The 72,089-nt window shown below is 44.4% G+C and overlaps 1 long non-coding RNA gene across 1 annotated transcript; it reads right to left on the bottom strand.

The window, feature by feature from the left end:
• Nucleotides 1–16,520: 16,520 nt before the first annotated feature.
• Nucleotides 16,521–49,032, bottom strand: LOC118592759. The gene is made up of 4 exons (XR_004946152.1): nucleotides 47,821–49,032; nucleotides 18,109–18,184; nucleotides 17,151–17,409; nucleotides 16,521–16,659 (listed from the first exon to the last, which is right to left on the bottom strand). It is a non-coding gene; the product is annotated as an uncharacterized LOC118592759 (long non-coding RNA).
• Between the last annotated feature and the right edge of the window lie 23,057 nt (nucleotides 49,033–72,089).

The raw sequence follows: 72,089 nt of genomic DNA, 5'->3' as shown, positions 1-72,089 counted from the left end.
GGTTCTCAGAGGCCATTTTATCTTTAATTGTTGTGCTCAGAGCAACCTGGGGCTGCTGCTGCTGGAGTCGTACTTCTGATCAAAAGCCCACATAAATTCCTTTTATTCAAAAAAGCATATGTATGTGCGTGGGCATGTGGATATGTCTGTGGGATGTCCATGTTTATGTATATGTGTTATTTGCACATGTATGTTTTTATGCATGTGTGTTCGTGAATGCATGTTTATGTATGTGTGTGTGTGTGCATGCATGTGTTTGAACTTGTGGGGTTGTGGTTGGTTCCAAGAACCCACAGATACAGATTGACCGTGTATGTATGCATGCATGTCTTTGAAAGTAGAAATAGACACAGAACATACATAGATAACGTGTGTCATGTGTAATTTTGCATTTCTATTAAATGAGAAGACCTGGAGGAGCCAACAGATGGCAGCGAAGACTGTCTCCTTGCTCCTTCAGAGGGTGTGTTGCTTTTTTTTTTTTTGAGCTGAGGCTCGAACCCAGGGCCTTGCGCTTGCTAGGCGAGCACTCTACCACTGAGCTAAATCCCCAACCCTTTTTCTGTGACAAAGCACACCGTGAAAACGTTTATCTGGCTCACAGTTTGAGGGGACGGTTCATCATGATGGCTCATCACGGCAGCAAAATGTGAGGCAGCGGGTCACAAGGCGCCCACAGTCAGGAAGCAGAGAGATGGAGGCCGGTGCTCAGTTCGCTTTCTCCTTTCAGTCACTCCAGGCTCTGAGGCTCCAGGGTTCTGCCCGCACTTAGGGCGGGTCTTCCCATCCCAGCTAACATCATCTAGAAACTCCTCACAGACATGCTGACAGGTTTCCCGCCAACGGGAGCCTAGATCCAGTCAAGTTGGCAATGTTGTCTGTCACCTGCCAAGCCCCACTCCCAGATCCTTCCAAGCCCTACCCTCATGCCCTGCCAAGCCCCACCCCCATGTCCTGCCAAGCCACACCCCACGTCCTGCCAAGCCCCACCCCACGTCCTGCCAAGCCACACCCCCAGATCCTGCCAAGCCCCACCCTCAGATCCTCAGATCCTCAAGGGCATGACTTTGCAGGCACCTTGCTGAATGCCTTGCGAGCATCATCCCGAACCCCTACAGCCTCCTCCAGGGACTCAGCCCTCTGTGGCTCAGAAAAAGACAGTAAGACAAGCTGCAGTCAGTAGTAGGGGGAGTGATGCTATGTGCAGGGCTGTGCTCCGTCCCGGTTTTCCTCTCGATGCCGCGGGACTTCACAGTGTGTCTGCAAAGGGAGCTCTTGCCCGTGTGTGTGTATGTGTGTGTGTGTGTGTGTGTGTGTGTGTGTGTGTGTGTGTGTGTGTGTGTGTGTGTGTGTGTGTGTGGTGTGCACATGCGTGAGTGTGGGAGCTGAAAGTCAACCTCGGCTGCTTCTCCTCAAGCACCGTTCACCTTGCTCTTTTGTGAGAGGGTCGCTCATTGTCTGGAGCTCCCCAAATAAGCTAAACTGTATCTGCCTGTTTCCATTTCCCCAGTGCTAGGATTATAAGCACAGGACATCATACCTGACATTTTAAGCCCAGGTCCTGGTATGGAATTTGGATTCTCACGCTTGCAAGGCGGGTACTTTACCAACTGAGTCATCTCCCCGGCCGTGTTCTTCACTTGTCCAGTAAAGTCTGGCTGTGTGAGCCTAGGCTCACCATGAATTGCTGACCCTTCCTCTTTAGCAGGTGCATCTCAGTGTAGGAGGTTCTCCAAGTGCCTTTGCTTCCCTGGGTGAGCCGCAGACACTAGCCCTGGGCTCCTGATCCACCCATTGCCACAGCTAGATGGCGCTGCATCCATAGTTTTACATATTCTGTCATGGGTTTTCAGAGCCCAGCTCACAAAACACATAAAAAGGAAGTTTCTTCATAGGATTACTTGGTGTGAAAAGGTAGCCTCCAGGATTCAGGGCTTCTAGGAGCCCTTGGTGGATGGCACAATTTAAACATCCCTATGTTTTCTTAATTCCCTGTAAGAGATTAGGTTGCAAGTAGAAAATTGGTGAAATTCCACAAAGAGCACAGCTGATAAGTCAGCGTTTTTTTCTTTCCCATTCTCTGCTTCTCCCTGTCTTTCAGTCCTGAAATGCAACCTTTCCACCTGGGCAAATGGAAATCGTATTTTTTTTTTTTAAGCTGGTGAGTGACATCGCCAAAAGAGTGTGGATTAGGTTGATAACCAAATATCGAAGAGGAAGTGAGCAAGTCAAGACACTTCGCATGGTTTCTTCTTAAATACAGAGGTTTGACTCAGAAAGAGCACCCACAGTTTGTGAAACAGTGAATCAGATCTGTTAAAATGATTTTATAAGTAGAAGTGGGGGCTGGAAAGATGGCTCAGTGGGCAAAGGTGCTTACCGCTAAGCCAGAGGACCTAAGTTCGAATCCCAGGGGCCTGCATGGTGGAAAGAGAGAGCTGATTTGTGTTCTGACCTCCTTATGAGAGCCAAGGCATGTGTGCATCCTCCCAATAAATGTAATAAGCAATTTTTTTTTTAGAAGAATGCACTGAATGTATTGAAATAGACAATGGGTGGATTGCAAGTTTGGTAAAAAGAGCCAAGGTAGGTTTTGGTAACACCTAGGCAGATGACATTTGGGGGAATTTAGGTGTGGGGAGAGCTGTGATCGCTCTGCACAGTGGTGATGAAGAGAGAGCATGGACAATGGTACTTCCTCTTCAGAGCTTTGGGTCTCATGGCAGACACTAACTTGTGGGAGAAAACCATCTCTTCTTCAGAGCACCTGTTCAGCTCTGAAGTAGGAGCACTGCTCATCTTGAGGACACTGAGTTTCAGGTTTCGTTTTCGTCCTCCATCCTAACCTCTCATTCCATCAGCTTAATGCCTGGAATGGAGGATCACTAACGTAAAAGGAATTGCTAGCTGTCCACTGACTCAGTGAAAAAGGGTTTTTCTAGGGCTGGAAAGATGGCTCCGTGGTTAAGAGTGAGAACTGCTCTTCGAAGGATCCCAGCTGAGCTCCCAACACCCACATCAGATGACTCACAACTACCTGCAACCCCAGAAGCAGGGAATCTGATGCCCTCTTCTGGACTTCACAGGTACCTGCATTCACATATGCATACACACACACATATGCATACATATACACATAATTAAAGTAAACCTTTAAAATGAGGATTTTTTTTCTTCAGAAAGAAGATGCAGCACCATTTCCCCTCACCACTTTCTCCTCCTTTACATGCTTTCAATTTAGTGTCTTCACACTATCTGGAACCAGGAATCCAGTCATACTTGTCACTGGAAGTAGAAGGTGAGAGAGGGGCCAACAGAGAATCATGGGATTTTTTCAATGGGTTACAAAACCATGGTGCACCATCTCATTTGGGCTATTTTTGAAAGAGAAATCACAGTATGATCATCGAGTGGTTCATGCACAAGCAGAAAGTCTCGAGAAGTCAAGAAGAGAATACACAAAGATGAGTCTGTGGTGGTCACTTTGTTCCAAAGCAGCACCGGAAAGGACAGAAGTTGTTTTGGCTCGTAGTTAGAAGGGATACAGTCTGCTAGAACAAGGGCTGCATGGTAGCAGGAACACAGGGCAGGTGGTCGTCTTGCTTCCATAGTCTGGACGTGAGGGAGATGGGCACTGGCACTCAGCTTTCTTTCTGTTTTAAATTCAGCCCAGGCTCTCAGCCCATGGAATGGTGCCACCCACATTTAACACGCACCTTCCCATCTCAGCTGGTTGAATCTAAAGATCCCTTCAGAGACAGTCCAAGGAGCCTGTGCCTTCACTGGTTCTCCATCTTCCCAATATTAATATTACTAATTAACAGTCAATATAAACCATCACACATTCTGTAGGGCAGATATGAGCAATACCTCCATTTAAATTTCTCCCCACAGCCATAGAGAATTCCATACTTCAGTACCAGATCGAATGTGTTTTTAAGGAATTTACATCCATTACTTTACAAAACTAGTTTATCCAGCATTTGTGAGCCAGGAGCTGTTTGAGACTACTTTCTTTTACTAAAGAGCAATAACTATCTGGATAGCTGGATACCACCTCCTTTATTATTATATATTTATTTCCAGTGCACTTGAGTGTGTAGTGTTTGTGTGTGTGTATGTGTGTGTGTGTGTGTGTGTGTGTGTGTGTGTGTGTGTGTGTGTGTGTGGTTTGTGCATTCAGGGTGCATGCGGAGGTCAGAGGTCAACCTGAGCCTTCCATCTTGTTGGAGACAGGGTCTTTTTGTTGTCCACTGCTGCTGCATGTGCTAGTCTTGTTGGCCTGAAGGTGTCCAGAGCATCTACCCTCTCTGTCTCTCAGATCCATGCAGGCATGCTGGGATTACATAGATCCTCAACGCCATTTGGCTGATCAAAACTCAGGTCCTCATACTTCTGCAATCAAACAGTTCCCACTGAGCCATCTCCATAGCCTTTCCCCCCTTTTTAGCTATTGAAAAAATTAGCAAAACCAGTGCTGATGAAAGCAGGGATGAAATTTAAAATGAGGTTTAGGTGGATGCTTATGAAAATCTCCAGCCCCAGCATTCCCTAACAAGTCTGCCCGTTTCTGTATGATGTCTTCTACAGTACCTGGGGGCTGCACACAGGTTGCCAGTGGCCTCCTGGGTGCTGTCTGGGGTCTCTCTCTCAGAGCTGTTGGTGTACACTGGAATAGTTGAAGGTGGCAGTGGCGGAGGCACCATTGGCTGCAGCTTTGAAAGTAGCTGCTGCTGGATTTGAAGCATCCTAATTCATTCCAGTTTTAATCATGCAGTTTCTCCAGGGTTTCTAATGGAAAGGGCACTGGTTTGGGAAAAGAAAAGTCAATTGCCAGCTGTTCATGTCTGTGTAGATTTCTTTCTCCTTCTTGGAGTTCTGTGCCCATGTTTGCGGGAAGTGCTGAGGAGGGATTTGGCTCCTGACTTCTGAGCCACTCAGTGAAGGGTTATCAAGCATGTGCTATAGCCCAAGGTCAGCACCCACATGCTCACAAGGGTATGCAGTCTAGCAGCGGGACATGGGGGATAGAAATCGATGATTCTGGTGAAGGTTCCTGAAACCAGAGGTTAGATATCTGGAAGCCACCACCCAGAATACCCATGAATCATCCAGCACTGGCCCCAAGAAGGAGGACAAGGAGATAGAAACATGGCTTGGTGGCTAACAGTCCTTGCTACTTTTGCAGAGTAGTGGTGTTATTTCCCAGCACCCACATAGGGGAAGCTTACAACCATCTGTAACTCCATTGGCAGGGGATCCAATACCCTCTTCTGGACTCTGGGGGTACCTGCACACACACTGTGCATATGCAGACAAACAGGCACACACATACACATAAAATACAAGTAACTCTAAAAGAAATAACAAAAAGACACAGGATGATGTTGCGGCCCCAAACAGAATCAAGGGAGAGAGTCCCTGTGTCCTTTGAAACCTGCTGGACCTCTCCCTCCCTGTGGATTCCTGTTTTTGTCATCCTGCCTGTCTACCACGGGTTTCACACACAGGTGAGCAAAGGCCTGACCAAGGCTTCTGTGCTGGTTAGTATTCATCACTAACCTGAAAAGGTCTGGACTCTCCCTGTGAGGCCAGCTTCTAGGCATACCTGTGAGGGAATTTCTTGATTACACTGTAGGAAGATCCTCTCCTGCATGCGGACAGCACCCCGTCCATAAAGGAGGTTCCTGGGAGAAGTTTTGCTTCTGCATGCCTACCCTCATGTTTGTTTGTAAGTTCAGGTGCCCTGATTGCTTGTTCAAAGCCTGTTGTTACTGGTACTGTGGCTGCTGCTCCTCCTTCCTTCATTGACAGCTTCCTTAGCCTCCAGATGGCATGAAAGGCAGCAGCTCTTCAGGAATGCTCCGGGCCTCCAGTGACAAACGGGGAAGCCTTGACACCCAGTTACATGGATTGAGCAACCTTGGTAGGACCTGGGACTGGAGCCCATCCTTGCTTATAAAGTTCTGACATTTGTGAAATGTCAGCCCACACTGTTGGCAATAGTTTTTCCAGTGTACATTATGGAGACAAATTAGACAACAGAGGTCCCCCAGAGAATACTCAGCTTGCACAGTATTTATGCTCAACGCCTGGATATAGATTAGGGCCCTGTTGGCCCCACAGTGCCAAGCCTCCCTGTCTCCTGCCGGTTCTCCCCTTAAAACATCCCCTGCACTTGGTATTGATACAACTGCCCCGGCCTGATAACCACCACTGTTGATCCCTTTCTTCCTCTTGGCTCCCTTCAGCCCACAGGCCTCCATCCTTTCTCCAAACACCCCAGCCCCATTTGCTCCATGTGACCTCAACTCTCTGCAGAACCCTGAGTCTGCACGTGTGTGGCAGATTTTAATCTTTGACAGAATATTAAAGATTATTAAGGTGATAAAATGAATACCAACCAGGGGCTTCAGGAAATTAAATTTTGAGGCACGGGTGGCAGATTTCTCCAGAGAATAAGTTTGTGATGGAGGATACTTTTAGTATCTTCTTTGGATGACTGGGTCTTGACATTTTACTTAATTAAAAATTATTTGTTGTGTGACTAACTTCCGTTTCAAATTAAACCATCAGACTTTCTAATTTTTTGGTCTGTTAGTTACTTTGAATCCCTCCTTTCTAACTTGTCCTTATTTCCCTTTCTGGGATATTGTTGGTAGGTCGGAGGTCTTTGGTCAATGCCTTCTGTGAAAATTAGGGGCTGAGGGGCCAGTTTGGGGAGTACAATTCTGCTTATTTATTGCTCATACATCCCCAAGTGTAAGAAATACACCCCTTTGCAGGAGACTGAAGGGAATGAGCGTACCCTCTTAGTTCCAACCCTGCTTCTGTGAGCTCCCAGCTCGGTTACTTTGTGTAAGCATGGCTCTTCTCTTTTACTTACATTTTTTCATGTATGAAAGAGGGAATTTGGACAAGGGAGATAGCTCTGTTGGTGAAGTACTTGCCTTGCAATCACGGAGCAACTCCCAGAACCCATGTTTAAAAACTGAGCATGGTAATGAACTCTTATAATCCTAGTGCTGGGCAGGCTGATACAGATGGATCCTCAGGGCTCTCTGGCCCACCAATCTAGCCTCCTGGAGTGTTTTAGGTCAGTGACTCTGTTTTATTTACTTTTTAAATGGAAGATACTTAAGGAATAACACCCATAATTGTCTTCTGGTCTCCATGTAAAGTGCATATCCTTTGATACATAAAAGGGGATGATGACATTTTTCATACTGTATTCATTCAAGGTTATCAGGAGGAGTTGGGCCCAAGTCAGCACTGTATCAGGGTATCTCTTACAGAGCCTGCCTCAGTGGAGATGTTGACAGGTCTGCCAGCAGTCACTGCTCTCTTCTCTTACATTCAGGTCCATTGTACCATGGCAGTCTCTTCTGTGGGAGCTTCAGATACCCCATGGAGCCCAGGGCAAGTCATCCAGGCTGGAGAACCCTCCAGATCTCAGAGTAAACATGTGTGGGGCACAGATGTATACAGTTAACGGCTATACCATGTCTCTCACCCTCTTAAACTGGGTGAACTTAACCCTCAGTATTTAGCCGCTGCATTCCGAGTCCTTCTGTGGCTTTGACTGCTCTAAAAACACAGTAGGCAGGCTGTGAGCCAGATCTCGGGCAGTGTCTGCCAGGATTGTCTGAAAGCCAAATACATGTCTGTGAGCCAAGAGTGGTTGTTGGCCTAGAGAGACCGCAGGGCCTCCTAACCAATGGGGAGGGGAATCACCACCCATCGTGTTTAATAGAAGAGAACAAAAAGAGACATTGAAGCCAGCATAATTCACAGGGAGTTTCAGTGAAGTCTGGCAGATAAAGGTTCTGGAATCTTAGGTCAGGTTGCTGCCTCCGAGCACAGGGGTGACACTCCCAGGGATGCAGTGACCTCATTTTGCTTTGCACAGACATGGATAGGAATCACAGGACTCTCATCTGACCAGGTCTGAAAGGCAACCTCTGTTTACAGACAGCTGTCTGCCAGGAACAGCCAGCACGATGTCGGATGGTAAGAGCTCCCAGACAAGGGCAGGGGGAGCCGCTCCAACAGAGCCCTCCTCTGTCATAGTTGGAACCAGTCTGCCATGTTCCAAGGATCCAGGGGTCCTGTTACAAACTTCTTGTTGTCCTTTCCCTGCCTCAAGGCAAAATGATGTCATTGTGACCACTGTGGCACACATTCTCACCTGCATGCTTCAGTACTTGTGTTTGGTTTGGAATCCTGTCATCACATACAATCAATGTCTAGTTCATGCTGGAACTAAGTTCTTTAGTTTTACTATAAAATATTTTTAAATGATTTTTCAATTTAGTATTTGAACATTCCACACACAAATGCAATAGACTGTATTGAGATTTTTTTTATTCTTTGACAATTTCATATGTGTATATAATGGGTTTTGGTTCTTCCCTTCGCCCTTCCAGCCCTCTCTCTCATCCGTCTCTCTCTCCCACTGAAACGCTTCTTCCCAATAAGCCTTACCCCTACTTTGATGTCTTTTTATTTATTTATTTTTATGACTCACCATGTTTAAACAGGGTTGCGTACATGAGCACAGATGAGGGTTATTTACTGAAGCATGAACAATGCCAACAAAGGAATGACTTCCCCTCTTCCCAGCAATCATAATGGCCCATGGTCTCTCAGAGAGGGGTGACATCTCCTGTGTTCCCTGTTGTGCATGAGGAAGCTCCCATGGACCTCATCTTGTGTAGGTCACCACAGCTGCAGTGAGTTCATGACTGAGCCGAGTTCTTGACGTGCAATGTTGTTGGTGACTTACATTGGTTGGAGATGTAATATATGGTCAGCTGGACAACAGAGGGTGGGATATTCCCATGGATCCTGAGTGAAAACAAGATGGCTGATATTTTACCAAGTGTTCCTACTGACACTCATCACTACAAAAGCAGCTGTTAGGGGCGCTGCCAGAATCCCTGCACATTTCCCATGTCTTCTCACAAGGATTGTTTGTAAAATTATGCTGGGAGAATGTTCTAGAACAGTGGTTCTCAACCTGTGGGTTGAGACCATCGGAAAACACGTATTTCCCATGGTCTTAGGGACTCATCCACAAATTTATTTTTGCTGCTACTTCACAACTGTAATTTTGCTACTGAGTGGTGTCTCGGTTCCTAAGACCATCAGAAATATGTTGAGAACCGCTGATCTAGAGTGTTCCTAACCACTCTAATTCTTCTGTATGAGAAAGTGTGTCAGTCTGAGCAGAAAAATCATTTCATTTCCCCACATGACTTAGGATATTTATTCGTTATACGCCACCTTTGGATTACAGTTGACCCTTTTTCCATCTAGAAATAAACTCAGGCAGAAGCCTTCAGTCTGAAAGATGTTTTATCCAGTATTATTTCTCAGGTTCAGTTTTTTTGTGTAGATGCAGAGTGAGGGAGGGAGTGCTGAACCAGTGTTCTTTGAAATATCATTAAATCGAACTTACTATGAGGGGTTGAACGATAGGACATAGATATGGTCTTCTTATTAAAAATTGGAGAGGGTGAGTTCAGGGTGCAGCTCATTGATAGGGCAGTTTTCTATCATTAATAAAGCCCTGGGTGCCATCCCCAGCACCGGTTAAATTGAGCATAGTAGTGCAGGCCTGAAGTCCTAGGACTCAGTGGAGGGAGGAGGTCAAGGCTACTCTTGTCGGCAGAGAGAATTTGAGGACAGTTTGGGATATGGGAGATCCTGCGTATTAACTGTTTTTATATTGTTCTGGTAAAACACCATGACCAAAGAAGCTTTTAGAAGAAAGGATTTATTTGGGGATAAAAGCCCATCACCATCATGGTGGTGAAGGGTGGCAGCAGACACGCCAGGCAGCATGAACAGCCAATAGCTCACGTCTCAAACCACACACAGAAAGAGAAAGAGTGCATTGAGAATACTGTGAGCCTCCTGAAACAGCAAAGCCTGCCCCTGGTGATGCATGTCCTCCGGTAAGACCACACTTCCTAATCCTCCCCCCAAAATTCCATTTACTGGGGGTGAAATAGTCAAACATCTGAGCATATGGGGGACATTCCCATTCCACCTACCACATCCTGTCTCAAAAAAATAGACATAGGGTAGAAAATTCTTAAATACGGTAAAAACTTTATATATGTACATATATACCACACACATATTATATAACATATATATCACATACATATTATATATGTATTAGTGTCACACTCCAGAACCTCAGGGAGCAATTGCTGCCCGATTCTCCTCACCACTACAGAGTTTATGTACATATAAATCATTGAAATACAAGCTTCATACCTGGCATTTTATTTTTCTCTGCTCTGCATCTTCTGCTTCCACAACAGCGTAAGGCATGCAGAAGGAGCACAATAAAGATTCCTGAATGAGTGCATAGGTACATGCATGCACACAATCCTGTACTATATGTGCCGCTCCATGTCTTCATTCATATGATACATTTTAGAGCTATGTCTAGGGATATGCCCACTTCTACCAGCAACTGATTGCAAGTCTGCTGTAGGCATGCATACCATCCATCCATTCCTTCCAATACAGTGATGGCTGACATTTAGTTAGACCTGTCTGTCATTGGAAAGAAGTTGCATGCCATTAAGGTGAATTTCTGGCTAGGTCAGGAAATTATCTGTGAGATGCATCCTGGGCATCACTTAGTCAAACACGTGTACACGATAGAACTACTTTCTGTGCAGCTGGTCACAACAAACTCTAAGGCCAGTCTTTAACTTCTGCTGGTAATGAAAACCCTTTCTCAGCTATTCGTTTGGACTGACACCCCTTCCCATCTTCGTTGAAAGAATTCCATCTGGGGCTGGAGAGATAGATGGCTCAGTGGTTAAGAGTATGTATCACTCTTGCAGAAGATCCCAGAAGCCACTTGCCTGTACCTCCAGATCCAAGGAGTTGACTCCTTCTTCTGGCTTCTTTGGACACACACACACACACACACACACACACACACACACACACACACACACTTTTAATAAAGTAAAAACAAAACACCGGAAAATTGGGTTGGTATTGAATCTGGCTGGGCCACAGCAGCATGGGGACTGTTAGCTCAGCTGGGGAATTGGAGTCAAGTACACAGTTGACAACTGGTCTAGAACCTAGTGGATGTAGATTTGAGAGAGAGAGAGAGAGAGAGAGAGAGAGAGAGAGAGAGAGAGAGGGAAGGCAAGTCCTACTTAGGTGGTTATTTAAGCTGAAGTGATGGGATGAAAATGGTTAGGAATTATGGTAAGTCTGCACTCCACAGGTGTTTCTGAGGGCTAAACGTAGTGGCTTGGGTGCAGGTCTCTTCTATAATTCAGGAGACGCAAAGGCATACTCAAGGTTGTCCAACATGGCAGGTGGTTGGTAAAAGGAAATCTGAAATTATGTGATTATGTCTTACCCAGGAGGTAAGAAAAGCCTATCTGCTATCTACTGCCGTGTGACAAGTCACTTCCAGCCCCAGTAGTTTAAAATGGTAGTTATTACCTCAGAATTTGTGTGGGTTAGAATCAAGTATCAGTTTGGGGGGGGGTTGTACCTGTCTCTCATTCCGTGATTGTCTTCAGAATGCGACAGTGGCATTTACGTTCCCATTCCTCACTGCTTGTTCGCTGAAAGCCTTTTCTCCTGAGGCATGATCTTCTATAGCTTTATCCAAGTGTCTTCATGACATGGTAGCTTATCATCTCAGGAGTGAGGGACCCACAAGAGTGACCCCAAGACAGGAACCAACCTTTGGTAAACTAATCTCTCAAGTGACATGCCATCACTTCTAACTCCATGAATGAGTGTGAACAACCAGAGGTCTGGTCATGGGGCTGTCTCAATCCCATTCAAATTGTAAGACAGAGGGGCCAAATCCACTCTCTGCCTCCTTGGGGGATCATTCGCCCTTCTCCTAGAACCACTGATGCCAGGTTCTGCACATCTGCTCTGTCTTCCTCTAGATCGAATCATGGACTTGTCCTGTTCTGTCAAGTGGCTTGGATATGTCGTCTGAGAGTTCTCTAGTCCAACTCTGCTCCTGGTCATAAATGACCTCATCCCCTCTTCCTGCTTCATGGCTCAACTATGCAGCTCTCAATTTCCACAGGAGAAATTGAATTGTTTTGACTATTGTATTTTTATTTGTGCCGTGTGTGTGTGTGTGTGTGGGGGGGGGGGGTCTGTTTGTACAGGCATCTGTGTGCAGTACCCTCAGAGGCCAGTAGAGGGTGTCCGATCTCTCGGGGCTGATTTATAGGTATTTGTGAGCCACCTGTCAAGGCTCTTATTCATTGTGTCATCGAGAACTATGCAATCCTAGGTAGAAAGTTAGAAATCAGACTTGAGTAGAGAAACATTTGTGTTAAATGTCTTACTGGGGACCAGCAGTCATAACAAGGGTCTGTAATTCAGTAGCCCCCAATAGAAACCCTTGCACATGAATGCAGTCAAGTCTCCTTAGAGCCTTGTGACAAGGAAAATAATAGTCAATGTCATTATTATTATAAACTCTAGAGCCTGTCAGTTTGGCCTGAATATTGCCCCCCAATTTTCTTACCATGTTTCCTTAGGTAAAGTGCATGTCTACACAAGGGGTGGGTCTTGATGGCATAGTTCTTTTCTTCTCTTTCTTTTTTCTTTTCTTCTTCTTATTGCTATTATTATTATTATTATTATTATTATTATTATTATTATTATTATTTGGTTTTTCAATACAGGATTTCTCTATACAGCCCCGACTGTCCTGGAACTCACTCTATAGACCAGGCTGGCTTCAAACTCACAGAAATATGCATGCCTCTGCCTTCCAAGTGCTGGGATTAAAGGCATGTGCCACCACACTAGGTTCAGTATAGTTCTTTTATAAGGTTTATTTTTATTATTTTTGTGTATCTGTGTGGGGATATATGCACCTGTGGACAGTGCTCCTGAAGACCAGAAGAAGGCATCAGGTCTCCTGAAGCTACAGTTACAGGCTTGGGAGTCTCCCTACATGAGTGTGGGACTGAACTTGAGTCCTCTGTGAGAGCAGCAAGCACTCTTGACTTATGTGCCATCTCTCTAGCCCCAGTGGTGTAGTTCTTATTACACTGTTGTGGAAGTGAAGTGATGCTGTGCATGTATATGTTTGTCTCAGTGCTGGGCACCTAAAGAGCTGATGCTACCGGGTATTGTAGGTGACATGCCAAGGGTTTGCTTCATCCATTTATTCATTCAGTTCATTCACTTAACTACTAGTGTGTGTGTGTGTGCACACATGTATACAAAATAGGTATGAACGAGTGTGAATTGAGATCTGCATTAGGTATCTTCCTCAATCTCTGTCTGCCTTTATTTATTTGTTTGCTTGCTTGCTTATTGTTTGATTTATTGACTGGTTGATTGATTTTTGCAGCATTTTTTCACAGAACCAACAGCTCATCTATCCAGCTAGACTTGGGGTTAAGGGTGCATGAGCTCCAGGCATCCACCCATTGCTGCTCCTTTCTCCCCTAAGACTTGTGTGTAGATTGTTTTAAGCATGGGTTCTGGGGATCTGAACTCAGGTCCTTGTGCCAATACAGCAACATTTTACTCACAGAGTCATCTTCCCAGCCCTCAATAGATGCTTCCTAATCAGTCTTCTTGTTTGCTTGTTGGTGATAGTTGCCGTGTTGAAAGTGTATCATTTTACATGTGTCTACTTATTCATGTGGTGTGTGGTGGGGTGGTGAGAGGAAACTTGGGGGAGTCAGTTCTCCCCTTCCCCTACTGGATCTCTGGGATTGAGCTCGGGTCAATCAGGCTTGGTGGCTGAGTCTCTCACGGGCCCCACGATATTTTCAGATTTTCTTCCAGGAATTGTCTCTCACTTTTCACAGATACCATCTTTGTTATCTTCATACCAAGAAGGGTGACTGGACACAATGGAACGTCCTGGACTTGGCCTGGAAACGTATGGATTTGAAGCTTGGCTCTGCCTCTGACTGGTTGGCAAGCCATTTGCCTGCAGAGCTGGTTTGCTCCTCTATAAAATGGTGTAATAAAGCTTGCTTTACTTCATTCACCTAAGAGGCCATGGAGTGTGGCAAAGTACACAGGCTATGAAGCCAGAACACTGGGTTCAAGTGCTGGGTCTGCCTTTCACGAACCAACCTTGCATGAATTCCCTAGTCTCTCAGTGCCTCGATTTCTTTTCCGTGAGGCCAGCACACCCGTGCACCCATGGGGGCTAATCTTGGGAGGACTCCATGGCCTGCGGTAAGTAGAACACGGAGCAGCTTGACACTTCGAACCAGAACATAACTGTTCTACACTGTTATACAGTTTTGCTCTCAGCTCTAGGGACCAATGATGTTTTATGAACTCCATCAGAAGTAGGAGAAGAGCAGGAAACAGATAATCAGAAGCTGGGCTCTCAAGCTCCTCATTGTCACTCTGCCTCCCAGGAGTGTTTTCTATTACAGCACCCTCTTTCAAAATGCCAGGGGACATGATAGGTGCAGCCACGCCTGCTGCTCCTCCACCAACTCCAAGGAAGGCAGCCAACATTTTCCCCAATTACTTCTGACTCCACTGACTCTCAAGTCCAGCCTCCAGCCTGAGATTGACACCCCACCCTTGCCAGAACCTTTCTCATCAGATGTGGAGGGCCTCCTTTCCAGCCAGTCCGGTCTACCTGCTGGGTTTGGTTTTCCCAAACAGCTGTCTGAAACTGTTCTACACTACGCTCCTTTGTAGAAATACTTGGTTCTCTTCTTCCTCCTCCTGTCTTCCTCCTCCCCCTTCCTCCTGCCCATCCTCTCTTCCTCTCCCCTTCTTCCTTTCCTCCCTTCTTCTGCTCCCCTCTCCTCCCCCTTTCCTCGCCCCCTTTTGCACTTTCCTACTTCTCTTCCCCTTCACCCTTCCCCTCATCCTTTCTCTCCTTCCTCCTCCTCCTCTTCATCCTGCATTATTCTCCTCCATCTGTCTCTCTCAACACGTTTCTGGTCTGCCTTCCTCTTTCCCGAGTGCCAGTCCCCGTGTTATTTTCATTGTTTGTTCCTCCCCCTAATGGGTCTGTTCTCTCCAATGACTCTAATTCGTGGTGAAGGAAGCTTCCAAATGAGTAGCTCTGGCTCTAGCTTTTCCAAGATTACATATTGGAGTCCTTTGACATTTAATACTCAATATATCAAATTATCAAATAAAATCTCCTCTCATTCTAAACCACACTCTGTGAGTAGCGCTCCCCTGCCCAGGGCACCAAATATCAGAATTATCTATGCCCTCCTTCACTTGGCAGTTCGGCATCCATTGTATGACAAGTATTGTGCAAGACATGGAGACTATAGACACGTCTCCCACGCAGACCCTGGGGTTAAAGATTAGGGGGAAAAAAACAGATGTGGCATGCCTGAGGAGAAGGACTCTCAGGAAGGGTGGCAGTAGGGAATGAATCTGGACCAGAATGCTAAAGGTGTGAAGGTTTTCAAAATGAACAAGCGAATTCAAACAGAGGGGAGCTGGAGCCAATGCAGGAGATGATAAACAGCCAAGAACCGCAAGACCTGAGTTCCTTCCCAGCCAGCAGCTCTGCCAGGGCCAGCTCCCTGGCAGTCTGTTCAGATGGGCCTGGCATTTGTCCTTGCCAATCCCTGCCCTGTCCTCTTTCACTTTATTGTTGTTTGGGTTTTATTATCAGCTTTTAATTATGCAATATTTCAAACACGTAGAGAAGTGTGCACCATCACAATGTGCCAACCACAGGTTTAATGATAATGCTACACCAGCATCCAGGTCTCCCTGGCAGTACTGTATTATGTCAAATCACACACAGCATTTTGTTCATATACATTTTTAAAAGGGAAGAAACTTTTATGAAATATAACCAGAATGGATTCTCATCTCTTAATGGGAAATCAAGAATAATTTCTCGATAGATTTCATCTCCAAATCTCATTATGGGCATTGTTTGTTTTTAGTAAAATAAAGTAACATTCATGTTTTAAGTAGTTGATGTGACCTCTGTTTATTTATGTCTCTATCTAGCACCTCCTTTGGTATCTTTGTCTCTGTTACATCTCTATCATTTGTATCTCGGACTCTATCATCTATACCTATCATCTCTCTAGCTCTATCTTCTCTATCATAGCTCTGTCTCCATCATCTCTATCTCTAATATCTATCTTTTCTTTACTTTGCCTCTTCCAACTCTAGCTCTATATCTTTGTCTCTCTTTTTTGTGTCTCTATCATCTCTACCTCTGATCTCTATCACTTCTTGACCTCTGTCTCTATCATCTTATGTCTTTATAGTCTCTACTTCTATCTCTGTCTTTGTCATCACTGTGTGAAACTATTCCTGGGGAGATACAAACAAACATCCAGTCATATTAGACAGGGGACCAATGATAGACCCAAGTGAACATGTCACCAAAGTCCAGCATGGTGAGCCAGGGAGTACTCCTGGGGTTACTTACAGGGATATAAGTGAGGGGTTACTGCAGGAGCAGAAATGACTCAAAGACAGCTGTGTCAAAAACAGGCCACCTCAGTATGGGAGACAGTCAGTAAAAGAGAAAGCTGGAGTTTATTGCAGCTCAGAGGGTTGGAGAGTGGCTTTCCCAGGTACCTCAGTTGATCTGTGTCTCTTCCAGGTAGCTCAGCGTGTCTGAGAGGGTCTTTCAGCCACCCTTGTGGCTTATATAAGCTTGGGAAGGGAGAAGCCTAGTAAATCCTAGATAATTCCTCAACCACAACTCTCTTTCAAGGTCATTCTAGATTGTGGCAAGTTGACAATTACAAAGTAGTCGTCACATATCATAAACTTGACTAATAACTATCCTTTACCTGTCTCTTTGTTTTTATTATTGATGTCTATAACCATCCACTCACAGGGAAGCACAATCTTGTGATGGTCTAGCTTTGGCATTCCCTGAAGGGCTCTCTAACAGGCCCAAGCATTGCAAACATGGTATCCACAGGTCTTTCCCCCACCACACCTCCCACCCTATCCAGTCACTCTTCTCCCTTGCTAAACCATTAAATTACATTCTTAAAGCCAGCCACCAAATGTCTGTTTCCCTTTTGGCCACTTCTTATACTTGACTAATAAAATTCCAAGGTCCAGCTATCAAAACACCAAGGTCCAGCAATCAAAATTCATTATTTGACTACACTAACAGGTCCAAGCAAACTTACCAACTCATCCTTGCATAGATTTCCCCTTTTTCTCCTTAAAATGCACTTTTGAAGAGCACCTTCTGCTGTCTTTGTCTGATCAAGAGGCAGTCCTCCATCTGCCTGTCCCCCTGGGTAATACATCTCCTTTGTGTAGAGAATTTGGTGTCAAGGTGTGTCCTGTGCCAACTCTGAGGCCCTCTTCATTCCCTATTCATTCTCCAGCAGTGATACTTCTGGGAAGCATAAACGCACTAGTCTTCAAGCCTTTGGGCTCCAACTGGTGCATTCACATAGAAGAGACAAAACACACACCCATTGACTTCCTTATCAACTGGTTCTCTCACATCTTCCAATGGTGATGACTTGTGGATGTCTGCCTAATGTCACTGTAATACTGTGAGTGGCTTGAATGTATGATGCATACTGAGTCACTGCCATCTTTACTGACACTCCGTGCTGAAATTAGCCAGTGTTTGGCCAGTGCTAGCATCCCCAAGTTGATTCTGAGTTTTGCTCTACAGCCCAGTTGGTCTCTATTAGCTTCTTGTTATTGGACATACCAAAACATCCCAGCTTCCAGCCCCCTTCCTGTCCATCTTCTGCCACAGACTTGAAGCCAGCCAAGGCTCCTAGAACTTTTGATTTTTTCAGCAGAAAGTATCATGTAGGACCACAGCTGAGATGTAAAAGTTCTCAGGCACTTTGAACATTGACTGTTACACAGTTTGGCCCACCAGCTTCTGATTCCTACAATACTAATATGTGCTGCTCAACAATGAGAATACATTCTCAGAAACATATCGTTATTAGATCATATCATTGTGTAAGCATCAGAGTACACTCACAGAAATTAAGATGGCTACTGCATCACTAGATATTATCATCTTATGGGACTGTCCTTGTAATAAAATACCCTGACCAAAAGCAAATGGAAGAAGGTTTTTGTTTGTTTGTTTGTTTGTTTGTTTCTACTTACAATTTCAGGTCATGACCATCATTTTGGGAAGGTCAAATCCGGAACAGAAAGTAGCTGGTCATGTCACATCCATAGTCTAGAATAGAGAGAGAATAAACACATTTTGACTGCTGCTACTTATGCTTAGCCAGCTTTCTTCATGCTCATACAGTTCAGGGCCCTGCCTAGGGAATGTTGCCATCTATAGTGGACTGGGTCAGTTAACAGGACAATACCCCACAGACATGTCCAAAGGCTAACCTCATCTAGATAATTTCTCAACCAAGACTCTCTTCCCAGGTGATTCTAGATTGTGGCAAGTTGACAATTACAAAATAGTCATCACATATATAAACCTGACTAATGACTGTGACTGTCCTTTACAAGCTACCTTTGGTTGCCAGGCTCTCATGGGTCTAGCAACCAGTTACATCCAGCTTGCAAGTAGATAGCTTCCCTGATCTTTGATCCCATCCTTCTCAGCCTGCTCCAAGCTGAATTCTAGTTGCGAGCCCTCTTCTCTCCAGCATGCCTGGCATAGTTCCCCATCCCGACTTCTTACAACTGCTTTATGACTGTCTCCAATTTTCCTACCTCTGGGCTTGGACCCATTTGTCTCCACCTGGAACACATTTCCTCTGTACCTCTGCATATAGATGTCCTTAGAGACATTTCTAATTCCACATCTGAATCAGGAAATGTAAAGCCCTTCCTTAAATACCCTTTCTGCTTTAGAGGCCATCTAATCACCTTGTAATAAGAAGGTCCCTTTTCTCTGAACTCCAGCATCCTTGTCTGATGACATACACATACCCCTATTCCCAACAGGACTGTGAATTCCTAGAAGACTGAGATCCTATCTTATTTAGTCTTTAAACTCACAGTGCTAACCGTGTCTTGACACATGGAAGAAAAATGCCAATAAATGTCAGCAGAATGAGAGAATGCACAAATGTCTACATGAATGGCATGTCTGCTTGGTGTCAGGCTTAGCGAGTGTCTGTCCTTGGTGTCTTCCAGCACTCTTCCGGTCATGGTCTCCCTGAAGAAGAAACAAGGCTTCCTCAAACTGTGTATCCTTTAACACCATGCTCAGTTTAGCTCAGCATAGCCCTGTGCTGCACACTGGAGAGCTGAATTTACAAGGAAGAGATTTTTAAATCCAAAGCCTCTTGCCTAGACTGACAAAGATCTGAGCTCTTGACCTGCTCTGTTCAGCTTCAGAGCCAGAAGATTCAGAAACCAAGAGAAGCCAGGATTCTACTTTCCACCCTTTGCTGTTGCATAGTTTGGAATGTTAACTTAGTACAGCATCTTTTCCTCCTTGACTTCCTGCTCTCTCTCTCTCTCTCTCTCTCTCTCTCTCTCTCTCTCTCTCTCTCTCTGTCTCTCTCAGATACATCCTGTGTGATAGAGGCTCACTGATTGCAAAGGCTCAGCATGGCAAGGGAATAAAGCTTCCCAGAACATAGTCCAAGAACAAACAGCCTGTGACCCCGGGGATGACAGCACCGAACTGCTATTGACAAAAGATGGCCAGAGGACGGACGGACGGCTGCCTTTATTTGGACAGAGTGAGGAGAGAATTCCGAGGGAGTCTGTTAGCCAAGCACACCCTGGGTGTTCTATTGCTCTTTTGGGGAGTGTCACGTGCCTGGAATAGCTAGAGCCAGGGAAGAGATCCAGAAGTCTCTGAGGCTGCAGAGGGGACTTTTGGTCACAGACTTGCAAATGAGTGATGTTATATGGACCAATTCTCTCATGGTGGCAGCCGGACTTGGTCTTGATCTTGAGGCTGGGGCACCATTTGCCATGCTAACCTTCTTTTTCCCTACTTAGGAAGGTGAGGGTTGCATATTGTCAATTTCCCCAGGAAGCACAGTAACACAGGTCACAGTGGGACCTGGGTGAGCTGGGTCCTGCTTGCAAGTTCTCATTCTGTGTCTAAGTAGTTGTGGGCACTGAACTGTTTCTCTCGCCTCCGTTCTTCAGTCTTGTTACACATATGGCCTTAGTCAACCCTGGGATCCTTTGTTTTATTTTTCTTTCTTTGTGTTGTGTATATGTGCGAGGTGTATGCATGCACATACTCATGTACATGTGTGTGTGTGTATGTGTATATGTGTGTACTTGGTAGTGCATGTGCATGTGTAGAAGCCACAGGTTGACATTGCGTGTCTTCCTCTATTACTCTTCAAATATTATTATTATTATTATTATTATTATTATTATTATTATTATTATCATTATTGACACAGGGCTTTCTCATACAACCTAGAACTCACCATTTTGCCTAAATTGGCTGGTTGGCAAATTCCAGGGATCTGCCTATCTCCTTCTGTCCAGGGCTGGACCACTGTACACCATCCTTGCATAGATACTGGGGATCCAAAATCAGATCCCCATGCTTGTACAATAAGCAGTCTACCCACTGAGCCACCACCCCAGTCTTTAAAGTCCTTTCTACCCCTAAATATTTGTTAATAATTTTCCTGCTGTTGGAAACATGGCCAATTAAAGTGCCTCCTATAGGAAATATCCATAGAACCTGTCACTGGTGAGTTTTCAAGAATCGCTGGGGCTGGCAAGATGCTCAGTGGATAAAAGCACTTTCTTTGCAAGCCCAAAGACCTGAGCTTGAGTCCTAGCACCAAGGGCTGAAGGAGAGAAGCCACCCTTGTTAGTTTTCTCCTGACCTCCACACAGCTGTGGTGGCATGCACATGTACATGCACACACACACACACATGCACAGATAATAATGAAGAAAATATGTTCTTTAAAGAAAGCTTCAACTCTGGAATCTCAGCCCAGATCCCTAACACATGTAGGATTTGAACATGAACAAAAGGTTTCCCAGACAACTAATGCACCAAGTTATTGCTTTTAAATTGATCTCTCTGTCTGTTGACCTCTCTCTGGTCTTGAATTCATGATCCTCCAGCCTCAGCCTCCCTATAGCTGGGATACAGGGGTGTGCCACTGTGTACTCTGGGTCAGTCTGTGGAGGACCAGTGCTGTCAGCTTCTTCTAACTCTTCCAGATTAAGAGAACCTAAGAGATGCAGAAGATACTAAATAGAAAGAGGCTGAGTGAATAGGAGAATTAAGTTCTTTTCTGGATTCCTGGTGTTCAGTTCACCTCATTGGGGCTGTGAATTTGCAAAGAAGTTTGGGGGTTTCCATTAGCTATGAGGCTAGATTCTCAATCAAGTCCCTCGTTCAATTCTTATAGTAGTTCTCACAGGACTTACTATTTCCTTTAATCAATTAGTTGATTATTTAATATTTTTGAGACAGGGTCTTTCTTTGTAGGCCTGGCTAGCCTGGAACTTGCTATGTAGACCAGGCTGGCCTCACAGAGCTCTGCCTGCTTCTGCCTCCTGAATACTGAGATTGAAGGCGTGTGCTTCCACTTCTGGTTACTCCTCTTAAGTTCTATATGAGCAAAATAGAGAAGCATTCAGTAAAATATGACTGTGAAAGAATAAACAGAGGATGGGTGCTGTGGATATCACTCTGTATAAATAAATTGCTCTTTGGCCACTGGCCAGGCAGGAAGTATAGGCGGGACAAGAGAGAAGAGAATTCTGGGAGGTGGAAGGCTGGGGCAGAGAGAATCTGCCAGCAGCCGCCATGACAAGGAAGATAAGTAAGGTAATGGTAAGCCACGAGCCATGTGGCAAAGTATAGATTAATAGAAATGGGTTAATTTAAGATAGAAGAAGTAGATAACAAGAAGCCTGCCATGACCATACAGTTTGTAAACAATGTAAGTTTCTGTGTGCTTACTTGCTTGGGTCTGAGCGTCTATGGGCCTGGCGGGTGAGAGATTTGTCCTGACTGTGGGCCAGGCAGGAAAACTCTAACTACAGAGGGGCAGGGGAGAAGAGAAAGAAATCCAAATAATATTATGTGTTGAAACCAGTTGGCCTATTCCAACCTGCATCTTTTATTTCCTCCTAATTATTATGTTCACGAAGCCTGTGGCTCTCTCTCTGCCCATAGGGTTGTGTGAACAATGCCGGTGTTTCCCAGCAGTGGAATGAGGGGAGGCTAGCTCCATCTTCCCCATCTTACTCGAGAGTGTTTCATCAGGGTTGGCCCTGCCTTCCAGGTAGGTTTGAGGCAAAATCAACCTGAAGAGGAGGCAAATGTTAATAAGGAAGTGGAAGAAAGGCAAGCAGCCCCAGAACCTGGGGAGGCACTCCTTAAGGAAAATGGCTTGGAAAGATGTGGACGGTCCCATGGCTATGGCTTGCTATATACCAGTCCTGGAGTGGTTATAAGCTGAACGCCATTGCAGGATAAAACTATTAGTGTGTGTGTGTGTGTGTGTGTGTGTGTACCTGTACTGTGCACGGGCACTGTATGCATGGTTGTGTGTGCACATATACAGAAGCCAGAGGAAAACCTCAGGTATTGTTTCTCAGTTACCATTCTTTTTGCTCTTTATTGCTGGTTCTGAGACAAGTAGCTCTCATTGGCCTACAACTAACCAAGTAAACCAGGCTTGCAGGCCAGTGAGCCCTAGGGATCTTCCTGGCTTCACATCCTCAGTTCTGGGATTACAAGAGTACTATGCCTGGCGTTTTTATGTGGGTTCTGGAAATGAAACTCAGGTCTTAATGCTTGCAAGGCAAGCGTTTTACTGACTGAGCCGTCTCCCCAGTCCCCAGATGTGTGTTTTGATGAACACAGCTGGACTTTGCTTTAGGAGTTCTTGCTCCTCTATTTATTGCTTCCAATAAAAAACGTATCTTGCCTAGTGTTCAAATGTTGCCTCTGAAGAGGAGGATGCACATTCTATTACAGGCCATAGAGGAGATGTAGAGTGCACATTAAACAAGCATCTTTATCCATGGTTGCTCTGCCGTATGGGCAGAGTTTGTAGACTCAGCTTCAGTCTTAATTGGCCAGCATTTGGGACTCAAGGATATATACATCGAAACCCCACTTTCTTACTGTTTTTATTATTGTTGTTGTATGTGCTCATTGTGGCACATAAGGACATTTCCCTGTAGTGAATACTGTGTGTAGAGTTTAGCCTCTCCCCCACGTCCTCTACCCTTCAGGGTTATATTTTTAAACCGGTGTCAACTTGAAAACACTGGGCGGTGTACAAGGGTATGAATGTAAATGACCCCAGAGGAGCCCTGTCTGTGTGGGTGACATCAGTTTTTTCACACGCTCCCGGGACAGAGCCTCTCCACCCCACATTCCTTCTGCACTGATTGACATCCGAAAAGGAAATGCCTTCTTTCAAAAAAGAATACTGAGAAAGTGAAGGAAGCCGCTCAATGCAGCAGAGGGACTGCCAGGCCACATGGCCGCTGCTCTGCTCTCCGCTACTGCCTCCTCATTGGCATAGACCTGAGCAGAATTGAGAGAGTCACAATCGTCATTTCTGAGGAGACTGGCAAAGAGCAGAGACAGGCAGATCTCGGAATCTGAGGACAATGTGGTCTCCATAATGAGTCCCAGGACAACCAGGAATTCTCTCTGGAGGTAGCATGAGCCCAGTGTGAACCAACCCATTTAACCAGGTCTGACCAACTCACAGCCTGGAGGTTCATATGTGACCTGCAGGAGAGCTATTAATGCGCCCAAACCAAAATCATAAACTCAAAACAATTTCTTTTGTAAATCAATTGAATGGTTCTTGTTTTGTTTTGATGTGAAAATACAAAGTTTCTTTGTATATGTATCTGTGTGGAGGTATGCACATATGCATGTGTGTCTCCTTGGAAACAAGAAGAGGACAATGGATCCCCTCCAGCTGAAATCACAGGCCATTGTGAGCTTCCAAATGTGGCTTCTGGGAACTAACTTTTGTTCCTCTGTAAGAACAGCGCAGACCCTGAACTGTGGAGCCATTTTGCCAGCCCTGGAGGAACAACTCTAGAGGATGAACTGTATAGATGACAATGTCTACAATGTCCAAAGGTTAGGCAGACACACAACCTTTCCACATAGCTGGAATAAGAGGTTTTCCTCCCTTAGAATAGAAGACAGAGTGTGGCCCAGGGCATTTACATCCTGCTCCGATCTGTTTGTTATTTTATTGAACACTCCGGGACTCACCTGGTTATAAATCAGGACAATGGAAGGGAACCTACTTCTGCAGCTCTGCTACACCTGCACTCTGTCCAGCTGAAGCCTCTCTTCTGACCTCACTGATTTTTCATCTAGTCTTAAAGTCTCATTTGCCCTAGTGCCCTGGAGAGGAAGGTGGAGTCTGAGGTCCATAGAGCCCTCAGGAGAGGTTGCAAAATTAGCATATGAGAAAAGGAGGTTGATACAGGGAAAGCTAGAAAACTCCCCTGGCTGTGGCCAACTAAGCCTGGCCTCTGAGGCAACCACAAAGGCATGCTAGAGTCTTCTAAATTGACCTATGACTCAAGCCACTAAGGCACACAGCCCTGGATGGAGAGTTGAGACACCGAGATAAGTGATGCTTGGGGTGGGTGTAGAAGTACAGTAACAGATAACGCCGAGGAGAAAGCTAAACTATGTCAATGAACTCCAAACACCACACTGAATAACATAAAAGCCCCCACTCTGTGCAGCAGGGACTTTGCTCTAGCCTCCTTCCTCCTGTAGAAATGTATCCTTTTCTAAGAAGCCTGTGCTTCCACAACAGCCATGTGTCTCTGCTCAACTCCTTGTTCAGGGACACAAGACTCCAGGACCCCTTCAGAGGCGCCTGCTGAACCCACATGTCTAACCTCCTGAAGAGGACTTCCACACCTCCTGGTGTCCCTTCCTAATGGCCTGACAGGAAGGAATGGATACATCCTGAAGACACACCTGTGACCCCCTCTTTGGCCACCAGGAGAGTGAGACAGTGGACGGCAGGAGTTGGAATTTCCTGCTGTAGGAAGGGAAGAATGAAGTCCCGATGAGAGCCAGGGAGGAGCTTGACCTCTGGAGAAGACTGACAGCTTGTCAGTTGACCTGACAGGAGTGACTGACCTTGCTAGAAGAACTTAGAGCTGAAACGACAGTGACTCCGCCATCGATACCACACCCCGCCAGACAGCTTCTTTTCCCACATTCCTTAGTTACTCGGTGTCTTTTTAAACCTTCTTCTGACATCCAATGCTGAAGATAGGTTTAGGGAGTCCCGGATCTCTTCCCAATGTGATCATATCAAACACACCTCCTTTGTTTGCTTTTGATTATTCATTCAGCTTTTATGGTTGTCTTTTTGAGGACAGGTAGCTGAACCTGGCTTGAAGGGGTATAGACTGTGATGCCTCCACTCTGACTGTCATGCTTTCAGAGGAATAAAACCGGCGAGGTACCCTGTTTTCTAGGTACATGCTTCCATGACTGCATGCAGCAGAAAGCAGGTGACCCAAATTCAAAGAGATGGGTGCACAATGAAGGTCAACATTCATTCTGCTGTGAGGAGTCAATGCTTTTCAGGATAAAAAAAAAAAAAAGACTTTAAATACCTGCCATAGCAGCATGGAGGGTTAAAGGATAAGGGTTAGAACCAAAGCTCTGAGTGTGATCAGATACAATATGGACTTCAGGAACAGGGCACATTGTCAGTGAGTTTTGGTGAATAGTCATTGGCACAGCCCCTGAGCCTTGCATACAGCCTTAGATCCTACATACAGTCTGTGGAGATGGAGCAGATCCATTCATGAAGTTCTGTGGTAGAGGAGTCAACAGCAGCTCTTCCTGTCTGCCTCTGGGCCAGGCCACTGCTGGCCTTGGCTTTAACATTGTGGTTTAATAATTGGAAGAGCAGGGGCTGGAGAGATGGCCCAGCAGTTAAAAAACTGTGCTGCTCTGGCAGATCATCCAACTAAGTTTGCTTAGGCTCCCACACTGGCCAATCACAAGATCTGTAACTTCAGCTCCAGAGGATCCGACGACCTCTTGTGGACTCTATGGGCACTGCACCCAGGTGAACAGACAGGTACATAGACACATGCATAGACACCTAATTAAAAGTAAAATAAGCCTTAAAAAAAAAAAAAGGAGTGAGAGCCCAACAGATGAACAACCTTCCAGAACATCAATTTTCTTATCCTGACATTCTCAAAGAACCGGATGAGAAAAAGTAGCTTTGCTTCCCTTTCTAGAAGCCAAAAGTCTGGCTCCAGTTTTCTTTAGCAGCTGACTTTGTCAGGCTTACTCCAATAGAACCGCCTTTTGTGTATTTTCCCCTGCCAAATCCCCTTGGCCCCTGAACTAAAGCAAACTCCAGTGAATGTTATTGTTGAATAACTCCCTGTGTGTTTACGAGACGGATGGCTTTCTCTGGCTGACCTCTCAGAGGGGACTGCTGCCCAGCCAGGGGCTCATTTCCAGTGGCAGACCATGAGGAATGATAGATCATCCAGCCTAGCAGAGTAGACCCGATCTGAGAGACACAAAGAAGGAATATGATCACAAAACATCCGGAGAAATGGGAGCTGACAGAAACCGGCCACGGTGGTTTCAGAAGGGGCAGATTTTGTTTGACAAATGCTGTGGGGAGCAAACTGAGAGAGAGAAGGGAAGAAGATGGCAATGAGACAGTGGACATAAATGAGCAGCGTTTCCAGAAGGCCTTTGATGAAGTGTTGCTAAACAGGCTCACAGGTTGGGCAATACTTCTGGGCTCCCCTCAAGGGTGAGCCTTAGCCACTACAATAAAGAGCTGGAGTCAAGTGGTAATTATCCCTTTTCTTTTCCTAAGGGCATACTCTTAAATCTTCAGTTATTACACACTTGGGTAGCATAAGCAGAGCCAGGCAGCACCGTGGAGCTGAAGGCCCCTGGCTTTCTCGACAAGGGGTTTAGTGTGACACAGTGACTGTTTTGGAAAGGTAGCCTTGGTGCTTGACCAGGACCACTGGCACTGATGAAATAGATTTCCAGTTACCGGTCAGCCATCTATGGCCCACATGCCAATTCTACCAGTGTTTGTAGATAAAATTTGATTGAGCTGCAGATATACCCATTTGGGGACATGTTGCCTGTGGTTCCATTGTCACTGAGATCTTAGAACTGAATGGCTGTAATGATGGCCCACAAAGCCTAAAATATTTATTATTCATGTGCATGGAAAGTTTGCCAATCCTGGCCTGGGGAGAGGGCTCAGTGGATAAATCACTTGCCTCTCAAGTGTGAGGACCTGTGGAACCTATATAAAAGCCAGGCACGGAGGTACACACTTGTAGTCTTAGCTCTGGGTAAGCAGAGACAGAGTGACCCCTGGGGCTTGGGGACTGGCCGTCCTGGCCTAATTGCTGAGCTTCAAGCCAGTGAGAGATGCAGGCTCAAGAAGGTTGATGAAGATGATACCTAAGGTCATCTGGTTTACACACACACACACACACACACACACACACACACACACTCCCCATAACAATCTTTTGCTCAACTCTCTTTTCTTTTCTCCATGGCACATGATATCATCCGAACTTCTTCTCCAGTTATTCACTTACATTTTCACTCTTCCCTGCAACTACAAGGAGAGGTCTTGGCAGGCGGGAGGAGTCTTGCACGTGCTATTTTTCACTAGGCACCCCGAAGCGCACAGCACATGGCAGTTCTTCGGTCATGAGCCACTGCATGCACGAGTGAATGAAACCTTGACTATAGAGAGAAAGTGAGGTAAATGTTCTGGTTTCTTTTCTGTTGCTGTGACAAAGCACTCCCAAGGAAAGGATTTACTTCGTCTTATACTTCCAGGTCACAGTTCATCACTGAAGGAAGTCAGGCAGAAAGTTGAAAAGAGAAACCGTGGAGAATGCTGCTTATTGGATTGCTTTTAGGCTTATATTTAGCTAGCTTTTATATATATAACCCAGGGTCACCTGAGTAGGTGTAGTGACCACCGCAGTGGGCTTGGCCCTCCTGTTTTAATTAACAATTAAGATGACCCCTTGTAGCCATGCTGTGTCTGGCTTTGACTGTCTTTAGCTACAGCCCAATGTCACTTGACCTGGATCTACCAGTGACACTCAGGGGGCCTTCTGCCAGTTGAATTTGTCACTTAGAGAGGACTTTGAAAAATTAAACAACTAGATCTGATTTTTTTTTTCTGTTTCTCTACTCAAAGAATGACCTTAACATTTCATATGATCACTTGGCTTCATTCCTTTGGTTTAACTTACCCCTTTAAATAAAACAGGAGATGACTCCCAAAGTCCAAGGAGGGCAATCCCCTGTCATTTATCAAGAACTTTTTCTTTCATCAAAACAAACCATTAACATCCCTAGCTGGTCACTTATTTACATTCCAAGAACCAATAGTCAGAAAAAGCCACTGTAACGCATTCAGGGGCTGCCGTGTGGCGTCTTCAGTAACTCTTGAAAAAAGAACTCAGAGTTGGAATTCTTCCTCCAAACCAGCCTTGTTAAGCTCCCACAACTGAGGTAGACAAAAAGTAAATCTAGAGAGCACTCATAAATAGAAATGGCTGTTAAACCTTTCAGGGGGGTGATTTCGAGTTAAAGATGTGAGATGTTAGCACAAATGCTTTGGCAAGCTCAACACGGCTATGTCATGACTTTAATTTAGCAAGAATTAATTGTGGGTTTTAGATGTTTTATACTTTAATGAGCAAATGGAACATAGCCTTGGGTGTGTTTTATTAACCTGCTTGTGCTTTGTATTTCAACACAGTCTTGGAAAATGTAGGAGACAAGCTATGCATTTTTACAAGTGTGTGTCTCACCCGGAGCCAACAAGTACTAGAATAGACATTGAGGGATATGGTATTTTGATGTAGTCATTTTCAAAATGACATGTTTAAATCATAGGGTAAGGGGTTGAAGAAATGGCTTAGCAGTTAATTAAGAGTACTGGCCACTCTTCCTGAGTACCAGGGTTCAATTCTCAGCACCCATATGGTGGCTCACAATTTTCTATATCTTCAATCCTATCATATCAAATATCTTCTTCTGGCCTCCACTGGTACCAGGCATGCATGTGGTCCACAAACATACTTGAAGGCAAAACACCCATGCCCATAAAAATGCATTTAAAAATTATAGAGCAAATGAATCTTGGATTAGTGTCTTCTCACCTTCTCCTTCCATTCTTTTTTTTTTTTTTTTTTTAAGGTCTCTTTAACCTAGACTGGACTCAAATTCACTATATAGTTGAGGATGGCCTTGAATTTGCTATCTTGTCTCTGCCTCCGAAGCAGTGGGATTACAGGTGTATACCACCGTGCCCCTTCTTTCTTTAGAAGTAAAACTAAAGAGCTGTGAACCAAAAGCAAGTGCTTTGGGAATGAGAAGGTTTTGTAAGATAACTGGGGGGTTTTCATTCATACTGTACTATGGTCTGTTTGTATCCCACCCCACCCCACAGATTCATGGTTTGAAAGACTGACTCTTGGGCCATGGTGGCACACACCTTTAACCCCGGCACTTGGGAGGCAGTGGCAGGTGGCTCTGAGTTCCAGACCAGCCTGGTCTACAGAGTGAGTTCCAAGATAGCCAGGGCTACACAAAGAAATCTTGTCTTGAAAAAAAAACAAAACAAAAGAAAAAACAAAACCAAAAAAGAAAAAAAAAAGAAAGAAAAAAGAAAGAAAGAAATGAAGAAAGAAAGAAAGAAAGAAAGAAAGAAAGAAAGAAAGAAAGAAAGAAAGAAAGAAAGAAAGAAAGAAAGACTGAATCATGATTCTCATTGAGACATGAAGAGGTGGGGCCTTTGGAAGGGGGTCAGGTGATTGATGGAATTAGTACCCGGATTAGTTATTTTTATCAATCTTGTGACAAAATTCCTGTCCCAGGCAACTTATGGTAGGAAGGGTTTGCTTTGTCTCAGTTTGAGTATACTACATTATAGGGGGCGGGGAGGTGTGAGGTAGCTGGTCTCATAGAATCTGAAGTCATGAAGCAGAGAGATAGATGCTGGTGCTCAGCTCACTTTCTCCTTTTTTTCAGGACCCCGACCCATGGGATGCCCCTGCCCATGGTTACAGAGGGCCTTTTCTGACTCATTAAAGCTTCTGGAAACAGCCTCATAGACACTCCTAGAGGTGTGTTTCCATGGTGACTCCAAGTCCCATCAAGTCGATATTCAAGATTAGCCATCATACAAGGTCCTAGAGAGCTCTCCAACTGTCTCAGTTTTAAAAAGATAATGAGAAAGTGTTATCTATGAATGACCCAGTGGGCCCTCTCCAGACACCAAACCTGCTAGAACCTTGATCCTGAACTTCCCAACCTTCAGAACCATGAAACATGGGTCTAGTGTCTACAAGCCTCCCCACCTGTGATGCTGAGACCAAGAGCCAGTGGGGGAGGGCACTGGTGAATAGCAGCTTTGATTCTGAGAACTGAAGGGCACAGGCTGGCTTCCAGAGACTCAGATGTCTGTGGCACCTCAGTGAGTAATTGTTGTACTCAAACACTGGGATTTCTACATCTCTCCAGAAGCTCCCAGGCAAAGGTCTCACCTCCACACTCACATCCATCCCTGAATTAGCATGAGTGAGCTGTCCTGGTCTCAGCAACACTGGAGGATTTCTGATACATTTGCCAGCTTGAGCCTGGATTCCCAGAAGAGAGGAGCATTGGCATAGTTTCATTTCTGTGGCTGTGATAAGATACTCTGACAAAAATCAATTTAGGGGAGACATGAGTTTATTTCAGCTACAGACCACCACGGTGGGAAATCAAGGCAAGAACTGGAAAAGCCAGTCCTGTCACATCCACAGCAAGATCATAGAGAAGTGAATGCAGTGTGCCATTTTGCTTGCTTGCCTCTTTGTAGCTGGTCTTCTCCACTAATAAAGTCAGAACTCTATCTTGGGAATGGTGCTGCCAGCCACAGCCTAGGTCTTCCCATATTAATTAATGTAATTAATACAATCCCCTGAAGACATTCCCATAGGCAACACAGAGCAGCCCACCTGTAATTGGAACTCTCTTCCCAGGTAATTCCATGTTGTCTCAAGTTGACAATGAAATCACCACAAGTGTCAGTGATGGCAGTGGCAGTCATGGTCGCTGAGACAGACAGAGTGTAACAAGGTACCAGGCACCACACAAAGCCCTTGACTGCAACCTACAGAGCATATGGGGCACAACCCACCATCCCTTTATCACGTAAGCAGGCCAAAGCTGAGAAGGGCCACAGCCCGAGCTCAGAGACTGCATGGCTCAGCTGGGCTGGAAGTTCAGACAACTAACTCACAAGTGTCGCAGGTTTCTAGAGACCGACCAGAGGCCGCTCCTGGGCTGCCTTCCTCCTCAGATGTGTGAGCTATGGGGAGTTTCTAACAGCTGGATATCACGCAACTCTTTCAGTTGTCTAAGATACAAAGGAACATTTCTAAATCCTTTGAAACAATGAGATAGAATGTGTTTCTTCAGATTTAGGCTTTAAAAAACATTGCCGCAGTCATAATGCTTATTATAAAAATGTAAACTTAATTATAGCAAGTGAACTTTCTCTTTCTTACTTTGTTTTGCACTTCCTTACTGTGCTTCTTTTTATCCAATCCATCTAAGCCCGATTCCATTTCTCAGATTTTAACACAAATCATTTTGAATCTACCTCTTTATCTACATACACATATATCTACATGTACACACATGTATACAAGCACAGCAAACACAGGCACACACTTATATTCATACTGCATGTCACACACATACATATGCATGCATATATATGCACATACTTATGATATACATGCATGTACACCATGCATTTGCACAGACACACTAATGATGTACATATAAGTACCAGGTCTTTCTTTGTACCAGCTCCCAAATAATGACACAGAGACTTCCTGTTAATTATGAAAGCTTGGCCTTAGCCTAGGCTTGTTCCCAACTAGCTCTTAAAATGTAAATTAAACTATTTATACTAATCTATGGTTTGCCACGTAGTTTGTTACCTCTGGTTAGTACCATACATCCCATTTCCTCTGTATCTGGCTGATGCATCCACACCTCTCAGATTTTTCCCCCCAGTTCCTCCCTCTCCCCGGAAGTCCCACCTATCCTCTGCTGCCTAGCTATTAGTCATTCAGCTCTTTATTAAACCAATCAGAAGTTTCCTTAGACAGGTGAGGTAAAACACAGACACATCTTCACAGTGTATAAAAAGATTATCACTCAACATACATATGTACATGAGTAAACATTTCTATGTTCACACAGTGGTATGATTGAACATACACACATACTTGCACACTTTTGGGCAGTGGCAAAAGGACAGTCTTTGAGGAAGATCTCCTGGAATCCAGTCATGACTCTTCCATTTATGAACCATATGATTTTTTTGGTAGTGATTTCTCCATGCTACCTAATCCTTCTTGGTGAACTAGAGATAACGACGTTACAGCTTAGGTTCAGGTTATATAAGGTAACAAGTAGAGTAGTTAGAACAGAAAGGTACGTGGGAACCCTTCATGTGCGGTACCTTTGTGTGTGTGTGTGTGTGTGTGTGTGTGTGTGTGTGTGTGTGTGTGTACACACTGTATTCGTTACTTTTCTCCCCACCGTCCTTGACAAGATGGAGGCTTCTGCTTTGCTCACGGCTTAGGGTGGGTTTAGTTCATCACTGCAGAGCTGCTCATACTGTGATGGAACAGAAGGAAATGAAAGGAAAAGCAGGCACTCTGGCTGCCTCATTTCCCCCACTTGATTCGCAAAGGTCCCGCAGCCTACTGGACCATGCCTCTCACATCCAGGGCAGGCATTCCCCATCTGGAAGCTCCCTCACAGGTGCACTCACACACCAGTCTCCTAGCTGCTCCATCCTGTCCAACTGACCATGAATACTGTCACACACATATCAATGCAATGCAAGTTGCTGTATAAATCCTTTCATGTCTTGGACTTTTGCTTGAACAATGTACTACTTCAGTAATACAAAGCTGCTTTCAAAAAGTACCCCATATTACATCACCCCCACGTCACCTGCTGACAGATTTTTATGTGGGTCTATTTTTCACGCATATAAACAATGCTACCATAAATTGTTAGGTACGTAAATCTGTATGCATTTGTCTGAGCATTGCTATGGGATAAATTTCTGAACCCAGAATAGCTGATGACAATATATGCACATTTAACATGTCGGTGGAAACTACCAAAAGGCCACATAAATTATAATTAAGAATGCCAAGATTGAGTGTGTCTGCTTCTCCAAAATCTTGTCAACACTAATTACAAAGACATTTTAAAATCCTTATCCCATTGTGAAGGGGAAACCTCTTGCTATTGTTTTAGTTATAGTTCTTTGATTCAAAGTAAACTTAAGCTTATTTAATGAATGAAATGATGATCCCTGGTCTCTGAATTAGTCTAATCTTTCACCTATCTTTTCACATGAACATTTTTCAAAGCCATTGTTTCTCTCTTTTCTTTTTAGAGGGTACTCTAGTTTCCTTTCTGTTTCTAAGATAAAAATAGCCTGGCAAAAAGCAAGTTGGGGGGCAAGACGGGCTTTATTTCAGTTTACAATTCCAGGTTGTCACCCACCATTATTAGAAGTCAAGGCAGGAAGTTGAAAAGCCATCCCCCAAATCTAGAGTCCAGAGGAGCGAGGAAGTGAAGGCCCATGTGTGTGCTTGCTCTTCTCAGCATGGTCTCCATTTGTGTAAGCCCGGGACCCTGTACAGAGGGATTGGTGTCACCCACAGTAGGCTGGGTGCTCCCACATCACTTAACTTAATTAAGTCACTCTCTTGTTAGGGACACACCAATGGGACAACTCAATCTAGACAATCTCTGTGGTGGTATTGTGTTCCCCAGTATATTGTGACTCTATCTGGGGTCAGAGGACAGAACAGCCACAATATTAAACATAGAGGATAGGCAGTGGTAGCACATGCTTTTAATCCTAGCATTCCAGAGGCAGAGATCCCTTTAGATCTCTGTGAGTTCAAGGCCACATTGGAAACAGCCAGGGCATGGTGACCCACACCTTTAATCCCAAGAAGTGAGCCTTTAATCCCAGGGAGTGATGGCAGAAAGCAAGAAGGTATGTAAGGTGTGAAGACCAGAAACTAGAAGCTTTTGGCTGGTTAAGCTTTTAGGCTTTTAGCAACAGTTCAGCTGAGACCCATTCGGATGAGGACACAGAAGCTTCCAGTCTGAAGAAACAGGATCAGCTGAGGAACTGGCTAGGTAAGGTAGCTGTGGCTTGTTCTGCTTCTCTGGTCTTCCAGCATTCATCCCAATACCTGGCTCCAGGTTTGTTTTCATTAATAAGAACTTTTAAGATTCCTGCTACAAATCTCTCATTGAGGCTTTCTTCCCAGGTGATTGTAGATTGTTTCAAATGGACAAATCTAACCATCACAGAGGGGATTGTTTCTAGGGCTAGGAAGAGGACCCACAGTGCTAGGAAGCACTGTACCACCGAGTTACAGCCTCAGCCTGACATTGATTCTATTTTATTTTAAATGTAATTCTTTATTGATGTTTTGGGAATTTCACATCATGTACCCCAATCCCACTCACCTCCTAGTCCCTCCATATCCAACCCTCACCTCTGCAGTATGTTCTCCCTAATTAATTAAAAAATAAAACAAAACAACCAAAAACCCCACCTGGCTCCTCCATCTTTCCAACACCTCTTCCTTCATCCTAGTGGCACCAGGAGCTGTGGTGTCACACAGTACATCCCTTTTGTTCAACCAGCCACACCTGCAAAATGTTCATTCCAATGAGTCGTTGGTCTAGTTCAAGGCCTCTGGTTTCTGGTCCACCATTGTCACCGGTCTGGGCCCTCATGTCCTGTTGTTGCCCCGAGTCATGGAGATTTTGCAATTATCAACCTGTGGGACCAGTCCCTTTGCAATTCCAGCAGGTCAGAGATGGGGCGGGGTATTTTTATATAGTGAGGATTTTACTAGCTAAGTATAATGGCACATGCCTTCAATCCAGCACCCAAGAGGCAGAGGCAGGTGTATCTCTGTCCAGCTTGGTTTACAAGGGAATTCTAGACCATCTGGACTACATAGTGAGATCTTGTCTAAAAAGTAATTTTTTTTTAGTGAAAATAAAAAGAAAAACAATTTTACTTCCTTACTAGTCATGTACGCTAAGCAATTTCTCAATTTTGCTGATATTTTAATATTTATCTTTTAGGAATTTGAAATTCTTGCACAGTAAACCTATGAATCTTTTCCTTCCTATGCTGTAAATTCTCTCATCTCAAATTTATAGAGTATCATTTTTCTCCTTAGTAGTTTTTATTTTTATGTTAAAGTGTATGTATGTCAAATGTGGACTGGGGTGGAGGCAGGAAATTTAATTTAACTTAATCTTAAGTCAATAGGAAGTTGTCAGAGAAGTTGGAGAAAGACAAGAGGGAAATACATTTGGGGAAATTGTGCATATTTGTTCTTCCAGTTAGTCACATAGTAAAGAATTTCCTGAGAGTTTATTGTATGACGTGGGCCACACAGGCCACCGTTGGCCAGTAGAATGTCCTGTGATGGCAAACATGTTCAATATGTGCTGTTATGGCAGGAGCAGGTGTCACTGTGTGGCTGTTAAAATGTGGCCCATGTGCTCAAGGAATGGAATTGTACATTGTTTAATTGACCTAAAGTACTTGCTGGGGATCGCAAGGACAGCGGAGGTAGAGTCAGAAGTGGCACAACAGAGGAGTGTGTGTGTGTGTGTGTGTGTGTGTGTGTGTGTGTGTACAGGTGGTTGTTTGCATGGATGTATGCATATGTAATTTGAGTGCATGGACAAATATGGACACATGTGGACATGTGGTCTGTATGTGTATGAACAAGTATGTGTGCATCTTCTGTGCCCACATAGGAATGTAGCTTGTGTGCATATGTAGACATATAGCATAAATGTATGCATGCACACATTTGTATATGTGATGTATGTGTATGCATGTGTCTGAATATATATATTAAAAATATGTTTGTGCATGTATATATGAGCATGTAGTTTATATACATGTTTGCATTTTGGTCAGATGTTTGTGTGTGCTTTCACATATGTGTGTGTGCATGTATGAGTAGCATGTGAGTGCACATGTGTAGGCTTGTAATGTCCATGTATGTACACACACACATAGGCATTGTGATAAAGACCATGCATGTATGAATGAGACAGTGTAGTCAGATACTTCCTTTTAGATTATTTTTGCCAAGTTTTAAAAAAGTCTGACTTGAGGGCAGTTTGATAGAAGATAGGAGGCGTTTTGTCCTTGGGAGTCCTGGTTCTGCAGAGGGGAAGAGCACATCTGTCAGTCAGCACGTCTCTGTCAGTCAGCAGTTTCCCCTTGCTCTGCCTTTGTGGCATCTCCATCCTGTGCACTGTCTTTTCTGCACAGCCCCTGACTTTGTTCACTGGAAGACTGTTCCACATTTGCAAACCCCATGGCCTCCCCTATATTAATCCCAGCCCCATGCAGAAGACGATGCTCTTCCTTTAAGAAACAAGCTGAGCAGATGCCTACACAGCACGTCAGGGCACTCACTCTGCAGGGCTAATTTTTTCTGTAGGGTCCCATTAACGTTTTAAGAGTTTGTAGTCATGGCTACTTGTGGTATGGATACTGAATGGTGCAGAGGGGTCTGGGGCGTGCTTGTATGATGATGGTAACAAGCACATGCATTTGCATGGTAGGAAGCCTTGAGGACTCTAGGGAGGAAAACTTATATTTCCATTTCCCAGAGAAAATGGGCCTGTTACACTGCCCTGAAACATATAATCACAAAATCGCTGGCGTTGAGGAAAGGCTTTTCTTGTGGTTGGGGCTGGGGTTAGGGGGGATGGCTGACTGTGGGGAAGGTGCCTGTGTGAGAACAGTGGGTGGGGACATAGTAACTTGGTCCAGCAGTAGATTATACAGGTTACTGGAGCCGTGGGTAGGTTGTCAGGCTTACAGCCACCAGATTTATTACTGAGGCGAAAGGGATACATTCTAGGCAGTGCCACCTGGCTGCCTGTCAGGTGGAGGCCTGGGACTTGGAAGCAGACTGTTCAGCACCCGACAGATAACAGCTTCCCCAGGAATTGGTAATGGGATGCCTATAGGAGCAACCTCACAATGCAAGGTGTATCCAGGTGCTATTTTGTGATAAAATTGCAAGATGAAAAGACAAAAAGCGAGCCATGCTCATATCAGACCTGAGGTTTAGAGGAGGCACAATGTGGCATCTCATGAAACTTTAATCAAGAACTTCATTCAAATTCAGTGAGATAAGTGGGATGATAGGAACTGACAAGCGACAGGAGCTGTCTCCGCTCAGGGTGGTGATTTATGGACGGGCAGAGAGCAGGATGCCTCTGGCTCCCCCTTCCAACCTCACTTAACAACTTCATTAATAACCCAGATAAACAAGCCATCTAGTTCATGAACAGCATCTGATATTAAATTGAGAGGTGCTGGGAATGAAAAAGAAATCCCAGCAGACAATGGGCCCACGTGGAGGAAAACAGGAGGTAGTGACCTGGAGTAAATAAGATTCTGTTACATACAGAATAATTACATTATTAGGCTAGGGAGATGGCTCAGTGGGTAAGGTGTTTGCCGTATAAGCACAAGGATCTGGGCTCAATCCCCAGCACCTACATGAGAAGCCAGACACGGTGGCATGTGCCTGTGACCCCAGTCCTGGAGGGACAGAGCAGGCAGATACTGTAGGCTTCTCAGCCAGCCAGTTTAGCCAAAGTGGTAAGCTCCAGGTTTAGTGAAAGATCCTGCTTCAAAAATAAGGTAAAGAAAGAATGAGGAGGGCACTTGATGCCAATCTCTGGCCTGCACACACATATACACATAAAACACACACACACACACACACACACACACACAAACCACACACACATATACACACATAAAACACACACACACACACAAACCACACACACATATACACACATAAAACACACACACACACACACAAACCACACACACACACACACACACACACACACACACAAACCACACACATATACACACATAAAATACACACACACACACACACACACACACACATCTGCACTTGTACTCCTATGCACACATGTTCATATGTGCAAACACGGTGTTGTAGGAGGGAGAGAGGGAAGAAGCAGAAATATTTCAAGAAGTCTCCAAACGCATGTGGAGCGAGAGTGGAAATCCACTGAGCAGTCACTAGCATTATGAGCAGAGTCCAGACACTTCCCTTCAATCCTTACAGCACAAGGAGCACTGTGTATCCTTCACTGCAAACACTGCACACTAAGGAGCAGAAAGCCAAAAGCATTTGCCAAGAACCCACAGGTGGTAACTGCTAGGATCTGGGCATCTCTTTGCCATGCATGAAACCTGGTGCTCTTGTATGGGGTTTATTGTCCTTCCACACTGCCTTGAACTGGGAAGTTAGAAACGCACAAGCTCAAGTGTCTACCTCAATCCCACTGAACTGAAACCTGCGTTTGTGTAGGATTTCCGTACGACTCATGTATGTGTGAAGATAGGAAGGTGTGAACTGCAGGTCTGTCCTCATGCATGGGGACACAAGACTTTCCTGAATAGGGCAGAGGAGATGCCCCAGTAAAGACAAGTAAAGTGTCTTACAAATAGGACAATCTGAGTTCAAGACCCAGAATCCATCAAAAACAAAGAGAAAAATCTGGGTGTGATGTGTGTGTACAATCCTAGTACTGAGAATAAGAGACGAGGTATTCCTGGCCAATCAGCCTAGACTACTTTAGTTCCCGGCTAAAGAGATAATTTTTCTAAAAGAGAAAAAAAAAAAAAAGATGGACAGTGCTTGATGAATGATACCAAAGGTTGCCCACTGGTCTCCTTACACACACACACACACACACACACACACACACACACACACACGTGCACCTGCACATATGGGAACAGAACACACACACACACACACACACACACACATACCACATATGCATAGGCACCTTCACATATAGAAATAGAACACACACACACACACACACACACACACACACACACACGCACACACACGTGCACAGGCACCTGCACATATAGGAACAGAACACACAGACACACACACATCACACACACACACACACCACATATGCATAGGCACTTTCACATATAGAAATAAAACACACACACACACACACACACACACACACACTCTAACTGATGTAGAAACCTTTCTGTGACCTTGTTTCCTGGCCTGGGTTCTGCATTCCAATTCTCCCACAGAACCAGTGCCATGCTTCTTTCAGCCAAAGTCACATAACCACGTAACTATACTCCACAAATTAAAGAGCCTTTGTAGCAATGGCTCTGGCCTTTGCCTTTCTCACATTCTCTGCTCCCTTAGCAACTGTCTCATAGCATTGGAATAGTTGGTCAACTGCGGTCAATTACCCATTAGGATCTGAGATCTTAGAGGACAAGTTTGTTTGTTATTCACTGTTATTTCCTGCTGGCTAACATGGAGATCCACTCAGCCTAGGAATGATGCACAACACAAGCTTATAAAATGACCATGAGCATGAATGAATGAATGAATGAATGAATGAATGAATGAATGAATGACCATATAAGATAAGTGCATGTATGCATGAATAAATAACATTGTGGATGAACGATTGGCCATGAGAATGAATAAATGAATGAATAAATGACCGTGTGAATTAAATGCGTAACCATGTGAATGAATAAATGGATGATGAGAATAATGAATGCATGAATGACCATGTGAACAAATGCATGCGTGACCATGACTGTGAATGAACAAGTTAACACTAGGGAGGGGTTCGTGCTACCTGGGCTACACCTCTGTGATGGCTTTCCTATAAGACCTTTAAAGATCTGAGGTTTGCTGGAAACATCTGGAAAGCTTTTTGCTTTCTCCTCTATCCTTAACGACAGGTATGTTTTCTTTTTAGGCCCAAGCAGATGTTTTCTTTTGGCATAAAACAAAGAAAAGAAATCTGTAGTTTCTTCTTGACAGCAAATTTAAAGATGAAAAAGTTGTAAATAAAGAACATGGCTTTTACAGATGGAATGTTTTCTGTCCTCACTTCTGTAGTGTGTTGTAATTTGAATGGAAAGTTGGGGTCACAGCACTTTCATTCCCTCATTCAACAAATATTTATAAGGTCCCTAATGCACCCAATGTTAGGGCTGAGCTGATTGATATACACGCAACCCACCCTGTGAATCAGAGAGACTGAACGGGGAGAGAAGAAGTAAATTGGAGTAACTCATGCCAAGTGTTTTATGGAGTGTAGTAACACTGATTGAGTCCCAACTCTATGCCACAAATGGAGCTAGCTGCTGGGACAGATAGTTACGACAAATCCCTGACCCAGAGCAGATCATACCTCAGCAAGGCCAACACACCACATCATCTCAGTGCTTCGGCAAAGACAGAGGCAGGTGCTCTGAACAGTAAAAGCACATGTTAGGGGCATGCTGAGCAGGATGGGGCAAAATAACAGAAGGTCCATCTCTGGGATTTTCAGAAATGATGATGTGTCTAAAGTGTAAGCAGGACTTTATAGGTTGTGATGGTTCATCTTCACTGTCAACTGGATTTAGAATCACCATGGAAACAAGCCTTAAGCCGTGTCTGCAAGGGACTTTCCACATTAGGTTAATTGATAGGGGGAGATCAACTCTGAATGTGGGTGGCACCATTGCATGAGCTGGGATTCCAGACTGAAGAAAAAGGAAAAAGTGCGCTGAGCACCAGTGTTGTCCCTTTCTCTTTCCTGATCCTGGATGCTAGGTGACCAGCTGACTCATACTCTTGCCACCACACTTCAAACTGTCCCCTCAAACTTTGAGCTAGAATCGGAGTTTCTTTACCTGGCCAAGGATCAAAACAACTAACATCAAGAAGGGTGGCACCATGTACTATGGGAACTTGAGAGGAAGGAGGAAATGCATCTCTCAGAGAAGTGAGAGGGAAGGGCAGGGGAAGGCTAACGTGGTGGCCTAGACAGGGAAATGACTTTCTCTACCCTGTGTGTGGTGGTTAGCTTTAATTGTCAACTTGATACAATCTAGGGTCACCCGGTAAAGTATCAACAAGGGGTTGTCTATTTCGGTTTAGATTGAGGGCATGTTGATGGGGGATTGTCTTGATTGAGTTAAAAGACATTTGGAGATCCAGACCACAGCTAGTGGCGCCATTTGCTAATAGGGGGTCCTGAACTGTATCAGAGTAGAGAAACTAGAACTGAGCACAAGCAAGCATGTGAACAAGCATGCATGCATTTCCCTGTGCTCTCCACTGCGCACGTGATGGAAGCAGCTGCTCTGAGCTCCTGCCTTGACTTCCCCATAATGAGGGACTGTAATCTGGAGGCTGAAAGCTGAAATACGGCCTTTTTCCCCCTATAGTTGCTTTTTGCCAGGATATGTTATCCCAGCAAAAGAAAGGACACCAGAACCCCTTGAAAAATGTCTGGGTAGACTTATAAGTTCTTCCTTTTTCTCTTTTTTATTTTCATTTTTTCTTTCACAACTTTTCAACATTTAAACCTCCTAGTGCATTGAAAATGATTATGCATGGCACATTTACGATAGTTTAAAATGAAAAATGAAAATTTAAACACAGGCATTTAGTCATATATAGATTTAAACATAAATATATAATTTGTAAAGGCAAATGAGAGTCACAAGATTTACTTTATGCATCAATATGTTGTTCTGTAATGAATGCTCTTATGGTCTGTCTGATAGAAAAAAAAAATGAAAGATATCTGATGTCTTGGCTTTTTGATTCTATTAGTTTATTTCTACAATTTGTTTCCTATACAATATTTTATAGAGCATTCAGAAGTCAAAATTTGAAAGCTACAAGAGGCTATGGAGATGGATCAGTCAGTCAATAAAGTGCTTGACCTGCAAGTTTAAAGACCTGTGTTCAAGTCCCAGAACCCACAATAAATACCAGTGTGGTCATACCCTGTAGTCGCAACACTAGGAACATAGAAGCACAAGGATCCCTGGGAATCTCTGTGTAGCAAGCTAGCCTGGGCTACTTGCAGAGTTCCAGATTCAGTGACAGACTTTTTCTCAAAAAGCAAGGTGGAGAATGATAGAGGAATACATCTCACATCAACCCCCAGACTCCAGGTTCAGGCACCTAGAAATATACAACACACACACACACACACACACACACACACACACACACACACACACACACACAAATGTGCTACCACGCCCAGCTTTTTCTGTGTGGGTTCTGGCGAGCAAGTGTGTCACCAACGGAGCCACCACTCCAGCACCTTGGTTAATTTTTGTTTTGCTTTTCTGAAACAGAGCTTTCTATGCTCTGAAGTTCTCCTCTTTGGAGTTCCAGTTGTGCCACACAAGCAACACAGAAGGCTTTAGAAGTTTCATACAGCCAGGCAGGGTGGCACACGCCTTTAATCCCAGCACTTGGGAGGCAGAAGCAGGCAGATCTCTGTGAGTTCAAGGCCAGCCTGGTCTACAGAGTGAGATCTACGACAGGCACCAAAGCTACACAGAGAAACCCTGTCTTAGAAACCAGAAAAAAAAGTTTTATACAATGAACTACTCATGAAGGCAAAACAGGTCAAAAACATCTGTGACCTTCCAGTGTGGGGTCTCCCTACATCACAGCCATGCTGGGGATTGATCCCAGGACCTCAGCATGGCAGGCAAGCACTCTACCATGAGTGACATCTTCATCCCACAGCCAAATTCTTTAAAGATTTTTTATTTAATATTTATACCATATATTTTGTTTATTTTGATCGTAGTCTTCCCCCTCCCCCACCCATCCAAGACCTCCCTCACTTCCCTCCCCACCCAATTTCTCTCTGTCTCAAAAACAAAACAAGAAACAACCAAAACAAAATATCAAAAGAGACAACAATAACAACAACAACATCAGTAATTTAAAAAAAAGAAATAACAGAACAAAAAGTGCACAAAAAGCATGGAGTCTGTTTTGTACTGGCCAGCTACTCCTGGGCACAGATCCTGCCCTGTTGTGTTGCTGATATCCCAGTGACACTGCATTGAAGAAAACTGATTTTCCCTTTCACAGCAGGTACGTATTACAAAGAGCTTCTTGTTATGGGGTGGAGTGGGGGTGGGGCTTGGTTTCTACTTCTTTATACTTGGATTTTGTCTGGTTTGAACCTGTTTAGGTCTTGTAGCCAAATTCTCAATATCACTATTTTTTAAACATTTTATGCATATGAGTATTTGCCTGTATGTATGTATGTGTATCATGTGTGTGTCTGTTGCCTGTGGAAGCCAGAAGAGGGCATGAGATGCCCTGGAACTGGAGTTAAAGATGGTTCTGAGCTGCAATGTGGGTGCTGGGTCCTCTGTAAGAGCAGCCGATGCTCTTTTAGTGACTGTGTCACCTTTCCAGCCTCTCAACACACCCAAATTCTTTCTTTTTCTTTCAAGACAAGTTCTCTCTCTCTCTCTTTCTCTGTCTCTGTCTCTGTCTCTCTCTGTCTCTCTCTCTCTCTCTCTCTCTCTCTCTCTCTCTCTCTCTCTCTCTCTCTCTCTGTGTGTGTGTGTGTGTGTGTGTGTGTAACAACCCTAGCTGTCCTGAAACTCACTATGTAGATCAGGCTGGCCTAGAATTCAATGAGATCCACTTACCTTTGCCTCCTGAATGCTGGGTTAAAAGGCAGGCACCACCACTACTGGCCATACCCAAATTCTTTATGTGAGAATTTCCAGAAAAGCCAGAAACCTGTGTCTCTGATTCTTTGATTAGTATGGTCCTGTTATATTTGACCCCAAGACTGCTTTCCCTCATAGTTGGGGTAGAGTTGGGTCTGTGGTCCCACTGAGATTTTAATTACTTCAAACCCCTTTCTTTCTCTTTTCTAATCCCCCAAATACATGTGTGTGTATACACACACACACACACACACACACACACACACACACACACACACACACATACACACATTGATAAATACAGACAGCTAGAGAAGATAGATAGATAGATAGATAGATAGATAGATAGATAGATAGATAGATAGGACTTTCCTGTAAGAGTCAATGATTTCTTTTAGAAGTAGGAACAGTATTGATATAAGAAGTCATGATTACTTTTATAACTGATATTTGCATGTCACATCACATATAGAGGTCAGAAGACAGCTTGGGAGAGCTGGGTCTCTTTCTGCCACCACAGGGGTTCTCAGAATTGAATTCAGGTCATCAGGCTTGGCTTACTAAGACATCTCACCTGTCCAAAACTGAACACTTCTTTCTGTTAAAAACCCTGTACTTCATGATGATGGTTTTTAAAGAAAGCTCTTGCTCTTGCGGTAACATTTTTTTTCTACACAACACTAATTCCACACTGCAGCGTTTCTCACATTCAGTTCAGATGACCTACAGTGGGGGTGTGTTAGCTGATTTACTTCCTAGAAATCAAGTGTAGTTTGGTTGACAGAAGTGGGAGCCGTGCTTTCTAATGGAATGGGATATGGATAATTTTCACATCACTCCTATATGCAACCCATAACTCTCCAGACAAAACCCACTTACAAGTATCTTTAATAGCAAAAACTTGAGCACATTTCCAAAGTTAGGTCTCATGTGAACTAGCTGTCATGAATTGGACATATTTACTACTCAGTAATATCATAAATACTTAAAACTACAACTGCTAAGATGGATACAATAAGCTTTATGACCCGAAGTCTATCCTTGTATATTATTTGGTAGCTACTCATCTCTCAATTTCATTAACCCATAAAACACTTTCTATTCAATAATACAAAATGAGAACAGGCAAGAGTTTAGTCTTTTGTGTAAAAAAGTTTAAAGAGAAACTGCGTGTATATGCTTGCTCTGGGAAAGTAGAGAAGGATGATACTGTCCCTCAAGGTTGGCAAGTAAAATGGCACCTGGCAAGGACTCCTAGTAAGTATTTTTGGCTTTGGATATGGGCTGTGTTCTCAAGAACAGGGTATTTATCTGACTCTTGCATACTCAAATTTAGGCTAAAATTTAGACTGTAATCTTAACTAGTCACAGGAATAATTTAACCTATCTTAACTCAACTTTGGGGTCAAAGACAGGGCTTAAAACACACATTCTTGTTGGTTTAAGGATCAGAAATGTTGCAATCATGGTCAGTATAGAGCCTAGCACCACACTAGTACTCAATGAATATACTTCCTACAAACTAAATAAATGTATTTATTGTCTGACAAATAGATGCATAGTATAAATGCCAAATGAAGTGATACATGTTAGATACTGGAATATCAACTAAAAATTAAAAAAAAATAAAGCCAAGTATGATAGTGAATATCTGTAATATAAACATTTGGAAAGCTGAGGCAAGAGGATCATGACTTTGAGGCCAGCTTGGTTTACACGACAAGACTGTGTTTACAAAACAGATTGGTGAATGAGTTAATGAATGAATCAAATATGAAAAGAGAAAATTATGATTCCATTTCTTCCAAAAAGATATAAATCAATAGATAGGTAGGTAGGTAGATGATTGATAGATAGATAGATAGATAGATAGATAGATAGATACATACATACATACATACATACATACATAGTTATAGATTTAAAAAACCTAAACAAAATATCTAAATGAGAAATTCAAAATGAACCTCTGATTTAATGAGTTGGGAAAATACAAACTCTCTGAGATAAAGGACTATACATATAGAAATAATTGCACATTAATTTTCACCTGTCAATGCAGATATCTTTTGAAGATGCCATTTGAAACTCTAGTGGTTTTCAATATTCAATGAAACTTAGAACCAAGTGATTCCATTCTAGTTACAAATCTACAAAGAGTCTAATATCAAATGTATTCATGCACACAAGATTGTTTGAACACTATTTTGGAAGAAACCATGAGGATGTGTTTTGGGTACATTTTGTGATGATCTGCTTTAATTGTCAACTCCACACAACTCAGAACCATCTAAAAGGAAAGTCTCAATGAGGGAATGTCTACCTTGGGCTGACCTGTGAGCATGTCTGTGGAGGGTTGTCTTAACTATGTTAATTGGTGTGGGAAGGCTCAGCTCACCATAGGTGGCACCATTCCCTAGACAGGGAATCTGGACTGCATAAAAGTGGAGACTTGAGCAGAGGACAAGCGAGCAAGTAAGCACCCAAGCGTGCATGTATCTGCTTCACTCTGTTCTCACCTGTTGCATGCTTCTGCCTTGTTTTGCCGAAATGGCGGGCTCAAACTTAGAATTGTAAGCTGAAATCAACTCCCTTTTGTCAGGGTATTTCATCAGCAGACACAAAACCGAGACAAGCTTTTTACTGAAATCAGTGGACTAGGAATAAGGCAAACTGCCTTCCATAGAGTGAGTGGGGCTCGCCCCACCCAAAGGTGTGGGCGGAACAAAGGCTGATCCGCAGTGCCAGAGGAGCTCTGTTTGCAGGACTGTGGGCCTGGACCACAGCATCAGCTCTGGGGAGTCTACAGTTTGCTGTCCCACTCTGCAGATGTTAGACTTGTCAGCCTTCAGAATAGTGTGGGACAATTCCTTAAGACGATGGACCTCGCTGTGCATGCTCAGCCAGCACTCCGTACTGTAGCCTTCTATGTCCACATCCAACCAACTCCAGACAGGAAGCAGGGATAGGAGGAGATGTGCTGGGACTGCCTGTGTATTTCTCTTGTCCTTCCACACACAATTCATTTCACAAGTATCAGAATAGCTTTTGCATTTTATTAAGTGTTAAAATAACGTAGAGATGATTTAGAGTCTGCAGGAGCGTTTGCCTAAATCCTGTGTAAAACTGTGTCACTTTGTTAAGTCGAGCTCAGTAGACTGAGGTATCTGCAGAAGGTGTCACAGGTTACTCTGGAACGGCTCTGCATTTGAACTACTGATTCCATTTCTCTGAAGGATCCTAGTGAACACAGGAGGAAATTCAGAGGAATTTAACTAAAATTGAGAAGGCTCATTCTCACTTAGATATGAATCATAGATATACTTAGAATTATGGTTTTGGCCCTGGGGCGGTGGTGGCACATGCCTTTAAACCCAGCACTCGGGAGGCAGAGGCAGGCAGATATCTGTGAGTGGAAAGGCACAAAGCTACACAGAGAAACCTTGTCTCGGAAAAAAAAAAAAAAAAAAAAAAAGAATTATGGTTTCAGAGCTCGAGAGATTACTTAGCTTTAAGAGCATGTACTGCTATTCCAGAGTACTGGAGTCCAGTCCACAGCACCCACATCAGACAGCTCACAACTGCCTGCAACTCCACTTCTGGGAGACCCAGTGACCTCTTCTGCCCTCTATTTGAAACCCCACACACATGATATATATCCACACAAGCACATAACAACTTTAAAAAATATGCTTATGTATAATAAATAAGTTTGCTGTTGGTTTCTAAAAGGAGATATAACTCCACTATGGGGTGGGGAGATGGATCACTTGCCATACAAAGGAGGAGTACTTGAGTTTCATCTCTAGTACCCACAGAAAGAACAGATGTGGTAGCTTATACCTACCCCAGTGTTTGGGGGAGCAGAGACAGGAGTACCCCTAGATCTTGCTAGCCAGCCAGCCTAGGTGAATCAGTAACTCCAGGCTGAGTGTGAGACCAAGCATGATTGGGGAAGATAGGCAACACCCAGTTGGCTTCTACCATACATGCATGCGCATGTGCGCACACACACAGGCTTAATTTCGCTATTGGTTCTTTTCTCTATTTTTGCCAACTCACTGCTTGTTGATTATTTTTCATCCTTATCCCTTCTTTGCCAGCCCTCACACAGGTGATGCTTTGTATGTGATGGATTTAAAGTACTTGGACTTGGTACCTTGCTCCAAAGCTGCCTGGAATGATTGCATTTGTTGGCCTCTGGCTTCGCCTTCCCGCTCCAGGAACCAGGAAGAATAAGGTGTGTGTTATCTTGTCGTGTCTGCTCCACGGCTGTCTGCATTCCTTAACACCAAGATGCATGCTAGCAGATTCCAGGGTTGGCAGCTACTGGAGCTGAACAAGTCTTGAATGAAAACAGTGAAAATTGTAACATCTTCCCCTGTCCTTCAAACGATGAGCTATGCTGAATAAAAAAAAGTCAGGTGGAACCTATCTTCACAGACGCAGTTTTTCTAATCATCATAATGGCATCCCATGGTGATAGCTTCATTCACTTTTAGAAACATCACCTCATTTGATCCTAACACTATCAGATAAGGAATAAATCCCTTCTTAATTTTTAAATGTCGAAACCATAACCCAGTGAGTCCAATTAGTGCATTGGTGTGGGGCCACCCACTGAGTCATGGGCAATCTACCAGTAGCACCTCCCAAAGAAAAGTGACTCTCCCTTCTCCAGCAGCCATCAACAGCCAAGAGTGGGGCCTTGTACGCCCTTCCCTCATTTATGCCAGACTATTGATTTGTGTGCTCTGTGACTCTTGTGTAAGTAACTATAGCTTTAAGAGTTTGTGGGAGCAACATCCTGTGCTGTGCAGAAGACACTGTCTCCCAACAGTCCTCCTGGGCTTCTGGCTTTTACAATCTTCCTCCCCATCTTCCATGATGTGTCCTGAGCCATGGGTGCATGGGCTGTGTTATAGATATCCCGTTTGGGGTTAAGAATAAGTTATTTCACAGTAACTTATTCTCTGCATTTTGACCAGTTGTGGTAATAATAGGAGAGGATTTCCTAGCCTAGTTTTATCTACATCAAAATTGAAACAAAGCCCTGGGAAATAAGTTTGGCATGTAAGGAAGCCCAGCCAGTAGTAATTTGGGGAGAGGGATGTGTATCTTATCTCTATCTTCTGACTCTAAAGCCCATGATTTCCTTCTTCTTTCCTTTCTCATCTTGTCTTTATTCCTCCAGTTCTATCCCTCAACAATGCTTACTTATTAAATTCTATGTCTGGGTGTTGTTCTAAGTTGTGTGGATGTGGTAAGCAATGAAAGAGGCTTCTTCATGGGCTATCTCCTTCCACAGAGTATTCCCATGGAGCCAAGTGTAGTAAGGGTATAAAAGTTTAAAATAATGAGGCAAAAATAAGAGGTGTGTGTGTGTGTGTGTGTGTGTGTGTGTGTGTGTGTGTGTATACATGTATGTGCAGATGTTTGTGCTTATGTATGCAGAGGCTGGAGGAGGAGAACTTTGGATACCCTGCTGTGTCACTCATTACCTTATTCTCCTGAGACAGGGTCTCTCCTTGAACCTGGTACTAGGCCAGCAGACAGCAAGCACCAGGGAGCCCCCTGTCTCTTCCTCTTCCTCATACACTGAGGATACAAGTGCACATACAACCATAACTCTTTTCTTTGGTTGTTTGGTTTTATGTGAGAACTGGGGATTTGAACTCAGGTCTTCATGCTTATACAGCCATCTCCCCAGGTCTGAGACTTACAAAAGCTACAAATCAACTTATTTGTTTAGACTTATCTCAGAAGGAAATATTGCACATTGACAAATAGAGCAGTTAACTGACTCTCATCCCTTCAAATACAGTAATTCTGTGTAAATAGAGATCCCTTGAAAGATCACTAGAAACTTCCCTGCTTCATCTGTGGAAGTAATGACACAGATGACCTTCCTCTGGGTCACTCTGTCACATTCGGTGTTGGCCTACGTCATAACACTGTGTAGGGTTCAAGCCTCCATCCGTTTCTCAACAGGAAACAGACAGCATCTTCAAGGACGTAGAGACTAGAGGACAGGACAAAGGGAGACTTGATGGAGGTATAGGCCAGTGTGTGGGGACATGTGATGAAGTGCTACCAGGCCTCAGATTGCAACGCTGTAGGAAGGGACACCAGACAGGACCTTGGGTCACCAGTGAGCCTGCAGTGACATGGCAGGGAGGAAGCTAGGTGATGCATCCCTGCGTCATCTTCCTCTGCAGTCTGCTCCACTGAGTCCAGCAGGACAGAGGGCAGAGGAGGCCGTGGAAGGTTCCAGTGGAAGTACTGTGCGCACAGAGAGCAGGGTGAGAACGGAACAAAAAGAAGAGTTTCTGGGTTCTACCACAGAACCTGCTCCTAACAGCCTTTTCTGGCTTGATTTGGAACTCAGATATCTTCATGAATATCTTCCATCTTTTCACACACTATTACTCCTTACAATGTGACCCACTTTGTCCCGCAGCAACCAAGTAAGTTTAGAAACATCAGAAAATGCACCCCAGCCCACTGCTTAACATTTAACCAATACCTTCCCATTGCTCTTCAATTAAAATCTATACTACCGGGGCTGGATGATTAATAGTGCTTGCTGCTCTTCCAGAGGACCAGAATGCAGTCCCCAGCACCCATGTCAGGCAGCTCAAAAGATCTCTGCTCATAGGGTTAGAGAGATGGCTCAGGAGTTCAGAGTACTTGCTGCTCTTCCAGAGGACCTGAGTTCATTTCTCAAGCCTCATGTCAAACAGCTTACAAATGCCTGTAACTCCAACTCCAGAAGAGCTGATACCCTCTTCTGGCTTCTGTGGGCACTCATACACACATGACATTTGTGGTGGTTTAAAAGAAAATGGCCCCCGTGGGGAGTATCACTATTAGGAGGTGTGGCTTTGTAGGAGTAGGTGTGGCCTTGTTGGAGGAAGTGTGTCACTGTGGGGGTGGGATTTGAGGTCTCCTATGTTCAAGCCATGCTCACTGTGTCACACAGTTTCCTTCTACTGCCTACAGATCAAGATGTAGAACTCTCAACCCCTTCTCCAGCACCATGTCTGCCTGTGTGCCACTATGTCTCATGATGATATAGACAAGACCTCTGAAACTGTAAGCCAGCCCCAATGAAATGTTTTCCTTTATAAGAGTTTCTGTGGTCATGGTGTCTCCTCACAGCAATAGAAACCCTAAGACAACATATACAGACACACACACACACACACACACACACACACACACACACACACACACGCAGGACCATGCATACACATACACTTGCAAACAAATCTATTCTCTTTCATGACCTGTTAACTTCTCTTTGGGCAGTACTGTCCCATTTCCAGCCTCTACAGGTGACTTTCATGACAGTCAATTTGATTTTAATGAGAAATATCTAGAGAGTTAGTAAGGAGCACTTTTGGATTTGTCTATGATGGGCTTCCCAGGACTCTGCTCAAATGAATGGAGTAGTGTCCCTTGATGGGTTGATAATATGATGGAATTATTGGGAGGTGCTAAAAGGGAGGAGGCAGGAACTCAGAGGATGTTATCATTGGCTGTGTGTCCTTGGAAGCTGTATCTTGCCATGGCCCTTCCTGTTCCCTCTTTGCTTCCCGTCAATTAGGATGTGAGTGGCTCTCCTCTGCCATGCCCTCTCCAGTGGTGGTCAGAAACCTGTGAAACTGTGAGTGGAAGTCTTTTCTTCCTAATCTCGTTCTTAGGTATTCACTCCAGCAATAAAATTGATTCACATTCATTATTGGCCATCCTATTGCTGTGTATACCAAATTCCTTCTTGTCTTAGCTATTTGGTACTTTCTCTCTATTCTGCCTGAAATCTTTCTCTGACTTTGTTTTCTTTGGGCCTAATACTCAGTGATGTGCCTGGAGGCTGGCCCCCATGATGCACCTGCAACTCAGCACTACCTGGTCCAAGCCTGCTAGAATGTCAGTGATGAAGAACAGCTGCTTGGAAAGCTATTTGGTCCTCTACTGGATTCACATTCATCTTCCATCTAGTATGAACTCCCCATCTAATGTGAACTTCTCCATTTCTTGAGGTTATGTTGACCAAGGTTAAACCTTCAGATAGTCTTGGATCTGGAGAACTATAGAAATAGCTGTTAATATTATGTATCTAAAGTATACCAGCATGTGTATGTACATTTATAAACTCTTACATATATATTATATGCATGCTCATGTATATATACACACTGAGATATGTACATGTATATCAAGCTAACAAAGTATAGAATAAAATGCATTCTATTTCTATACCTTGCAGAAAAGCAAGGTCTGAATTTTGGAATTATAGATTATTTGGAAGGTTTCTATATCAGAAAACAGCATTAACTGTCATCACCTGAAAAGAGTCTCAATTGGATAATTGTCTTTATCAGGTTGGCCTATGGACACATCTGTGAGGAACTACATTGACTATTAATTGATGTAGGAGGGTCCAGCACCATTCCCTGGGCAGGTGATCCTGTATAAGAAAGCTACTTAAGCATGAGCCTGTTACCAAGCCAGCAAGCAGCATTCTTCATGTTTCCTGGTTGAGTTCCTGCCCTGATTTTTTGCTTGGGTCTCAAGTCTTGCTCACTCTTCTATTCTGAATGATTAGCTCAAGAATGATGAAACACTTCTGGGATCATTAAAAATATTTATCAAATGATTATGTACATGTTGGGAGCAAAACCCTGATATGGGAATTATAGTTAAGGAAACCAGTGACTCTTTTAAAAATTACTTTTAGAATATTGAACATTCCTTTAAATGCTTCAAGGCCATTTGAGATTCTTTTGTTGAGAATTCTCTGTTTAGATCTGTACCTCATTTTTAAACTAGATTAGTTGGTTTGTTGATGTCTAGTTTTTTGAGTTCTCTATATATTTCGGATATCAGAACTCTGTCAGATGTGGGGTTGGTGAAGATCTTTTTCCATTCTATAGGCTGCCATTTTGTCCTATTGACTATGTCCTTTTCCTTACAGAAGCTTTTCAGTTTCATGAGGTCCCATTCATTAATTATTGATCTTAGTGCCTATGCCATTGATGTTCTTTTCAGGAAGTTATCTCCTATACCAGTGTGTTCAAGGATATTTCTTACTTTTATCTTCTACTAGGTTCAGTGTCTCTGGTTTTGTGTTGAGGACTCTTATTGACTTGGACTTGAGTTTATGCAGGGTGATAGATATGCACCCATTTGCATTCTCCTACATGTCAACATCCAGTTAGACTTGCTGAAGATGTTGTCTTTTTCCCATTGTGTAATTTTGGCTTCTTTGTCAAAAATCAGGTGTCCATGGGTATGTGGATTCCTGTCTGAGTCTTTGATTCAGTTCCATTGATAAGCCTGTCTCTTTCAGCCATCAGGAAAATGCAAATCAAAACAACTCTGAGATTCCATCTTACACCTGTCAGAATAGCTAAGACCTAAAATATAAGTGAAAGCTCATGCTGGCGAGGATGTGGAGCAAGGGGAACACTCCTCCATTGCTGGTGGGAGTGAAAACTTATACAGCCATTTTGGAAACCAATATGGTCGTTTCTTAGAAAATTGGAAATTGACTTACCTCAAGACCTAGCTATACCACACCTGGACATATACCCAAAGCATGCTCCATTCTACCACAAGGACACTTACTCAACTATGTTTATAACTGCTTTATTCATAACAGCCAAAACCTGGAAACAACTAAGATGTCTTTCCACTGAAGAATGGATAAAGAAAATGTGGTACATTTACACAATGGAATACTACTCAACTGTTAAAAAAATCATGAAATTTGCAGGCAAATGGATGGAACTAGAAAAAAATCATCCTGAGTGAGGTAACCTAGGCCCAGCTTTTGCTTGCCTCCTGATTTTGTCCCAGAAACTTGGAATGGTAGGGCAACTAATCAAACCTTGGAATTTCCTAGTTTTAGCATTTAGCATCCTTATAACCCTTCAGTCCTGAGCAAATGGGGACAGTGACAAGCATGTTCAGAAAGCACACTAGGGGGCAGAAGAATTTTTATGATGGTTGAAGGGCTATTCCTGAGCCTCTTACACTTAACTTGATTAAGGAGACATGTTTCTTGGATTTTTAGACTGACTGATTTATGCTTTGTCCTCAATGTATCAGGACCAGATGACACATCCTGAGAACTAATTTTCCAAGGTCTGTCATGCTGAGGTTGCAGTGTGAGACTTGATAAGGATGACATAATAGGATGGGTTCTCATATTCTCCAATGTCACCTTCACTGCATCCCAGACATGGCACTATTCACTCCCTGCCCCCCAATGTCTTGAAGATTTTATAAAAATGTACAAATTATTGACATTCCATGCACCACTAACTTCTTGTCTCTCGTACCCAATGGAAGTAGACAGACACAGTCTGGAGAATGGTTGGCAGTCAGAGCAGCAGTCAGAGTTTCTGGTGAGGGAAGTAGACGTTAGGGACACTTGAATCACAGGTATTGCTAAAGAGTGAGCAGCCACCTTCCAAGAAGCCTTGTGCTGAGTCAGGGCTCCTGGCCGCTGGGAGCCCTCCCAGTGGGCATAGGCCATGAGTGCTTTTTGCTGAGGGCTGTAGGAATCTGACCAAGGATCACTAAACTTTGTGGTAAGGGTGTCATTTTTGTCACAGAGAGTGAGGTTGGGAGGTACCCTGTCCCAGTTACAGCTCCAGTATGCCATTAGGCAACAGCCCCACTCTACCATTGTTCCTGCTCTTAAAGTTTCTTTTCTTGATTCCAACAGGATGACTACATAGCCTGCATGGGTCTCCCTCTCCTGCCAGAGCTTGTATCTGGCTGGTGCATCTGCTTAGATGGAGGAAGTATAGACCCTGTGAACTCCAGGCTAACTATCTCACAGGCCCCTGGTTGAGATGAAATGATCAGTGATTGAAAAATAAGTGAAGGAAGAACTTAATCTGAGGATAAGGAAAGTGTAACAGCAAGAGAAGATGAACTCAAATGTGTAGGAGGAAGCTGACCAATAGGCCCAACTAAGCTATAGTCAGTCAAGCTTGATTGAACGTGTGCTATAGTAACTTCCCTTGGGCCAACCTGGAGTCTGCTGCAGAGGCTAGAGACTGCTGACAAGGAGGCTCAAGGTCGATAGAGCCAATGGAGAAAGGCAGCACATCTCTAGAGGCCTAGAGGACTAATGGGGCGCCGGGAGGGGGATATGAAGACAAGCCCGATTTCTGTAATAAACAAGTCTGCAACATGCTCTGTTACTTATCTGACTGCCAGAGTGCGTGTTGTTGACTCCATGCCTCCTCGCCCCCTTCCCCAAGGGGTGTCCATATTGGGCCGCCTGCAATACTGCAACACAAATGTATTCAGAAGAAATGAATTAGAAACAGTTTATAATTAACTAGGTGCATAGTTCATACAGTGGTTAAATTGTGCTTCTAGCAAAACAGTGCTGTTGGTTTAGAGAGAGCCACAGTCTATTCTTTTTGTAATTCAGACATACATGATTCCCCTGGTAATGCAGGACTGAAAACAAAGAGTTACATAACCAACTGAATAAGTCCTCTTGAGGACCAGAGAAGAGCTGTTACCCTGGCCTCCACTAGCCAGGCTCCCTCCATGGAGCTTGCCAGATCCTTGGAAAAGGAATGGACTTGGGAACAGAGTATAGGAGGCACTGGCATGGCCCTGGAGCTGGGAGAACTGGGGAGGAATGGTGGCTAAGCAATTGTGATGATTAGCGACATGTGTCAACTCGAATGGCTCCAGGGAGCCTACATAGCTGGAAACACACTGCATCTAGCATGGCTTTGGGGTGGTTTTAGACAAGATGAGTGAGTCAGTAGACTGAGTAGAGAAAATCCACCCTTACCAATTAGGCAGGCATCCTGCACCTGTTGAGGACACATTAGAGCAAATGGTGAAAAGATGGAGTCCTTCTTTTCTGGTACTGGGACTTTCAACTCCTCCCACCCTCAGAATCACAGCTCTCAATGGTTAGGCCTTTGGAGCCTGGCCTTGTTTCATCTCTGTTGCTATGATGTGCTGGTCAGTTTTATGTCAACTTAGCACAAGCTAAAGTCATTTGAGAGGGTGGGGCACTTCAATTAAGAAAATGCCTCCATAAGATCAAGCTGTACGTAAGCCTATACAGTATTTTCTTAATGAATGATTGATTGGGGAGGGTCCAACCCATTGTAGGTGGTGCCATCCCTGGGATGGTGGTCCTGGGTTCTATGAGTAGGCAGGCTGAGCAAGCAAGCTGTCATGAGCAAGCCAAGCAAGCAACTCTTCTCCACCGCCTCTGCATCAACTCCTGCCTCCAGGATCCTTCCTGTTTCAGTTCCTGTCCTGACTTCCTTCAATGAGAAACAGTGATGTGGAAGTGTAAACCAAATAAACACTTTCCTCCCCAGCTTGCTCTTGGTCATGGTGTTTCATCACAGCAATAATAACCCTAAGACGTGATAAAACCTCCTGACAAAAGGCAACTTGAGGAGAAAGGGTTTATTTTAGATAACAATGTCAAGATGTGGTCTGTTGTGAGGAAGTTGAGGCAGAGGGAGCCTGAGACGGGCAGTTCCATCACATTTACAGTTAAGAGCATAGTGAATGTACACATGCTTCCTTGCTTGCCTGCTTGTGCTCAGTTCAAGTCCCCTTGTCTAGGAATGGTGCTGCCCATAGTGGGCTGGGCCTTCCAATATCAATGATCTTAATTAAGACAATCCCTCATAGACTTGCCAACAGACCAACTTGGTGTAGATAACCTTTCATTGAGAATCTCTTCCCAGATGATTCTAGATTGTGTCAAGTTGACAGTTAAAGTTAACCATCATAACACTTGTCAAGACTGGCTTCCCTAGTTCTCAGGGTTTCAGTCACAAGCTCAGTGACAACAGCTTTCTTGATTCTCCAGCTTGAAGAAAGCATGCTGGGAGTTCTTGGCCTCTGTATTCAGTTACACTAATTTCCATAGTAAATCCCTGTATAATCTATTTGTTCTGGTTCTTGAGAGACACTAATATTCCTCCTTAAAAGCAGATACGCTGAGATTATCTCTTCATTAACATCCTCTTTTCCTTAGTAGAGCAACCACTATTTTACTGGCTATTGTAAGCCATCAACTTGACTTCTCAATGGTTTTATGACAAATGGCCATCAAGGTATAAGTCTTTGGAGTGCTTGAGACTAACCTTAGAAAGGACTTGATATGCTTGTAAATAGTCTCTCTCTCTCTCTCTCTCTCTCTCTCTCTCTCTCTCTCTCTCTGTGTGTGTGTGTGTGTGTGTGTGTGTGTGTGTGTGTGTGAGAGAGAGAGAGAGAGAGAGAGAGAGAGAGAGAGAGAGAGAGAGAGTATTTTGTCACATCAGTAAGTAACTAATTTACTTCTCTATGCTTTCCTCTTCCTGTGCCTTGGAATGTGAATGTGAAGGCAGGGACTCTCATTGTTATCTTGGATCAGGAGGTGCTCTTGAGGCTGGTAGCTTAAGGATGGTATCTCAAAAAGACTCAAGTGAGTTCTTGTGATGCTAGAACCAGCAACACTAGCTCTGGGGTTGCTGACTCCTGATTTATTCCTCTTTTCCTCTGTAGGTTGTAATTGCCTGCAAAGCAAACCTGAGTCTGGTGGATGTGATCAGAAAGCCAAGATCTTGGAGAAACTTGGTCTCCTTTGGTTGGCAGGTGGACTAGTAAGATTCTTTTGATTACACATAATAGATACTCAAGTAATGATGTGTTGAGTAATAAAGTAGATGATCATTATGCATCACATGAGATCAGAAGGTCAACAGTTCAGAGTTGACTCAAGAGCTCTGTGACTCCACCATGGGCCCAGGCTTTTGTTGTCCTGCTTCTCTTCCAACCTCATTAATCAAGGAGATCTTTCCTCATAGCGTTGAAATCCCTGCCCATAACCACACTCAAGGAAGACACAGTGCTGGGGGAGATGTCTCAGCCAAAGAGTGCTTGCTGCACAAACATGAAGACTTAGTTTGTCCTCCTGGAACCACATGAAAAAGCCTGTGTGACTGTGTGTCCCTACTGAAAGGGAAACGGCGCTGGCGGGTGGTGCTGGTTACCACATGGAAAGGTCACAATCATGACAGAACTCAGTGGTACCTTTATTAGGAGGAAAAGGGGTGGGGGGAGAGCGAGCCAAGCCTGGTGGAGAGGAAACACAGAAGTTGAGGTGCAGAGAGAGAGACCAGGGGAACATGGCTTCACCTTATAAAGGCCAGGACGTACCTGTGCACACAGGCCCACATGCAGAGATCCCATGGTCACGACAGCATGACTACATGACTGCGTAACCATGGGATAGGGGTCATGTAGGACGTATGACCCAGAAATGACTAGGAGGAGATGACTAAGTGGGCAGGCACGACCATGGGGCATAGTTGGAATTCCTGCCACCTATAATCCTAATGCTGGAGAGGTAGTGACCAGAGGACCCTGGATCTTGCTGGCTAGTCTGTCTAGCCAGATCAGCAAGATCTAGGCCAGTTAGAGACCTTGTGTAGCTGAAGTTGTCTCCAGTCCTGCCTGGCCCATGGTCAGGACAAATGTCTCTCACCCACCAGTCCCATAGCCACTCAGACCCAACCAAGTAAACACACAGAGACTTATATTACTTATGAACTGTATGGCTGTGGCAGGCTCCTTGCTAACTGTTCTTATATCTTAAATCAACCCGTTTCTATTAATCTATAAGTTGCCATGTGGCTCGTGGCTTACTGGTACCTTACATCTCACTTGTCATGGCGGCGCTCTCAGCCTTCCATTTCCCAGAATTCTCCTCTCTCCTTATCCTGTCTATACTTCCTGTCTGGCTACTGGCCAATCAGTGTTTTTTTATTAACCAATCAGAGCAACACATTTAACATACCACAGCAACCTTGTCTGGAAACAAATAAACCAGTGAGTGGAAGGCAATTGAAGAAGGCAAGGAGTGCCAACCTCTGGCCTCCACATGCCCATATGCACACTCCCCCCAACACCCGTGCGTGAACATACACAAAGAAAGCAGAGACTGGCCTATCCTTGAGCTTGCTCCATCTCTCTCCCCTCCCCACAATCAAAGGACTCATATTGCAGTATACCTCTAGCGAAAAAGGGTCTCCCCTTAGTAGCCAGATCTTACCTTTTTTCCCCACATGTATGTATGTGTGGTATGCATACGTGTGTGTGTGTGTGTGTGTGTGTGTGTGTGTGTGTGTGTGTGCGCGTGTGTAGGCCAGAGCTTGATGTTGGCTGTGTTCCTTGATCATTTTCCACCTTATATACCGGGGAATGGTCTTTCACATGAACTCAGAGCTTACCAATTCAGGCAGTCTAGCTATCTAGTATGGCCTGGGTCCCTTTTCTCTGCCGCCCGAGTTCTATGATTACAGGTGGCATCCATGCCTACCCAGTGTTTATGTGCATTCTGGGTTTCTGAACTTTGGCCCTCGTTCTTGCAAAGCAAGTCCTTCACTCCCTGAGCTATCTCCCCATATCTAGAAATTCTGCCCATTTCTAGACTACATACTAAAAAAGAAATAGGTTTGCCTGATCAAGTTAAAACAAATACAAGTTATTCTTAATATTATAGACTCTACAACCCAATAAAATTAGCATTTTAAATTAGGGAGTAAATGACTTTGTGATGGGTACCATGCATACTTTCTTTACAAAAGGGTTAAGAACTGGCCAATCAGCAGAGTCCTAATGAAGGTCTGCATGCCTAGTGTGCCTTGCCTCTGCCCACAAGGGTAGGGTATAACTGCAGCCTGGGCCAGTGAAGAATACAGAACACTAGCAGGCATAGTGTTCTTGGGAAGTGCTGTCCTTACCCCACACCCCAACTGCCTCAGGCTGTAGGATAAGCTGTGGGGGACCACAAACCCTATAAAAGTAACTGCCCTAAGTCTTTATCCCCCCTCCCTCCCATTAGTAGGAAATGAGACTGGCCACATGAACAACCACCCTTGTAATTTAAAAGGCAAAGGCGTAAAGTATGCTTTTGTCTTCTAAAATATACTATGTATTTTTTTGCCTTGTTAATGAAATCATATGATGTATGATTTAGATTGGGATAACTTTCAAGAATATTATTTTGTCCCTCTTATTAATCTGGCTACAATAAACAAATCTCCCTTTTCTGCTTTTCCCTGTTAATTTGGATTTTCTAATTGGTTATTGAGGATGGTGACTGATCCTGGCTTGTTGAGGCACAGGCTTATGACATTCAAGTTGGGTAACGCGTCTGTTCCTTTGAAGCCATGATGTCATGTCCCTCTCAGTCTCTTCCTGTTGGCCTACACCACAGGGGCTATTCATCTTAACAAACATGGAGCTCTGGCAGCATGTGAGCCTTTTAGTGTCTAGTTTGTGGTTCCTAAAACTTGATTCTGTGTTGGTCAGGTTTTCAGCAATCTCTGGCAGATGCCTCCCACTTAGTAAATGAAATCATAGCAGGGTGGAATATGGATGCAAATAGGATTAACACAGGATATTTTTATAGAGTATGTAACCATTTTATAAAGCAGGGGCATTTTGTTTCTTGTTGTGAGATTCTACACTACATACATGTGTAGATGAATAGTAATAACTACTTTTTAGTAAATTATCCTTGTCCATTAAATGATTTTTCTACCTGGCCTGCACATAAATACCACTTAGAGGTGATTTTAAAATTGCTCCACCCCTCCCTTGGAGACTGATATTCTGAGATGAAATTGAGGCAATAACACTTATTGAAAAACCCCTAGCACATAGAATCCCCCTTATGACATCAGAACCAGACAGTGTAGGGGGATTCTCCATAGGTGACTTTAGGTCTCCTCTTCTGAATGCAGACTATGTCCCCTACATTCCCATTTGAACACTTGGTCCCCAGCCAGTGATGTTGCTCTGGGAGGTTGTGAAACTTTCAGGAGGTGGCATCTCATGGGAGTAAGTGGTCATTGGAGGGCAGGCCTTGAACTTTTAAAGTTCTGCCTACTTCCTGTACACTCTGCTTCCTAATTGTGGATGCGACGTGACCAGCCAGCCTCCCAGTACCTCCCCGAAGCCTCCCTTGCCATGGTGGAATGTATCTCCTTAAACTCTGAGTTAGAGTAAGCCCTCCTTCTGTGATGTTGCTTCTCAGTGATGAGGAAAGTAACTGCTGCAATCTGGTTACAGATGTTTAAAAGCTAGATCCAGCATTTAGATGGTTTGGGGTCATTTTCCACTACCTGTTTGGTCATTTTTTTAAAAAGCATTCCTAAGCAGTTACATTCACCCTCTAAATTTCATGGGTGGAAGAGTTGTTTTCTTGTGCACTTTTGGGAGCCTGGGTGACTCAAAGCAGTACAGTAAGAAGTCTTGCCGGGCTGTGGTGCCACATGCCTTTAATCCCAGCACTTGAGAGGCAGAGCCAGGCGGATCTCTGTGAGATCCAGGTCAGCCTGGTCTACCAAGTGAGTTCCAGGAAAGGCGCAAAGCTACACAGAGAAACCCTGTCTCGAAAACCAAAAAAAAAAAAAAAAAAAAAAAAAAAAGTCTTCACCCATCATAGATGATGGCTGCAAATGCAAAGAGGGAGCCCCTCAGTTAACCTTCCCCAGACAGTGTACTTAGCACCCCTCAAGAGCCTGAGGCCAAGTGCAATTAGGGCAATTACACACAAATGGGAAGAGCAGCTGACCTCTCAGGTGAGAAACCAAAGGTCCCCCTCCCCCTCCTATGAAGGTATGTGTCCTAAACAAAGTCCCATTGTGATTGTGACCCTTTCTTGCAAGTAGGTGCAGCTCCTTCAGTGGAGAATGAGGGAAATGGTAGTTTCCCTCTGAAGAAGGTACTGTAGGGCACTCTTAGAGGCAGTCCCTCACCCATCTCCTGTAAAGCCATCCTTGTTAGCATGATTGCTTCTGCAAGCTGGATGGGGATGGATGAAACTGCTGTTGGTCCGCTGTTGGCCCTGTCTAGGGTGTATACACATCTCATTTATCTCCCCAGGTAGGGCTCACACAGCAGATCTTGTGTGTAACTCTTAGAGTCCTTTCTCAGGGAGGCCCTGAAGACCCTGAGCCTCCAGTTGGGCGCTGGGGATCTCGTGGGTCCCTCACCACTTGTGAGTTTGGGGTGTTGGCAAGAACGAGTTGGATTCCTTGGGCTTTCACCCAGAGGTGATGAATGCATTGAACAAATGTGTTCTATCAGGAGAGCAGTCCGGCTCACAGTGAGCCTCACACAGCCTCTGAAAGCTGGTGGTGTTGTCCCTCCTCTGGGGTGTGGGGGTGTGCATGTGGGCACACAGGTGTGAAGTTTTAAACCGGAGCTGGAGGTGGCGAGAAGGAAAAGGTCAATATTTATGAGTGGGTTCCTAAGGTTTTATTTTATTTTTCTTATTTCGACATATGCCTTCTGGTGTCCAAGGCCCCACACTCTTGCATTTATAAGTGACTAAAAGCAAAACCTTATTATAGGAAATTAGATTCTTTTGCTTTCACTTAGTTTTCATTTTCGACTTCATAAAAATGGTAAGAAATTCTATCACCAGAGAGAAGGTTTGCACTTGGAATGTTATTAAAACAAATACCCCTAATGCCTCCCATATATACTGAAGCCTTTTATAAAACTGGATTACTCACCTTCACCACAGTACTTGTGTTTTCTGCAGCCTGCTCTTTAGGCCCAGCCACAGAGGCCTCAGCATTCTGTCTGCCCCTTGCGCTGGCTGCAGGCTCCCGGGTTTCTTCTTTCCTTGAATTCTTTGCTGTTAGTGTGAGACATTTCTCTTTACGTGCATGGCTAACCTTGGCCCAGAAACTGCTCCTGTTTTGCTGGTAGTGATCTCACAAGGGAACCTTCATTCTAATTATTTAAGCCACTTGATGACTCTGTGGAAAATCCCCAGAATTAAGCCATTCTCAGACTTTGGCATCTTTGCAAAAAAAAAAAAGTAATTTTCCCAGAAGGCTGTGTGTGTGTGTGTGTGTGTGTGTGTGTGTGTGTGTGTGTGTGTGCATTGTGTGTTGTGTGTTGTGTGTTTGGTTGTTTTACACTGTTCATAGACCCTATTCAGATGAACCATGCTGCCTGGGCCAAATACATGACCTAGTTTTTCAGTGTCTGGTGTGCACAGGGCTGTTGATTTTTCCTAAGTGTTGAATGCCCATCAGTGTGTTTACTGAATACCCACTGTGCAAGTAATGCTGAAGTGGCAGCTGGAAGTTGTGAGGGAAGGGTTGGAGATACTGTATTTGTGCACAGGAAGCTAAACCTGTAATGGGGAAATGGGATGAGAAACAATCATTAATAAAAACATTTTTAAACGGAAATAGAAGGGAGGGGTGCCGCAGAGCTGGCTCAGCGGTCAAGAGCACTTACTGCTCTTCCAGAGGACCCACATTCAGGTCCTAGCGCCCACAGGGCAGCTCACAACTGCTCGAAAACTCCAGTTCCAGGGAATCTGATGCCTTCAGGCTTCTGTGAGTGCTTTGTGCATCCAAGTGCACATGCATTGCAGTGCGTCCTCCCAAACACACACACACACACACACACACACACACAGAGAGAGAGAGAGAGAGAGAGAGAGAGAGAGAGAGAGAGAAACTTTAAAGAAAATTAAAAAGTGAAATATCATTTAATAGAGTGCTCTGACTTTGATGGACAGCTGCAGGATGAGATGCCCTGGGAACTGGATCTGAGTGTAAGGACAGAGAGCTACACGGGGACCTTAATCTTAGCATGTGTTTTACTAACTTCTATTATTTCGGGTGCCTTTAGAGTTTCTGCCATGTCTATATACTTACAATATTACCCATTTGGGGGCTTTCGGCTGTATCTAAATCCTTATAGCATTATCCACTTTTTTCTAATTTATTTTTATTTTTTCAATATATACAAATAAAACTATAGCCATTATAAGCACAAATAGGTAATAAGAGTATATACACCTATGTAAACACTGGCTAGCACAATGAAGACAAAAATGTCATTACCTTTTGATTAGCTGTTGTTGCTGGTAGAAACCTACCAGTGAGTTAGGCATTTAGTTAGTTAGGCATTTGCCTGGTTTAGCGTTCAGGCTTTGGAGCAACACAGTTCAGCTGAGAGCCATTGGGATGAGGACACAGAAGCTTGCAGTCTGAGGAAACAAGACCAGCTGAGGGACTGGTGAGGTGAGGAAATGCTGGTAGAGACTGAGATGGGTTGCTGTTTTTGTAGTGTGTGTGTGTGTGTGTGTGTGTGTGTGTGTGTGTGTGTGTACATGAGCACATGCATACACGTGTTGATATGTTCTCCTGTGTGTGCCCATGGAGACCAGCAGCTGACTGAGTGTCTTCCTTCATTGCTCTTCTTAGTGTTTGAGGCAGGATCTCTCACTGGACCTGGAGCTCATCATTTTAGCTAGATTGGCTCGCTAATGAACTCCAGGAATCCTCTTGCCTCTACTCCCCCCACTCCCAGGGTTACATTTATAGACACTTGCCACCACACTTGATCACAGGTGCCAGGATCCAAATTCAGGTCATCCTGTGTGTGCAGCAAACACGTTACCTATGAAGCCAAAGCCATAGCCTGAAGCTGGTTGTTTCTTCAGAAAGAGAATTTAGCAGCTGGGAGGGAGGCATTAAGGACACACCAGGGCCAAGTTGATGTGGCGTTCTGCTGTGTGAAAGGTTTCCAAAGGCAGCAGAAACAAGACAGAAGCTAAATGATGACCAGGTCTTGGACCTGATAAATATACGTGGAAGGCACAACATAAAAGGCTTCATTTAGCATTTCCATTTTCTCTAGTGTTAACTCAAGCCCCAGTTTTACATTCATGCCAATTTGCCTGGGAAGTTGATGTATGGGCATGGATGTGGGAGGACACCAGAGGCGTCGGAGTGCCTGGAATGTGAGAATTCTCTTTGGCATGTTTGGGACAAATGACCAGGACTTCTCCATGCCCAGCAGATAAAGTGGCCGCTGTGTGCCAGCTATTGCTCTGGGGGAGTTGAGAGCTGGACCCTCTATCCACACTATAATCAGTGGTTATAGAAACTCCAGGGAAGTGTGTGTGTGTGTGTGTGTGTGTGTGTCTGTCTGTCTGTCTGTCTTGGGGGCAGGGGGTCATCTGCATTGCATGTGTGCTGTGGGAGCTCATCCCTGGTTATGTGACAAGTCAACTGGAAAATTCCTCCAGGCTGACCTGTCTTTGGAAACACTCTAATTTACAACAGTTCTGGAAAAAAAGGCTTTTGCAAACTGTCCCCTTCTTTGTGGGTAGTGGAGGGCTGGCTGGTGTCACCATGCAGACAAGACTGGCTTTGTACGGCCTTCGTTATGCTAGCGATGGCTTTGCCCCTGTCAGATTATTGCCTTGCCTCCTGGATGCCAGACAGGAGACTGCCACACAAAGCATGCCGCTTGGTGCCCCAAACTGAGGCATTTGGACATAATGTAGGGCTCCGTGAGTTTAAGTTTTATGACAAAGACAAAAGAATTTGATGAGAGCACCTGAAAGCAAATTCTGAAATAAGAAAAAAATGGAAACAGAGAGAGAGAGAGGGAGAGAGAGAGATCAAGTATATGTGTACCTGTGTACACATGCATAAGGATGCCAAGAGATGACCTCAGCTACCTCATTTCTCAGGCACTGTCCACTTTGTTTTTCAAGGCAGTGTCTCTCCCTGGCTGGAACTCACCAAGTCTGCTAGGCTGGCCAGAGAATCCCAGGACTATACCAGTCTCCACCTCACCAGAGCTGGGATTATGCTCACATGTTGTCACACCCCTGGCCTTTTATATTGGTTCTGGGAATTGAACCCAGGTCCTCATGCTTGCACATCAAGCACTTTATCGATTGTCTCCTCAGACTCCTATTGCAATAAATCTACTTTGAGTTAAAAACCAAGAATGAAACCTGTGACCCACGCCAAGCAGCAACGTAAGCAACTTCCGAGCAGCGTGGCAGATGCCTGGTGCCTGCGCTCCATTTTTTTTTACAGCTGCTTGTGCTCACTGTGGCACACTTGCTCTTTGTGCTTCTGTTCCCACACTGAAGGGCAATCCCTGTCTCAGGTTCCTGCTTTGTTCCCTCTGTCCCTGTTGCATCCTGCCTGGGGTTCAAATATCCAGATCCTGGAATCACTCCTGTTTCCAGCAGGAAGGGAATGTGATCATAGGAGATGACCCAGTGTGCCTGCCCCACCCCCAGGCTCCACCCAGGGCCGGTGTCCTCACCAAAGAAATCCCCCCCAATTTGAATTATCACTAGTTGGTTCTGGTAGCACATCAGTATATGGGATGGGGAGAATGAAGGATGCTCTCAACAGACAGCAAGTGCATGTCTAAAGGAGGTTTCCTGAATGCTTAGTGGAGAGTTCAGAGTTCATTAAGAAGGGCTAGCGAGTGACTGTGTTCTGAGAAAGACAAGGACGGGGTCCCTGATATGGTTCAGGAAAGGACGTTCAACCTACATCAAGGATAATTAGGACCAGATGAGATCCTATTGTACAGATGGAATTGAAGAGTCTGAATTACATAGGGACTACAGGAGGTTGAGGGAGAGAAGAACACAGATCAGGACTGGTAGGATGGCTCAGCCAGCAAAGCATTTGTTTCAAAAGCACAAAGACATGAGTTTGAGCCCCAGAATCCATGGGGGAAGCTGGGCATGGCGGCAAATGCTTGTAATCAATCCCAGCTCTGGGGATATGGAGTCAGGGAGAATTCCTCAAGCTAGCTGCTGGTCAGCCAGCTCAGCTGAATGAGAGCTCAGATAGTGAGAAATCTTATCTCAGAAAACAAGATAGATGGCTTCTCCAGCGATGAATGAGGCTGTTCTATGACCTCCACAGCACATGCTGCCATATCTATGTCCACCTGTGCACATGCGCGCGCGCACACACACACACACACATACACACACACACACACACGCACACACATACACACACACACATACACACACATACACACACACACACACACACACACACACACACACAGGCCTCAAATCTGGGAGACTGAGAAAGGAACAGTCATTGAAGAAGCTCTTTGGTGAGTAGAGCTTGGAGACAGACACCTGTGTTTTCTTACATGATAATTTCAGCTAGAAAGAGGATGTCCCGGAGAAGTGACTGAGAGTCACTGAGCTGCACTCATGGATCTGTGGAGGAAGGAGGTTCTTGTGTGCACAGCAACATGACCTCACTCAGGTGCGCTGGGCAGAAAGGTATTTGTGCTGCATACAGATTTAAACTTGGTCTCCTGGAAAACCTCAGAGCTTTGGAGTTTCTCACAGAGGCAGCTTGGCCCAAGGGAAAGAGGACAAGTGCTCAGAGAGAAGATGGCCTGTGGTAGGCCAGGGTCCTCTGGTAATGGATGACATCGGTGAGTCTGAATCTCCCTCCTGTGTAAAATGAGATGAATAACGCATCATGAGGCTTAGCAACCATGTCCTCTGTATGCCACAGTGTGGGTGGATGGTAAATTGTAGCTGACATAATCTCCAGTCTTTGACATTCACAAATGATTGCAAAAGGCCCTGTGAGATGTGAATTGAAGTCACAGGAGGGTGGCCTCCTCATGCTTGCACAGACAACTTTTTCAAGTTTGCTTGGCTAGGCAAGGCAAAATGATCAGCCTGCTTTATAGAGGAAGATCTTAAGGTTACCAAGAGGTGTCATCCAAAGCCTCCTCTTACGTTCCTTTCACACCTCAAACCTAACAAGTTTGTGGGCATGCTTGAATGACAAGTTTGAACCTCACTAGCTGGCTGAATATTCTTACCTCCATCCTCCAAATTTTAATTGGAAAAAAATTCTCTGGTGACCTGAATTAATTAATTACACCCTCAATGACCACCTCTTCCCTCCTGAGAAAACAAGAAGTCCCTGCCTGGATTGTCCAGGTCTTATCTCTCTGTGCCATTGATCTGTGTCATTCCTGGAATGAGTTTACTGATTGGAAGCCTTGTCCTGAATGGTGCACAAATCCACATTCAACCCTGTCACCATCTGGCCAGACTGTGTGAAAATTAGGAGGGCGGGGGGAGGGGAGAGGGGGGAGCTAACAGTGGCCTTTGCCTGAGCAATTGTGTCGGGCTTCCCTTACAGAGGGCCAGAGCGTCCCTGCCATGTGTACAGCTCACAGGTCACTGGGACAGGTCAGACAAAGGGTACAAGGACCCGAGAACAAAGGCATATCCCACATGGATAGCTATTGTCCACAGCTGAAGTCATCCATCACCCCTCTTGCAGCCTACAGCTGGATGGTCCAGCTGCCTCCCTCAGAATCTTTTCTCTCTCTGCCCCAGGAGCACTGGATGGCTGTCCTTTCAAAGCCATTTCCTCTTGAGACTTCTGATACCAACTTACTACATTGGACTTTCAAGGGCAAGGGGGACCAACATTTTGAGTTCTGTGAGGCCAGCCTCATTTTGGACTCTTCTTTGGAAGTTTTTACATTGTGCTGGATGGAGTGGCGGAGTTGGACTGACCTCACAGAAGTTGCCCACAGCAAGCAGAGAAGCTTGAACTCAAGAAGCAATGATTTCATTCTTTAAAAATTTTAAAGGTTTGTTTTTATTTATATGTGTACATATAATATTTGTGTGTATGTGCCATATATACAGGTACCTGTGGAAGCCAGAAGAGGGCGCCAAGTCCCCTGGATCTGGAGTTATAGGTGGTTGTGAGCTTCTGAATGTGGGTACTGGGGACCAAATCCAGGCCCTCTGCAAGAGTAGCAAATGCTCTTAACCATTGCACTGTCTCTTCAGTTTGAAAGTTCCCTGATTGCTGCAGGGCATGGTTAAATTAGAGGAACCAGTAATTTACATCAGGTTCCAACAAACAGCCTGCATCTGGCTTCCAGCTGCATGATCCAGGTGTCCCCTCTCCTGTTCCTGATAGGATGAGGTGGGTACCAGGCTCCCAGGGACACTACAGGGAAATTGTTAGCATGTGTGTATCACCTGACCCCTGTTAAAGTGAGATTGCAGAGCTGTTCCTGGATTCATGAGCAAAGGCTGACCATGCTTCAGTTATGACAGACACTCACCATGTGTATGTTGCAAGGTGACAGGCTAGTTTTGGCCATTCAAATGGGCAGCTAAAACAGACCTAATGGGCCTGTAATCATACAGTGGGTGTTAAATACTGGCTTGATTATTATGTGAGTGATATATGAGCATTTGAACTTGTCATTATGTCTTGACATTCAAAGAAAATCTCATGAAATCTAATGAGAAGGAACCCAGCAAGAACACCCAATTACCCACTCAGGGGTGCCATGGCTTCCGGTCAGTCCTGAGCCTTGCACTGACTTTGGCATTTCTCTCCCAGCTGTGACAGGAAGATAATGAGTGTAGTTGATATCCATAGTAGTTATCACCTTAGACTTTTTCCAGTAGGCACCACAAATTATCCAGTCTGTATTTTTCTTCCTTGGGCATCCTGTGGACCCCTGGTAGACACAGTTTATCACCCGGCCACCCCTCCGAGGCTAGTGAAGACAAGAAGAGAATACACATCTGGCTCCCTGAGATAAATGTGTCCTTTGATCTAATTCAACAAGGGCTTCCAGTCAAGTATGCGGCACCTTGTTCCCATGCCTGGCATAAGAGCGAACTCCACATTGCTTTTCCCCAAACTTATCTCTCTTCTTTTATCTTCTGTCTGCCCCCTTTCCTTCCCCTCTGCTTCTCTTCTTTCTTCCCCTCCCCCTCCTGGTAATTTCCCTCCTCTTCCCCGCCCCTTTCCACTCACTTTACAGCACTGCCGTAACCCTCATCATCTACTGCTCATCTGTCGTCCAAAAGTGGTGTGTTAACGTCGTCTCCATCTTCATCTTAATTGTACCTTAATAAAAACCCCATGACTAGAGTTGGGAGATGGCTCAGTGGGTGAAGTCCTTGCCACACAAGCATGAGGAACTGATCCCCACCACCCTTGTTAAAAATCGAGCCATGTGAAATATGCTTATAATCGCAGTGCTGGGGAGGTAGAGAGAGGCGGATCCCTAGGGCTCCTTGACCAACCAGCTTAGCCAAATCACTGGGCTTCAGGCCAATGAGGGATTTTGTCTCAAGAAAAAAAAAACAACAAACAAACCTAAAAACAAACAAACAAACAAAGTGGTAGTGCCCGAGGAATGAAACCTGAGGCTTTCTTTCATCCTCCATGTGCACATGTACACATATGAACAAACATACATACAATCATAACTAGATGCCACGATTCTTGCTATTCACTGGACAAAAAGACCAAGGCTTGGAGGGCTTGAATCTATCCATGGTAGAACTAGGTCTGCATGGACTAAAAGGATATAATTCCCTTCCTCACCTATCACAGGATTTGGAGGGCACACAAGAACCAAAGTCAGGTTAATAAGGCAAAAGCATAACAAACATAACAAATTTACTTAATCAAATGTAGTTGGGTTTTTTTTTTTTTTTTACTCTTTGGGGGCTCACCACCCAGATCCCAAATAAATACACAGAGTCTTATTCTTACTTATGAATGCCTGGCCTTAGCTTGGCTTGTTTCTAGCCAGCTTTTCTAATTTAAGCTATCCTGTTTCTATTTAACTACCTCTCACCACTGGACTTTTTACCTTTCTTTGTTCTATATGTCTTTCTTTCCTTCTTACTCCATGGCTGGCTGTGCAGCAGGGTAGCTAGTCCCTGGCGTCCTCCTCTCCTTCCCCTTTTCTGGTTCCTCCCTCCTCTCTTTTCTTAAGCCTAGATTTCTCCTCCTATTTATTTTCTCTGCCTGGTGGCCCTGCCTCTCCTGCCTAGCAATTGGTCATTAAGCTCTTTATTTGCTCAATCCGGTGTTCTAGACAGGCAGAGAAACACAGCTTTACAGAGTTAAAAAATTGCAACATAAAAGAATGCAACACATCTTTATATTGTTAAGTGAATGTTCCACAGCATAAACAAATGTAACACATCTTAAATTTATATTCTACAACAATCAAACTTTTATATAACATGGGAGCCTGCCAAATGAGGACCAACAGGTCCAGAGAAAGCTGACTTCTTCCGTGCTTGTATCTGATGAAGAGTGGGCAGCCCCATAGAAATGTTTGTACAGAAGACTAGAAGGAAAGTCGTAAGCACAGGAGAACTGGCAAGGCCTGCTGGCTCTGCCTCTCCAGGACCTCTCCATGTGTTCGGTGTTCCCCTAAAGTTTGAGGCAGTAAGCCTTTGGAATGAGAGGCTTTCAAAGAAGACAAGGTTGCCTGTCCTCTTCAGTGCACGGCCCTTGGGGTGAGCAGTTCTAGTCTCCATGACCTGCCATGAAGAAGAATTCTTATTCTGGATCACTTTGGTGAAAAAGTGGTGAGCAAAAAGGACCAGAGACTTTGGGTTGCTGCGTTGAGCTCCAGAAGGTTTAAGTCTCAGTCTGTTTGATTATATATTCTGCTTTTAGAACCACAAATGCCAGGCTGGAGAGATGGCTCAGTGGACAAGGGCACGTGCCACACAAACAAAGACCTGGCTTCAGATCCCAGGGCCTATGTAAAAAGCCTGCTGTTGCCAAATATGCACCTGGAATCCCAAAGCTGTGGAAGGTGGAGACAGGAGCATTTCTGGAGTTTGCTGCCTGCCAGCCTGGCTCCAGGCTTAGTGAGAGATGAGAGCCTGTCTCAACAGAATAAGTTGGAAAGTGGTAGAACAGGACATTACCCTCTGTCCTCCACACATGTGCAAATAGATGTGCATACCTGTGTACCCATTCATAATACACATACACACACACTGGCAGGGAGATATAGATAGGTAGGTAGGTAGGTAGGTAGGTAGGTAGATAGATAGATAGATAGATAGATAGATAGATAGATAGATAGATAGATAGATAAAAATAGAGAACCACAAATGCATGTTGGTTGCATATGACACCTCATTACTCCCAACATTTATGACAGTTTTCAGGACCCGAAGAGTAACATGAGGTTCCTAGTGTCAAATGACTGAGCTACTGTTAGCTCCCCAGGTACACACTCCACCATATATGTTAAAGTAGCCACTGAGCCCTTTACATGCCCTGCTCTCCAGGCTGTTATGTACAACACTCAGATTGACGTCCCTACTGTCCCTATTCTGCCTGTTAGAAGCCACCTCAAGCTACAAGGAGAATGTTTCCTGAGGGGATTAACTGAAGGGGAAGGTCCACACTGAAGAGAGGTGCTAGGGTCCCACGTGACAGGAATGAAAGGGTGTGGGGGGGGGACGGCAGTTGAGCTGGTCCCCACTTTTCTTGGCTCACTTTCTGCTATGATGTGAGCTGTTCTGTCCTGCTGTCTCTGCTGGACAGAGAAAAGCCTCCACTGCCACAAGCTGACACATTCAGAAACAATTGGTTACATCTTCTGGGAATCAGCCACCTTTCCTGCATGCATGAACTTGCTTCTCTCTACAGGCCATACCCCATTCTTCAATGGGTTTGTTCCTGTTGCATAATTGCAACAATAATACCTGACGTGATAATCTTTGCT

The sequence above is a fragment of the Onychomys torridus genome, chromosome 11 (assembly GCF_903995425.1).
Source record: "Onychomys torridus chromosome 11, mOncTor1.1, whole genome shotgun sequence".
Taxonomy (NCBI): domain Eukaryota; kingdom Metazoa; phylum Chordata; class Mammalia; order Rodentia; family Cricetidae; genus Onychomys; species Onychomys torridus.
This window is presented reverse-complemented; position numbering and strand designations above follow the sequence as displayed.